Source organism: Anopheles coustani, assembly GCF_943734705.1.
Source record: "Anopheles coustani chromosome X unlocalized genomic scaffold, idAnoCousDA_361_x.2 X_unloc_1, whole genome shotgun sequence".
Lineage (NCBI taxonomy): Eukaryota > Metazoa > Arthropoda > Insecta > Diptera > Culicidae > Anopheles > Anopheles coustani.
In genome coordinates, this window is record NW_026525048.1 from 497,517 (window position 1) to 569,605 (window position 72,089).

A 72,089-nucleotide genomic window follows, 5' to 3' on the forward strand; every position below is an offset into this window, starting at 1 on the left:
AATGGCTATCGTTGCTTCCCGGAGCCGGAGGTATTGTCCCCTTTCCTGGATCCCAGCAGCGTAGACTCGAAAGCGCTGCTGGATCGCAATTGCTGCTTGTCGAACGGTTACAAACCGATCGCGTTCTTCGATCATAACACGGTGGCCACGGAACCAGCGCTGAATGACGACAGCAGCTATTTTCTTCTGCTTGTACTCCCCCCTATGCAGCTCCATCAACCGTTTTGCTCGAAACCGTCTCTGGATTGAGATGGTAACCTCACGCAACCGCACGCTCGTCGCCCAATCAGACATTGGCTCGTCCTTCATCTGAGGGACGCTGGATGTAAGATGGAAAGTGTACGCTTCTGTGCCGTTCTGTTGTGAAGTGTTTTCTGGTTTCGAGGAGTGTGTCGTTGCAGCTATTTGCGAAGAAAGTATCGTGTGCGTAGAAAGTGCCGAGTGTCCTGTGGTTGAAGTGTAGTTCGTTGGTGCCGTAGATCCGAAAGGTGCTGTGTGTGCCGTTCCTGGTGCGTGTCCTTTTTCCGTGGCGTGGTTTTCCGGTGATCGATTTGAATACGCCATCGCTGGCGTAGTTGAGGTGTCCGCCATCGCGGTGTGCCTCTTGTTATGATCAATGGCGTAACGCCATTGTTCGAACGCGGCCATTTCGTCGCGGCCGTGCTCGTTGCCTGAATAATGCACAGGTGGTTCGCGGGGTCGCAGCTCTTCCCCGTGAGAGCCTGCCGTACAGTAGCGGGATGTTTGCATCCTCGCCTTTATCTCCATCGCTTCCAGCTCCAATAGCTCCATCTCCATTTCAATGGCCTTCCTCCTTAAGAGGATCTCCTTCTGCCGCGCCGTGCGATACATTCCGCTGCGGCTCCGCGTGTCTCCTTCGTGTCCTTCAGCGAAACGGATGTCCTGGGCCGCCAGTCCAGCTTTTTGCACCAGTGTAGTGCCTTGTGGAGGGACGGCCATCCTGTCGCTACGCACCCATTCCGGGACCCAACTCGTGGTGGTATACGCCGATAGGGTAGTGCTGTGCGACGAACTTGGCGTGGGAAATTGACCGCTTTGACCCCGGCGCGGTGTTACGCCACCGATTGTGGCTGCCGCTGCGTGGGTATTTGGCCACTCTTGCCCGCCAGTCCCGTGGGGGTACAGCCCCCAAACGGGCATCTCCTTCATCCGAAGTGACGCTGCTTCCATCACTCACTCGCGAACACGAAAACGCGGATTACTTACGACCCGAAATGATGGATTTTTCGAAATCCTTTACCGTAACTGAGTTTTATTCATAAAACTCGAAAGACTATAATTTTTTGGAATGTTGGAAACGGTTCCAACGTTGTGCAAAAGCAAATAAAGAAAAGAATTCCTTAGGGACCGCTGTGGTGCGGAACCAAAAAATTAGTCTTTTTATTAAACGCTTATGTTTGCACAATTCGCTCATCGCGCCCAAACGTGCCCTATTTATAGCCTCCTGCCGGCGAAGCTGACGCCAAGGGTCATCGCTCCTCTCGATCAGCCGATCCGTCAGCTGATCGATGAAGTTCCCTTTTGGCTTATCACTATCATCAGGCTGTCTGTTCTAAGCCGAATTGACAGCTGGCGTTAGAAGCAAAAGTGTTTCTAACAGATGTTTTTCAAGAATAGTTAGGTTGTTGACCTCGATCGCGCAAAGGTTTTTGCGCGCATCGTTCCCTGTCTGTTTCATAACATCCGGCCCGCTGTGGGTCATGCTTACTTGGCTCGAATGCCCTGACGCCGGCTTGCCATGGGTCATATTACTAGGGTGCAATGCTCGCGCACAATGAGTCGCAACTTGTTTATGAGTTGCGCTGTTTCGATGCGTTGATCGGAATTTGCTTATGCTGCATCTTTATAATTTCGGTTGAATCAAGTATGAATAGATTGGCATCGATCAATAAAAGTGTGTCTGGTTAAGATTGTGGATAGCGTATGCTACAAGCCGGCTATAACCCGCCCAACTCGAGTTTATAGCATTCAAATGGCGGGTTGGGATCCTTCTCTCTGGGATCGCACCGATCCCAACTACAAAAATACTGCCCGAAGAAATGATGACTGGGATAACATTTCAAACGAATTCGGTGTCGAAGTTTATAAGCTGAAAGATAAATGGACGTCTTTACAATCGACGTACAGAAAAACTCGGTCATCATACAAGCAAAGTTGGTGACTGGTTCCGGTATGTATATCTGCATATAAGTGAAAAACAATTAATGTTATCGTACGCAACTACTTTTAGGATCTGACGAAGTTACCCAGCTCAACATGGTGTGCGTACCATGCCATGGAATTTTTAAACGCAGCCTCGGAATGTGGCAAAACGATTGACACAGTAAGTACATAACTTTTATCAATAAACGATACTAACAAATATGAATAAAAAAACTAATGTAAGGATTTTCTTTCTTGAGTATCTGAAGTATCTAGACATCCGAAGCGGCATTTACATTCAGTAGTATATTTGTTTTAATTGTTTAACAAATAATTTGCTACATGCATTCTTATTCCTATGGCCTCTTGACTGGCGCGTGCACTGCTTGCCGCAAAATTTGACAAATTTGTATTGGTTTGTGACGAGAACAAGATGCGGGAATCGCTACTTGTTATGCGTTCCTCTCTCCTTATAAAATTGTGCAAGTAAATCGTAGCCATAACAATTTTTTTTGCATTATCCTCCTTCACCTCTATCGGCTTTCTAAGTACGCGGAACCTTCCACTAAGTATTCCAAATGCCATTTCTACAGTGCGCCTTGCATTAGAGTGCCGCTGATTAAAAAAGCGCTCGATCGATCTTCTTTCAGTAGACCCTCCAAATGGCCTTAGGCAATAGCTGGTTAATGGGGAAGCCTTATCTCCCAAAAACATGTAAGGAACTGACATGTTGGATGATACGTCCAACGGGGCTGGGTTTGAAATGTTACAAGTATGTTGTTCAATTTTTTGAAAAGTTCAGAATCACGAAAAACTCCTTCGTCAGATATTCTTCCTTTACTTCCCACATCGGCATATAAAAAATTACTTTTGGAATCTACTACTCCTAACAATACTACGCTGAAAAATTTTTGTAATTAAAATAGTAAGTTCCACTATGAGGAGGTGCTTTAATAGCAACATGTTTTCCGTCTATGGCCCCGAGCACATGTGGAAAATTAAACTTCTCTTGAAAGCCTTGAGCCACTTTCAACCATTCATCTGGACAATTGAGGAGCTACAAATAGAAAGAAGAATAGTATTGTTTAATTTATTTTTCTGTAAATATAAATATATTAATAATTCTCTATATCCTATATTTATTCATATCAGATTCAACATCATGAAAATGTGGAATGCATCGAAATCGAGGTATTGGAGGAAAGTTCGATGCCACATACGGGTTGTCCAACACCGCCTCCAGGACCATCACGTTCCTCGACTCCACTATCTCAAGGACCATCACGTACGTCGACTCCACCACCTCCAGGATCATCTCGTACGTCTACTCCACCACCTCCCAGAACTCCACCGAACCAGACCATCGCAAAAAGAAAAAGACGATGGCAAGAGGCTACCATAAGCTATAATGAAGAAGTAATGGACACTTTACGAACAGTAGGATCTGCCACAATTGAGCTAATCAACCATCTTACACTGTTTTCAGGGCCAATTCGTCCGTATCAAGCTGCTCTTTGCCGGTAGTAGGCAGTCAATTATACGCGCATGGCGTCGTTAGGAAGCACTTTGGGCTTGTTAAGTTTAACTTTGCCGTTACCGGTAGCAACATTGGCGCGCCGAAAAAAGGTCGCGTTCTCTGTTGTCTAAAGTTCCGGGATTGTTTTAAAAATAAATGATGACGAGTCCCACGAAAGTATCTTGCGATATAATGAAACTATCTTGAATATAAATCATCAAACGAGAGGGGGCATTGGGGCATTACTCTCCAGAACAATCGCATCCATCTCTGCTCCATTCATACAACGGTCGCCATCAATTGCACAAATAGGTACATCTTAAATTTTCCCAACTAGCAAACGGGGACCACTTTCCGGAGTGGGGCAGGTATTTTCGCACAGTTTTGGTTAACACTGCCAGCTATCAATGGTTGATAGTGTGGTGAAACCCACCAGTACTACTTAAGGGACCTGATCTTGTTCCTTGCATACAACGGTCCCGAGCAATCACCTCGAAAGGTAAATCGCCGAGTCCCCCAAGGTTAACGAGGCACCACCTTCCGGAGTGTAAAAGGGTATTTCTGCTCTGTTTGTAGTTCACACCGCCAATTACCATCGGTTGATAATGTGGTGCCACTATCAAGAACAGAAAGGGACCCAGCTACAGCGAGATGTGTAGATACTACTAGTTCTTTTCGTACAGCCATGTCCACCAATTGTCCTCATTAACGCGCGCGTCTGAAAACTATGTAGACTCATTCATTCTATATAGTCAAAGACCATGTTGACAAATGCAATACTACGGGGCTCAAAAACTACAACATTTACTAAATACATTACAAGCACAGCGTCAGACCACCTGCTTCACATATACGGCGCATAGCCGTTTGAACTCCCTTAGATTTCGCGCTTGTTTAATCTCTCTCGGCATCCTGTTGTACCATTGTACTCCTTTAAAAAACAACGAATTTCGGGCGTTTCCAGACAGATACCTGGGAAGTCTCGGCTCACCGGCACTACGAGTGTTATACCGATGCACGTCAGACCCAACCACTATCCTTTCCCCCAAATACGTTGGTACCAGGCCTTTCAAAATTTTGTACACAAAGACTACAGTTTGGAACACTATCCGCTGTTTGACCGACATCCACTGTAAGACGTCGAGCATAACAACCGAAGGAGTATACCAGCCGCAACACAAAATCATTCGCATGACTCTGTTTTGCAACCTCTGCAGTCTCTGTAACTGTGTTTGATTGCCGAGAAATAAAATTGATGCACAGAAACCAAAGTGCGGTGCTATTAACGATTTGTAGAGCTGAACTTTTCCGAAAAAATTCAGATTGTTGCCCAATCTACTAATCACACCACACTTTTTTGCCACTTTTGAGGTGACATTGTCAATATGAGGCCCAAAAGACAGTTTTTCGTCTAATATAACTCCCAGATATTTTATCTGGGAAACTCTGTCGATTGGTTCCTGATTGATGACAATAGCTGATTGGTCAGTAATTTGTCTCGAAGACAATACCATGAATTTGGTCTTCTTGATGTTTAAGGCCAATTTCTTGTATTTTAACCAACCATCTAAGGCATCTAAATCGACATTCAAAAGCTCCTTGGTCTGTTTTAAATCTTGCCACGAGACAAACAAGACTGTATCGTCCGCAAAAAGATTGATTTCACATGACTGTAAAACCTTTTTCATGTCGTTTATATACATAATAAACAACACTGGACCAAGAACACTTCCTTGTGGAACCCCAAGGGTGTTTTCGATAGGGTTTGAACAACAGTTCATGAAAATTGTTCGTTGCGTTCTTCCACTGAGATAAGATGCGAACCATTCGAACTCAACTCCATCGATACCGAACCTTTTGATTGTTTCCAATAACAAAGGTCGCGATATCGTTTCAAACGCCCGTTTCAAATCCAAGAACACTGCAACATTCGGTTGTTTTCGCTCCATTAACTAACTTAGCTAATAAAAGGTTCAGCGCAGATTCACAAGAATGTCCTTCTCTATAGCCCGACTGTTCCTCTGGTGGAGGAGAAGTTATTCCTGTCAAGATACTGGACAAGTTGTTGTTTGACAACAAGTTCCAACACCTTTTCAAGTATATGAAGCATGTTAATCAGACGAAACTCCTCCGCATTGGTGGCTCCTGACACTTAAGGAATTGGCACTACTAAGCTAAAACAAATCGATTTGAGCTTTTCAATCGATATTGGTTCGAACCTGAATTGTTGTTTTGGGTTACTATTTGGTCTCAATGCCAAAGGTTCAGCCACGGAAGGAATACTTTGATGAATAGAGTTGACACTATTAACAAAAAAAGTGTTAAATCTTTCAGCAATGGTGCTTTCCTCAAAAATGGCGCATCCTTCAAATGTTACACTTAAACCAGGCTTATCCTCTGGCTTTAGCATAGACTTGAGGATTTTCCACAGTTCCCTGCTATTACCTTGGTGGTCCCTAATCTGGTTGCTAAAAAACTGTTGCCTTGTTTCTTTCAGACGTTGTGTATATTCATTCCTCAAAGCGGTGTATTCCTACCACTGCTGAGAAATGTTTGTCCTTAAGCACTTTGCACAGGCACAGTCCCGCCTGCTTTTAAGTCTGGCTATATCTGTGTTATACCACTTGTTTGAATCCCTACAGGCAATAGTTCGGTTCACTGTAAAGGTTTTCATGGCGTTCTCCAGAGTATCCCACAATACTTTAGCCGTTTCGTTAACACCAGAAATTGTACTCTGCAAACCCTCTCTAACGAAGTTACAAAGAGATGGTTTGGAGTATCCGGTCAAACAAGAAATACGTTTTTGGACAATGTTGGAATGCTCATTACGAAGGCTCAACCCTAGAGTCTCGTGGTCAGTTATCTTGAGAGCCTACACCGTAGCAACTGACAAAGACTCAAAATTGCAATATACATGATCAATCAGGGTTCTACTCAGCCTCGTGATGCGAGTCGGCTGGTTAACCAGTTGTTTCAAGTTGACTGCTTCCATTGCTCTTTTTAAGGGAACCGACTTTTCAGTGTTCAACCAATCGATATTAAAGTCACCAACCACAATATTACGTTTATTGAAATCGATGAATCTGTCCAGCCACCCCTCCAAAACACCCACGAACCCAGAGTCACTAGAACTAGGTGAATGATAAACAACTCCATAGTTCGCCGCTGTCACACCGCGAGCAACCGCAATACCCAAAAACCAGTTGCCCTCTTTCATTTCATTTAATAAAACTTTGAAAACAACCGAATCTCTGGCATATATTGCAACTCCTCCAGTATGTCGCGAGTTAGACAAACAAGATTCGACACGGTATCCTGGTATGTGAAACTGATCACTTCAACTTCCGTGACATGCGTTTCGGCAACTAGAACCATCAATGGTTTAACTTTTTCCTCTGTCGTACGCAACATTGCATAGTTGGTTGGCAGCCCAGCAATATTAATATACAATATTTCATACTGCCGAACAATATCCCAACCGTCTTGCTATTGCGTAGACTTCTTTTTCTTGTTCAACTCCTTCTGGAACATTGGACACACACTACTATTTGCAGCATGGTTCGTGTCGAAGTTGTTGGTGCTCAAATTATTAGCCCGTTCGCAGTTGACACACTTAAAAACAACAGACTTACAAGTTGCTGTTTTATGTTTGTCACCGCATTTTGAACAGGCCAACTCATTTTTACAGTCATTGGTTATATGTCCAAACTTTGCACACTTGAAGCAACGCAAAATCCTGACCGCTCGATGTATACGGCACGAATCGAATCCAACCTTAACCAGGTTCCGTCCCTCAAGACACCGAGCTGAGTCCTCATCAATGTCCATAATAGCATTGAACTTTTCAAATTTAAGCATATTATTTTCGTATTTCTTTAATACCTTGACATGAGACCACGGAATTCCCTCATTTTGAGTTTTGAGGTAGTCAACCAATTCCGTTTCCAATACCAACTAATTTCATCCTTGCCAGAGGCAGTGAAATCGTGTATGCCTCACCAAGAGCTAAGCCTAATCTAGCTTTCACGGCATTCAAGTTCTCACCAAGAGGAACTTTAACCGAAATTTGGCCCTCTCCACCGTTGCGGAAGTCCGAAAGCTGATGGCGCCTCGGATCAATCTTAGTCCGTATGTCGGTCCTAGTCACAGCGCAAGACTGACTAGCTTTCGGAATGATCACCAATCTTCTCTGCTGCTTTTGGTCCGACTGACTACTAACGGGTGCTGGTGCTGGTAGTGCTTTAGCAAAATTACCTGCGTCAAAATGTTTTACTGTGGTGGAAACAGAACTGTTACCACCATTCGTCAATGTTTTTTTGACCAAATTAGACCAAGTCCCAGAATTACTGGTTTCATTTGCTAAAGGTTTTTCGGGTTGCAAAGTCGAGACTGGGACCTTATTATTTACAAGCTTTGGTTGCACGACCCCGCCCGGCTTGTCAACAGATGCCACCTGCAAATCCGGCTCACTGGGCCGACGCTTGTCAACACCATTACCGAGCGATGATGCGTGCGACCTGTTGTCTCGCTCTAACTCCTCTCTAAAGCATTGCAAATCCTTTTCCAATCTCTGACTAATTTTTTGCTCGACTGTTTTAAACATTTCGTTCAAACGCTCGATGGTACAAATACCAACACCCGAGGGCTCGTACGCATTCTTTCCCGGCAATTTTTTTGCAACGCAAGCGTCACAACGAAAACACAAATTTAAGGGGACGGTAAACGAAGCGTAATCGCTAGTATAATCGTGAATTACGCTGGCCTCTCGTGTATCATCAAATTTCGGGCCAAGCGTAATCTGATTGTCATGTTCAAGGTTGTTATATACTCTTGTGGCTATAATTGTGTATTAACCTTGGTCATGTTTACATCATCTGTCTATTTTAAAAATAAACAACTGCGGTTTGTTTACGTTATATGTAAACGTTTTCGTGAGAAAAGTTTTAAAAAGGTGATTATTCAAAAATGTCGCAAGAAGTATCAACAGACTACGAGAGCGATGATTCTTCTCGCTCTCCTCCTCGGAGGAGGCGTCGTTTTTGGATGCAGAATTTGTTCCTCAACCGGAACGAAACGGCGAATCATCTGCTCACCGACATAACATCCCAGGGACTTCAGGAAACGATCGAAAAGTTTTTGCGAATGCAAAAAGATGATTTTGAGCTTCTCCTTTCGATTGTTGGTCCAGCAATTACCAAAATGGACACAAATATGCGCAAAGCTATCACTCCTCCTCCTCCAATATTTATTCCGGGTAAGTGATTTGTACTTGGATGTTGGACAATTATTTATTATTTGTTTTTAGGTTTCGCGGCACTCGATAGGTAACATTGTAAAGGAGGTGTGCACTTGCATAAATAAGGAGCTTCGCGATTATGTAAAGGTAAGAAAGAATGAACACAAAATCGTATATTAAGTTAAAAGTTAACAAAACCAACTGTGTCGGTAGCGTTGGCAATATGGCATGCCGTTATAAAGTTATTCGCAAAGTGATAGGTGTGTCAGTTTTCAGTCATGTGATATAGAAAAGTGAAATAAAATAATCAATGTATTTATTTTTTTTTATTTATTCATGATTTTATTCATCATGTGTCTTCGCTACTTCCAAAATGGCCCGTTGGATATCCATGATGCGACGGCGTTTTCGTTCCGGAAATGTGCGAAGCACATTTGCGACGTATTTCGCAAATTCCTCCGGATCTGCACTGTCCGGTGTCGCGCTTTCTGGCGATTCACCGGGCATTTGCAGCCGATGGGGGAGGGCTTCACTCTCACCGTTTCCCTCGCGAACAGGGACAGGAGTTGAAGTTATGGGAAGGATCATGTTCCTGATAGGAGAAGAAGGTGTGGAGGAAACGGAAGTGTTGGGTGGGGGAATGAAGGAAGTTTCCACGAGGGAACGGGGAGTGAAGCCCTCATCGTCGTCGCCAAGCTGAAAATAGATAAAAATCGTATATGTATTTATATTATGCTTCTCCTCCTTCTCGACCATTATAATTATACATACTACATATCTTCTTCTTCTTGGTGTAACGACCACTTGGTCATGCCTGCCCCGTTAAGGGCTTACGAGACTTTTACCCTATGTGTACGTGGATAGTCAGTCCTCTCGTACAGGGGAGGGTCCGGTCTCGGTTGGGATTCGAACCCACGCCGTCGAGGTGGTGAGCCCCGGTGCTGATGGGCCGATTTTCTAACCGGCGCTACCGCTCGGCTGTCGCGGACCCCCCATACATACTTCATATAATTAAAGCTAATTTTACATTCTCTTTTATTCTTTTAGTTACCCTCCACCCAAGAAGAATGGCTGGCAATTTCAAAAAAATTTGAAGAACGTTGGAATTTTCCCCATGCAATAGGTGCTATTGACGGAAAACATGTCCATATTGTTGCTCCCCGAGATAGCGGTTCAGAGTACTTTAACTACAAGCGGTTTTTCAGCATCGTACTCCTGGTAGTAGTGGATGCTGACTATAATTTTATATACGCAGACGCTGGGGGCAAGGGAGGGATATCCGACGGAGGAATATTTAAAAACACACGGCTGTACCAGAGGTTGGAAAACAAACAGCTAAACATTCCACCTCCAGAACCGTTGCGGGTACCCTACCGAACCGCAGTTCCGTATTTTCTCCTCGGTGACAAGGCATTTGCCTTTACCGATTACTGCATACGTCCGTATGGTGGCGTCCATAGTCCAGACTCCATTGAACGAACGTTCAATAAACGACACTCGAGAGCTCGTATGCCAGTGGAGAACTCCCTTGGCATATTAGCTAGCCGCTTCCGGGTGTTAAAAGGACCCATACATCTAGAGCCCGATGTAGCGAAAAATGTTGTTTTAACAACAATTTTTTTACATAATTTTTTGCGCAAGCGGGCCTCAAGGAATACATATACACCCTCATCTGCTTTCGATAGAGTCGTAGATGGACGACTAGTGGAAGCCGAATGGAGGAGTGAAGAGCCTATGGACGGTCTCCAGCCTGTTTCGGTGAGAACTGCAAATGCCCTGTTGGCCATACGTACGCACATGGCTCACGACTTGAAATTTAATAATGTAATTTGAGCTTATGTTAGAAACGAATTATTATTCAAAACTAATAAAAAGAAGAACTTAAGTAAAACTTCAAATGAATGATACTTTCTTCATATTTACACCTGTGAGTAAAACTATACTATCCGTGCAAAACAAATGGTAAACAAATAGGTTCCAGCCACTCATCGATCCTAGCTAGTTAATGAGCAATAATCGATAATCCTAAATATTAACATACTCTCCAATCCAAATACATAAAATACATACACTTAAATTAGCATTATTAGTTCAAACAAATAATAAAACTCAAACTCACCGTGTCAACATGCTCGGCGTCTTGCGTAGCTTCACCGACGAATGCCATCGCATGGTACCCAAACCATTTGGGGTTGTAAACTTCGTCATGGGCTGAAAAATAAATGGTTTCAACATTAATTCGAAATAAAGTAAAAATTAAGCCCTTTTAAAAACATACCTGCACCACTTTGGAGGCTATTTCGAACTTTTGCCTTGGTGCTTCGATAGCAGCCAAGGAGTTTCTTCCACATACACTTAGCCTCCGCCAACGAAATGTTTTCATTGGCTGCAATCTCAGCCCACGCGTAATTTTTGTGTTCAAATTTTTGTACCCCTTGTGCTTTTTTTGCCACAAAACGGGCCGCTTCTGCACTTCGTCTATTAAACGAAGGCTTTTTTCAACGTCCTGCAATAAAACAATCCATTTCAACACCATGCAGAACTCCCGCACTCGATTTGGTTATGATTTAATCACACGCGTGGCAAACGTTCGGATCTAGCTGTACTTACCAACTTTTCGTAACTTCGTCGATTTTCTTGGCTCATTGTTTAAATCTGTTCAAATATCCAGAAAACAGTTACAACGCAACGCAACAAAATAGTTTGTAATCTACTACATATTTTAGCTTTTTTTTATGTATGGAGTTCTGTGTACACTAAAAACTCGACCAATACTGAACCGTCGCTTCTGAAACTTTTCACACATTAAGTTTAAGTACTGCAGATGTTGTTGAAGGTTTGCTTGATCACTATTTTTTGATAAAATTATCTAAATTTTACAATTTAAACTCAGTTTTACTAACACTAACAAAACAAGCATGTAAACAAATGTCAAGGTGTATCCAACATAGTTACCCTAAGGTTTATACATTACGGGGAAATTCATGAAATTTCATACATTTAAATTTGCCGTTATTGTAACTAATAAATTAATTCAAACTTTCAAGTAAAGAGTAAAACCATAATTCTTTTCTCAATCCCTTCGTCACCGAGCAACGCCGGGGCGTCAAGCTAGTTGTACAATACAATCGAAACAACTGCTTTGTTTGTTTACGTTTTGATCATATATTTACAACCTGTCATACAGATTACGCATGGACGAGCCAAGATTATAGGGTCAGAGAGCCAAAATTCTTTCTGACAGATTGAGCAGCTGAATTACGCAATAACATTAGCGATTACGCTTCGTTTACCGTCCGCTTTAGATTGTCTTTCAACAATCTAACTACACTTTTTTTTAAGGAGGTGCAGCGACGATGAAACACACCATCACACACTCCCTTGCAAAAAACAGGGTCCTCATTATCATCTACGGTCTTGGAACATTTCGCACAGTTTTGCTGTTCCATGACCGTCACTAAATTTCCGGGGGAAAGCCTCAAAGCCAAGGGACGCCCGCGCACATACACATAAAACAGTCACCGACACCGTACTTACCTGTGTTACACAAAAGACAGGTGACGCCGTTGACTGCCCGCCAAAACACGGTTCTAAGAAAACCCGTTATCTGGCGTGGCCGTCGACATTCACACAAACATTTCATGTTTTCGATCTGTCAATCGGTCATATCGGTCGCGTTCCTTAATCGCTCCGCTAAAATTGTAAAATTTGTGCGTTAAATCAGTGTTGTTAACTATCGGATCTGCTCTTCGTTAGATAGTGATACATGTAAGTCAGAAGTTGAAATACGCCGTGCCGCTGTATCTGTACTGCTGTACGAATAGAGGTGCGCGTAAGAGGAGTAATGAACTGGATTATTAGCGATCGGAACTAGCCGAACCCTAAGAGGATTTGCGTTTATAAGGAGTGGATTGAGAAATAAACAGCAGTTCTGAGTTCGGGCTGCGACTAGAAAGCAAGCGGAAGTTTTTGTGTCTACTCTTTCCACACTTTTATACTTTACATACATACTGTTCATAAATATCACTCACGCTTATTAGCAACCTCTTCACATTATCACGTTAGTTCGTTATCCTTGGCGTCTGTGTTTTGTTCGCGCCAGGCCTGAGCTAGAATGGTGTCCGTTTGTTTAGCCTGTGCTAATGAATTTGCCCCAGACGCGGCTACGATGCGATGCTGCTATTGTGAAGAACTTTTTCATGATTCCTGCACCACTTTGCCTGACGATATGGTGACCAATATCAAGCTACGGCATGATGTTCATTGAAGCTGTCCTGGCTGCACCAAAGCTCTTGCCAATCCAAGGAGCAAAGTTATGAAGGAGGTCGGCCTACAGGCGGGGCACGCCTCCGCGATTAGCTCAATCGTTTCATCACTGAAGGACGCTATCCTCGAGCCGTTGTCCACCGAAATGCGTGCTATGGTGGCCCCATGGACCCGGGCCCTTCCCACTCTTTCGGAACCGGCTGATGGTCTGACAAATGGATCTCCACGGCGTCGTGGGCCTTCTTCAGATGCTGTGCGTAATTCGGCCTTTTCAACCATCCGGCGGGCTCAACCTCCGGAATTGTTCGAGACTGTCGCTGAGAGGCCCCTTGATTATGCTCGCGCAGTGATCACCGGTTCCAGCATTTCTTCGCCGAGCCTAGTTGCCTCCCAGAACGCCAGGCCCCTGCGCTTCTGGTTGCATCTTATGGGCGTTGCACCGGGTGTCACCGTCGATCAAGTTGTCGCTTCGGTGCAACGCAGGCTTGGCACCGACGATGTGATAGCATTCTCTCTTCTGGCGAGAAATGTGAATCCGGCAACTCGCAGTGCTCTCTCCTTCAAGGTGCGGATCCCCATGTCCTGCAGTGAGAAAGCTCTCTCTTCCGAAACTTGGCCTACTGGTATCCGTGTCCGGGAGTTTGTGGTCCATACACGCCCAGAGTATCGCTTTCGTCAACCATCTCCATCTCCACCAGATTCGCCACTCTCACCACTATCGTCCCGCCGTGATACTGGGCGTCATCAACACACTGCTACCCAACACGTAAACAGAACACTTATACACTCGGGCACACCTTCCACTTCAACACCTGGCACCAACTCATTCACCGCTCCTGGTCATCCTTCACACACCACGTTACCCGCCGCTGACCCGCCACGCAAAAGGAAACGAGGGCCGGCTCCTGATATCAGCCCGAACCAGCCCAAACTGGATACCTTCTTTCGGACAAAGTAATCGGGTTGGCATTTCTTTCACTTATCAGAATCCTGCCATAACTACACTCCCGGTTAACCCACAATCATCGCCTCATACACTCACCATCACGAAAACATCTGCCAAGCATCGTCCTGTCACCCGTCATCAAAATCACAACAGATCAGGACTTTCTATCTACTACCAGAACGTGCGCGGTCTGCGTACGAAAATCACTGACCTGCGGCTGGCTCTTCATGAATCGGACTATGATATTATTATTTTCACCGAAACTTGGCTCATCAACACCATACCCACATCTTTCTTCGCCGATGGACGCTACCGCATTTATCGTTGTGATCGCGCTCCCGATAACAGTATTTTTTTCTCGCGGTGGCGGTGTCCTTATTGCCTGCAAAGCTGCCTTGGTTTCATCAGAGCTCACACCGTTTACTGACAATCTTGAGCAAGTCTGGATAAAAGTGCAATTGTCCAATACCTCTGTTACTGTTGGTGCTGTTTACATTCCTCCAACCCATACCACTAATCTAGTCACTATCGATCTCTTACATGATAGTATTCGCGATATGTCGAACCGGACTAGTGATCGTGATCCGCTGTATGTTTTTGGCGACTTTAATAGATCCGATATTGTATGGAAGTGCTCCAACACATCGTCACATGGTGATAGTTTTCAACTTTCCTCGTTCACACACTATGTGCCCGAGTCGCAAACTATGGCCAACACTGGATTCACTGATGGCATGACATTCAACGGTCTATTTCAAATTAACGCTGTTCGGAACTCCTTTGGCCGTCTGCTCGACTTGATCTTCGCTAATCTCACTGCAGCTTCAAGTGTCGCCGATCCAGTTATAAAGTGCCTTAAACCACTACTTAATGAGGATTCATACCATCCTGCCCTGATTTTAGATGTACAGCTACCACATTCACGTCAAACCAGAACTGCGACTCCTGGAGGTTCTCGGTTGAATTTTTATAAAGCTGACGTCTCCCGACTGACCGATCTTATTGCATCATTTAACCAAAGCTTCGATTGCAATGCTTTCAACTCGATAGACGATGCTGCAAATCATTTCGTTGCTTACATGCAATCTGCAATTAAAGCATGTGTGCCAGTTTTCAAAGCCAAGTCGGGGCCTCCGTGGTCTAATGCTACCCTGCGACGCTTGAAACGCATTAAAGTGTATGCATACAAACTATATCATAGAACGCAGTGTGAAACACACAGTAGGCATTATGCTTTTGCTCTTGACAATTATCGTGCCATGAATCGTAAACTTCACCGTTTGTATATCAACCGATCACAATCAACACTGAGCTCTAACCCAAAGCAATTTTGGAAGTTTTTCAATCGTCGTCGCAAATCCGACTCTATTCCATCTATGATGAGCTACAATGGTGAATCCAAAACTGAAGTCCACGACATATGCAACATGTTAGCAGACCGCTTCGCCGATACTTTTCGCCCCACAACTGCGAATTCTACAACACCGACGAATCCTACAATAAATATTCAACCTGACGTCATTGAATTTCATCCACCGACGATTGACGAAGTTCTAGTGTTATCAAAACTTGACAAACTGAAACCAACGGTCACTTCGGGTCCTGATAACATCCCGGCCTATATTCTTAAACACTGCAGAGTTGCTCTTGCCCCGGTGTTATCTAAATTATTCAACGCATCACTTCTGACAGGCACATACCCTACAGTCTGGAAACACGCGCGTATGGTACCAATCCATAAAAAAGGCAGTCGTAGTGATGCCCTTAACTATCGAGGAATCGTCTCACTATGCGCTTGTGCTAAAGTCTTCGAACAAATTATGTACACGCCTCTGCTCAATGCTGTCAGCAACTACATTAGCCCTTGCCAGCATGGATTTATGCCTAAACGCACCTCAGCCACCAACCTAATCGAGTTCGTGAGATTCTGCCTGCAAAACATGGACCGTGGCTCACAAGTCGACGCCGTCTACATCGATTTCAAAGCTGCCTTCGATAGCATCTCGCACAAGGTGTTACTCTCCAAATTGTGTAAACTGGGCTTTCCCGCTTCTTTTATCGGCTGGCTTCGTTCGTACCTTCATGGTCGAACCTTTCAAGTTGGTATTGGACCAAATCTATCGTATACCTTTGCCAGCTCATCGGGTGTTCCACAAGGCAGTAATCTGGGCCCAGTTTTGTTCCTGATCTACATTAACGATCTGGCGTCCATTCTACCAGCCGGCTCATTCTTGATGTATGCAGATGATATCAAGATATTCTCGGCTGTAAAAAATACGGATGACTGTCTGCGGCTTCAAAACCTGCTCGGGAAACTAGGAAATTGGTGCACTGATAACAATCTGCAGTTATCTCTTGAGAAGTGCTCATCTATTTCATTTAGTAAATCTCGACACCCGCTTCATTACAATTACGTACTTAATGACAATATCCTGTCCAGAACGTCCTGCATTCGCGACCTTGGTGTCCTGCTTGACTCGGAGCTTTCGTTCCGTGAGCACTACGAGTACGTCATCTCTAAGGCCAATCAACTGCTGGGTCTCGTTTTAAGAGTTTGTCGTGACTTTCGCGACCCGATGTGTATCAAAGCTGTATACTGTGCAATTGTACGCTCCGTTCTTGACTATTGTTGTGTGGTTTGGTCTCCACAATCTGCGCACTTCATCACCCGCATCGAGAGTATCCAGCGCAAACTGACCCGGTATGCAGTTCGTCTTCTTCCATGGCGTAATAACCAGGTGCTGCCTTCTTACAAACAACGGTGCCTTTTGCTGGGCCTGGATCCTCTTGACAAGCGTCGTCAGGACATGCTGTGTTCGTTTCTATTTAAACTGCTGAAAGGCGAAATCGACTCCCCTGCCCTTCTGGGTGGGGTCAACTTTTATGCACCCAGCAGATCACTTCGTACTAGGTTTCATTTCCGTGCTGAACGTACCAGAACAAACTTTGCGCAATGCGACCCGCTACAAGTTATGTGCAACAATTTGAACTCAGTGTTAGACTTATGTGACATTAATCTTTCTACGTCAGTGTTTCGTGAGCGCCTACGTCTTCGTCTCGTCTAACGATTCTGTCATCACGCGTTTTAACCCGTTTTTGTAATATATCCCAGGTGGCAGCGGGAACTCAAAATTCCATGTCACGTCTACGTCTCTCCCGTCTCTACCCGTTTCCACCCCTCATTGGCCCACACTTTTTAAACGATGTGCAACACCGTTGATACACGCAGCAGGCCATCCTACTCCCACCTTCGACCCCGGATTTTCGTACTCGCTCTTTTGGGACTAAGTCAATTTTTCAAACAGTTTTCAGTTTTGCAAAACATAAAGAAATAACGTCGATTTGATCAATGACCTTGTTGGTCATTCAAACTTAGTTGTTTCAATTTCAAACTTATTACAAAACTTATCAGATTAAACGTACTTAAAAAGCATGTCCATAATGCACTTGAAATGATTTCAGCACATTTTACAACGGAAATAAACATAGAAAAGAGATTATGCGTTCGATTCCATCATTTTCAATATGATTTACGTCCATGTATTTGAAAATAACAATGAAAATCAAATTCACACTTCGCTTTCAATTTCAATCGCTCCGTGCCAAGTCAAACCGCCTACATTATTATGGGATTTGGTTGTCCTGTGGACAAAGTTCATTGCGGGTGGATAAATTATTTTTTTGACCGATTTTTCATGCAATTGTTGAATGGCAAAACCTCAACCACGTACAAAAAAACATTATCAAATTTAAAAAAATATTGAACAGATAAACTTTCGTCACACGCAATTTTTGTTCAACGATCACACTTAGTTTTGGCCACCATAGTCTCAAACCCTCGCTCACAGTCAAGCTGTCAGGGGAGCGTTCAGTGATGGCAGCCGCCGGGACCGGCTTGGAGTGCGTCGAGCGCAGTGAAAGTAAAGTGCGTAAATTAGTGGTGTTTTCGGTGTTATTTAGTGATTATTATCGATAAGAGTGAAGAAATTGTGCGTGGGCTTGCTTTGCGGTTCATATTCGGCCCGAAATTGGAAGTTGTAGTGTTGTTTACATCGCTACTCTTCCGCATGGTGAGGTACTGCTGCTGCTGGCGTCCGATCCGATCTCGAGGAATTCATCGGTGGAAAACGGAAAAAGATGAGTATTTTATCATATGTTATATTATTTATCCATGTTAACTGTTTTATATCTCTTTTTATTTGCAGGAGCTGTTTTGTATGGAGTTGGTTTTGGCTACCACTTGACCTATGTGGGTCCGACGGCGTACCTCGGAATCGCGTTAAACTTGGCCGGATCACATTTCCAGTGTTATTTTGTGTGTTTAGTGATATGAAGTGAATTTTAATATTAAGAATAGTGTAAATTAGCGCCGATAATCAATTAAACAGAAAATAAATGTATGTTGTCAACAATGTATGGAACTGGCGGACTTATGTTTGCATGATGACCATCACTACACAGGGTACTCGGGGGCCGCCATTACTGGCCCATGCGCATGCGCAAAATCGCCCACGAGGGTATCTCAGACCCGCGCATTTCACTGTCACAATGCGCGGCAAATGCGCGCCAAATGCGCGGGGTATACAACATTTTTATGTCACGCGTGACATTTTCTGCCTCTGGGGACACTTAAGTTGTGTCGTGAAGACCTATGAGATCCGACGACTTTACAAATAAATAAATAAATAAAAATAAACACTTTCACAGCCACTGAATAACTATAGACACAATTATCGATGATCAGATCGGACAATATCCTTTCTTTTCATGCGATAATTACACAATTTTGTGGAGCCCACACAAAACTAAACTGCACTTGTCAACACGACTCTGACATAATTCGTACTTACTTATATTAACTTAAAGATTTTTTTTTTTCGTTTGATATAAAACAAATTAAATTTACTACAAACTATCATTCAAAATAGTCTTATCTGGAAAATAATTGATATTTAAAGCATCTATCGCCGACATAACATCTCCTAACGAAAAGATACTATCTGAATTTTCTGAATTTGTACCATCATCTTCTTGGTTTTAAATTGGCAAGGGACTATTACTATTTGAGGAGCTGTAATCTACGAAAAAGCGTTTTACTGCGTCTGGGTATGGGATTTTTATTTTTTTTATTTCTATTTTCACGGTACGGGCCGTATTGTACATAATTAAACTATAGACTATATACTAGAGAACTGATATCTCCTTATCCAATGTGGGTCACGTCGAGGCTATCAGGGCTCTCGTTGTGGGAAATCACGCTGTCCGGAACCGTCCTTGACAGGGATCTTCTGCTTCCAACTCTTGCTCGTTGGTGGGGAGAACCTTCAAAAGTTGACTTGCAGAAGGCGTTCTATCAAGTACCGATTCATCTTGACGACATCCCGAAAACGGCCATCACGACACCTTTTGGTCTCTTTGAATTTTCTTTCATGACTTTTGGGCTAAGAAATGCAGCTCAAACCTTTCAACGCCTAATACACGAAGTTGTTCGTGGCGTTTGATTTTATTTTTCCCTACATCGATGATCTGTTATCGCGTCGTCATCACTAGAAGAACAACGGGAACATTTGCGCTTGCTGTTTGAGAGGCTCAAGCAGCACAACTTAACGATAAACGTTGCTAAAAGCAAACGTGGACGAGAAAACCTAAACTTCCTGGGACATTCCGTTTTCACCGAAGGAATTAATTTCAAGCAAGCAAAAATTTCAAGCTTCCGTCTTCAGTTAAGTAACTAAACAAATGTTTAGCGTTGATTAACTTTTATCGACGATTCATACCGAACGCGATCCAAACGCAAATACCGTTATTAGCAATGACACCCGGAAATAAGCGCAACGATCGTACACCGTTGACGTGGACCGACGAAACAAAAGCTGCATTTGAAAAATGCAAAATTAAACTCGCCGAGACAACCCTACTGGCTCACCCCGTTAAAACAGGTTAATTGTCGCTCTGGGTTTACGCTTCTGATATCTCCGCAGGCGCGGCCTTTCACCAAATTGTCAACGATGAGGTTCAGGCGCTTGGATTTTTTTCGAAGAAATTTTACCCCGCTCAACTACGCTACAGTACATACGATCGTGAACTCACTGCGATATTCCTCGCAGTGCGACACTTCAAGTTCATGTTAGAAGGACGGAGTTGCCACATATATACAGACCATAAACCGACCATCTACGCTTTCCAGCAGAAGCTTGATAAAGCATCCAACAGACAAGTTCGCCAATTGAACTTCATCGGGCAGTTAACGACAGACATCAGGCACATAGTGGGCAAGGACAACATCGAAGCAGATCTACTCTCTCGTATCGAAAGCATCCAAACTGTGCCAGTGCTTGATTTCGACGCGCTAGCTGAAGACCAAAAGACCGACGGCGAACTACAGGATATTCAGCAGAGTAAAATCAAATCTTCATTGATTTTAAAATATTTTTTGGTTCCAGGCGAAAAGCATCAACTGCTTGTGATTGTTCGAGTGACCGCATTCGTCCTTTCGTTACAAAGCGGTTTCGCAACGCAGCACTTCAGGCAACGCATCATCATTCGTGCAACAGCCTGCTTGGTCGAGTATTCGAAAGGACAGCATTGCCTTCGCCAGAAACTGCATCCAATGTCAACGCTCGATAGTGACCTGACATACGTAGTCACTAATAGCGCGGTACCCAGCAACGGACAACCGATTTTCGCACATAAATATCGATATCGTGGGACCCTTCCCTCCGAGTAAAGGAAACCGGTACTGTCTTATAGTCATCGATAGGTTCACTTGGTGGCCGGAAGCATTCCCCATACCGGACATGACCGCGTCTACAATCGCCGAAGCTCTAGTCTCCGGATGGATATCCCGATTCGGTGTTCCCGCCTTCATATCGTCTGACCACGGCACGATGGAGCGAAGCCGGGATAAAAATCTAAAATTCATTTTTGGATTTCAAAAAAATGAGATATGTTTTCTAAAACTACAAGATGAAACTAAGAAATGACCCAAAAACTAGAGCCTCTGTTCTTCCAGGTTCCGAGAAACGGCCCGTCAAAGTCAAGATTTGTGAAAAAAATTGCGTGAAAAATTGAAAAAAATCCATCAACTTTGAAGGTCTGTAACTCCTATAATAATGGTCGGAATCGAATTTCAAGCACGGTTTTGGAAAGGTATATTATCATGCTTTAAAATTGTTGACAGTTTAAGTAAATTGAAATTGAATGTCACAAAATATTAAGCATTGTTTCGCAAAACTCCTGGAAAATTTTCCAATTTTCTGTTTTTAACCTTACGCCATCGCTAAGGATTGTAAAAGATTGTAATGTGATGCATACCCACTTATAGTCTAGAATGTTTTGTAACAATAAATGATGGTTTTTTATGCATATACGCGCGAACTTTACCTGTTTTTTTGAACTTCGTATGTGAAGCTTATAGTTTATCACCTACTAGGCGTCTCCATCATGCCAAGCCAAGTCAATGGCAAAGAATGAAATTTGGTTTGATTTGCTTTGAATGTATCAGGTCACTTTTACTTGGTCTACAGCTCACAAACCCATCTTTTTATACCCAAAATTCCTCGGAATAATGTACCCTACACTAATTCTTCATTCTGTTTGTACTCTTACACATCAAATACGTTTTGATATCATAAACATTTTGAAAAACAGTGTTTCTTGCAAGGAAAACATTAGGTATGCGTTAGAGTTCATTGAAAGTAGAGTAAGCATCAATCACACTGCGTGTAGAATAATTGAAATGCAAAAAGCAGACATTTTGCGACACATTCCATCTTCTTTGTGTGATTCACTAAGCATCGTATTGTTGTGCTCGTGGGGCATTGACGGATCTAGTGCACACATCATTTACAATCAACCGTTTCATGGTTCCGGAGAAAATACTGCATCAGACAGTGATTTAATAGTATCGGCATTAACGCCTATCCGTCTTTCGTTCATCAGTGACGATTCAGATATCATCTGGATGAACTTGATGCCCCAAAGTGTTAGGTTTTGCAGGCCAATTGTGATCGAGTTTGCGAGAGAGTCAAAAGAAAAAGTTATATAAACAATAGACCAAATCAATTATACAATTCAGCTAAATGAAACAAGTAATATGGCGGTAAACTATTCATTTTATATAAGTTTAATTGATAGAAAAAATTGGCATTGTCGCTCAGGCACACAAGCGATGCGCAAAAAAGGTAGGCGGGGCTCGGCCATCGATAAGAGATAAGCGAAACAGAACCAGTACGACACGCAACGCACTTAGATTCGTAGTAGCCGTTAGCTTAGCAATAAAAAATATGACGGCCGGCGCTGGATCAATTCCAGTCGCGGCGCGTCATATTTTTTACACATAAAAAGATAAGCAAGAAGTATCCGCGCAAGGATTATTTTAGTAGACAAGGATATAAGACATCGCTAGCGGAGCATGTCCTGTGTTGTGAACTACCCAAAATGAAATAAAGGATCATTAGTAGCTAAGTAGAAGAAATTGCGTCGGTTTTATTACTATTACTAGCTGATTAACCCGATTTCATCCGGGTAGAAATAAATTCCAAACTGAAGAGTGTTGGCATTCAGTATCAGTTTTCAGTTTTACTATCTTAAATTTTGCTATGTGCTGAAAATTTTAGTATTACCTTTTTTTAGTCGACCAAGCCATGTAAATATACATTTTGCATTCATTACTTGAATGTGCTTCCAGCTTAGTGCAAGCATTTGAAATTAATCCATTAAAGCAAGTATGAGACAAACTGTGCCTAAACCACAGTTGGACCAAAACAACAGATAATCGACGATTATTTAAGAGCACTTCTATCATCACCCCGCGATATTTACGGTGTTAGATAGCGTCTTTTTTTTTAATCCGTCGTATCTGTCGTAAGGTGGCATCATAGTTTTTTAGATATTTTCTATCGTTTAGGTCAGGGGTCTCCAAACTACGACCCTCACCTCCTTAGGTAAATGTGGCCTAACGCTACGGTTATTCCACCCAATGCGGCCCGCGTTAAAAAAAGTTTGGAGAACCCTGGTTTGGGTGATTGAAAATTATAGGCAGGAAGGAAGCATTAGAATGTTGGACATTTCGCACTTGAAAAATTGGCTTTCTTATAATTATGTTTGGTTGATTTGATTTGACCGATTTTGTATGATTGAGAAAGTTTATTACGTAGGAGAGATGAGATTGAGCACTCAAACTGTGACCATTCGATTTAGTGACCCCAAATTGTACAAAAATGATACCCATATTGCATTGTAACCATTGTTGAGCTAGAAGGCAGGATGGTAGCCCCCCTTACCCCTTCCGCCAAATGGATGAAATATTATCACATGATGGCTACATGTTTAAATAGTATGTGGTCCAATTTTTGTAAGAACCCATTCCATAAATGACGAATTATTATTATTTTTCATCATTTTAAGCGATAGGTGTTCGAAAGGGGGGCAGGGAAGGAGGGCATTCGAAAGAATAAAAAATTAGCTACATTCCAGTAAAGTTTGGTACAGATAGACTTAGTAGATTTTGCGTAACATGATATGATAAGAATGCACTTTTTTTTCGTTAGAGCATTGCAATTTTTTTACTGAAGAGGAGAAGCGTAAAGGGAGTCTGATGTAAGATTGAACATTAAGAGTGAAGCTATTCGATTTAAAGACCATAAATAACTCGAAATTGATACCCATATTGCATTTTTACTACTTTTGTGGTAGGGGGTAATATGAGAGCCCCCCTTTCCCCTTCCCCTAGATGGATGATAGTTTAACCCATGATATGTCCATATGTCAGCAGTATTTGTACCAATTTTTGGCAAAATTCGTTCAATAATTGTGGAACTATAATTGTTTTTCATTAATTTTAGAGGGTAGGTGTGGGGGAGGGGTAGGGAGGTATGGGGATATCAACAAACGAAGTTCAGATCATTCAACCATGGAAAATTAGCTACCTTCCTGCCAAGTTTGGTGTAAATGGGCCCGGTAGATTTTGCGTGATGCGAGCACATACATATATATATATATACAGGCAACGGTGACTTTTATATATTAGATTCGCTACCTTCCTGCTCCACCAAAGAACCTCACCCGTGGTAACTCTTTCAGGACACTAGGTAGCAGCCAGGCGAGATGCTTTAACTTCCCACTTTGCCAACCATCGCGTCGGATTTTATTCGAAGTTCCCCGCGAACTGAGTTCCCCTTCCTGTTGCATAGGCCCCCGCAAGCCTGCAAGGTGCGAACTCGGTTCAATGCGTCCTCCGGAGAAGAGTCTAGGGGGATACTGGCTAAGTGGTTAGCTACTGTTGTCGTTCGTTCCCGGAGCACCTCAGGACCGGCATCCTTCGCGGGCGTTTCGGTGCGGCGACGAACCAGAACGACAAGTGGTGGCTCCAGAGAGGAACCTAGCAGCCGTTAGGTTCCACGACGCTAAGCGCGTGGATTCGTACCACGATAAGGAAGCGTACGGGACACTGGCAGAACAGAGGACTAGAGGACGACTTCAACGAAGGTGCTGAGCTAGATCGCATCCGTCAACGGACGACCCATCACCCTCGTGACCGCCTCGCTTCAGCTGGCAGTGAAGACCCGACGACCTACAGGCAGTAGGAAGACGATACGACATCGTTTCCACTGATAGAGGACCCTTTGAACCACAACCAAGATGTCGCAGAAGGAGAAGCTGTTCGTGGACAACAAGAATGGTGCTTGTAGGCTGTGCACACGACCCGACGGAGCCGAAGCAAACATGGTCCAGTGTGACGACTGTGACCGTTGGTTCCACCTCTGGTGCGCCAACCTCACCGCATTACCAACGGAGAGCGAGCCTTTTTTGTGCATTAAGTGCAAAATTAGGCAACCTAAACCATCGACATCAAAGGCATCGACCGACAATGAGCGGTCGTTGATATCGGAGCTAGTGGATGCTCTAAAATCCATGAAGGGCGTCACAAACTCAAGCCTAATGGAAACGCTTCTCAGGCGGGAGACGATGATGTCTTTACCCGTATTTGATGGGAAGCCCAGGGATTGGCCGCTCTTCAAGAAAACCCTGGAGGAGACAACTAAGCAGGGCAATTTCTCAAACCTTGAGAACTTATCTCGGTTGCAACGCTGTTTACGAGGGGAAGCCGAGAAATGCGTGAAGGCGCTAATGCTTGACCCTGAAAACGTGAATGCCATCAAACTCGGGCTGGAGGAAACCTTTGGCAGACCGGAGCTCGTTTACCGGAAACTGGTGAGAGATGTGAGCAAGATACGAGTTGATCATCCATCTAAGATTCCAGAACTTGCCGATGCCATCGACAACTTGGTTACAAACGTTACAGTGCTAGGCTGCACCTCATATCTAAACGACCCCCGGTGATAGATGACCTCGTAAACAAGTTGCCGTTATCATACGAGCTAAAATGGATCAAGCACGTTACCGGACCTGTGACATTGTGCGACTTCAACAAATGGCTGGAACTGCATGCTCGAAACATCCGGCGTCTGTCAAAACCAAAGAATAAAGAACACGTCATGGTACACGACGACGAATACCGCGATACACAGCCGCAAGTTCCGCGATACACAGTCCCGAAGATCAAGAGGAAACTAGAATGCCCAGAATGCAAGGAAACCCACTGGCTCGAAAACTGTCCGACGTTTGGACGAAAAGGCTGTACGGAAAAATGGGCGATCGTTAAGAGAATTGGTCTGTGTCACGGTTGTCTTCGGTACACGAACCACAGACTAAACGATTGCAAACTGTGGAGAGAGTGCAATATCAACGGCTGTACAGCGAGACACCATCCTGCAATGCATGATACTTCAAAAGGTATCCCGGTGGCGGTATCTGGAACAGTGAACCACCACAGATTCAAGCAAATGAGAGAAAAGGTGTATTACCAGGTACTCCCGGTGACATTGAGGAATGGGCCAGTAGCGGTGGAAACGTTTGCCCTTTTGGATGGAGCATCATCCTTAACATTGCTAGAGAACACGGTGGCGGATCAGCTGCAGTTAGAAGGAGTGAAAGATCCTCTAACGATGAAGTGGTTGGGAGACATTGCGACTTTGGTGGTCACAATTTTCAGAGTCCGTCTCACTGCTCAAGGACGCACGCAACACGAACATATTTTAGAGGACGCACCATTGAAAATCTCAATCTTCCGGTGCAGTCGTTAGACACGAAAAGATTGCAGTCGAAATACAAGCACCTGCTGAATGTTCCAGTAAAAAGCTTTAAAAATGCCCGCCCGACATTGCTTATTGGCCTAAATAACAGCCATCTAATCGTGCCCATCAATAGGAAGGCTGGGCCACCGAACCAACCAATCGCGATAGAGACAAAGCTCGGGTGGATCGTGTTCGGGAAAGAAGGAGAGGAGATGTCAAGTTCACGCGCGGCTCCTGAACAACTGATGATAATTAAGGAGGTAGAGGACGCAATGATAAATAAGTACACCTCAACGGCGGACCTAGTTGTGAAGGAGGCAGTAGAAAAAATCACAGCCGAAGAGAAGGAGAATCCGGCAGCAACAAAGATTTCGGACAATGAAAGCTTGTCAATCGGTGGACCTTCTTTCCTGACAAGCGATGAAGCGGACTGGCCCAAGAAGAGAACGGATCTCATCACCGAGGAAGAGATCGTAAACTGCCATTCCGAACAGGATGTGCTTATAGACGTCGATCGTTATTCAGACTGGATGCGACTGGTACGTCACCTGATATTCTTGCGGAAGTTTACTGAATATCTTAAAAATAAGGCCGCATTCAAATCCACCGTCAAGATGTCGGACGTAGAAGCCGTGAAGAACTATCTCTTCAAAAGGGCTCAACGTGAGGGCTTCCCGGATGAAATGGAGCGATTAGAAGAGAATGAAGCAATAAAGCCGAAGAGCGCAATCAAAACGTTAACACCGTACCTGGACGAAAACGGTGTTATGCGTTGCAATAGCAGATTAAAAAATGTGGAGTGCTTGCCGTCATCTGCCAGGATGCTGATAATCCTGCCACAAAAGAACCGCATCACCAAGCTAATCGTCCGGGACTGCGATAAGAGAAGTGCTTGCATCAAGCCGACAACGTGGTTGTGAGTATGCTGAGACAGGAATATTGGATAATCAACATGCGAGCAGTCTTAAACAACGTAAAAAGATGCTGCCAATGGTGCATTCTGCATGCCTGCAAACCCGTCGCCCCCCTGATGGCCAATATCCCGGAATTTCGGGTTCAGCCGTACACTCCCCCGTTTCTTCACACCGGGGTTGATTATTTCGGCCCCTTCGAGGTAGCAATTCGTCGGTCCACGGAGAAAAGATGGGGAGTTATATTCGTCTGCAGGTCCACGAGAGCTGTACATCTAGAAGTGGCCTCAAAGTTAGATACGGACAGTTTTCTAGTGTGTCTAAAAAACTTCCATTACCGCAAGGGAAGAATATCCCACTTGTACAGCGATAACGGGACGAACTTCGTCGGAGCAGAAAGGGAGCTTCGTCAACTAGTGGAAGAAATTAACCAACGAATGGGGAAGGAAGCTGCATTAGAGTACCAAATGGAATGGCATTTTAATCCCCCGTCAGCGCCCCACTTTGGAGGAATTTGGGAGAGGCAGATCCAAACCATCATGAAGGGGCTGAGACAAATGATGGAGGACTGGAAACTGCGCAAACCATCAACGGAAAAGTTAACAGCGACACTGTTGCAGATCGAGTTCATATTGAACTCGCGACCACTAACGCACATTCCACTCTCGAGTGAGGAGGAAGAAGTTCTCACTCCTTTTCATTTCACTATAGGTCGCAATGCTGGCGCGGTATCAGCATGGGCCCTTACGACCTCAAGCATTGACAAGCAGCACTTCAAAGCGGTCCAGCACAACGCGAAACTGTTCTGGGACAAATGGAAAAAGGAGTAGCTACCCACGCTGCTAAAGAGGGACAAGTGGACGAACAAGGCAGTTCCGATCAAGGAAGGTGACGTGGTGGTGCTTGCCGACGACAACGCTCCTCCCGGATCATGGTTGAAGGGACGAGTAATAACGGTGCATCAGGCAAAAGACGGGCAAGTGCGGTCAGTAGAGGTAAAAACCGTGAAAGGTTTATCGATGTGAGGGATAAGGACCACTTGCTCACGATTAGAAAAAGAAAGAACATCATTAGCCAGGCTATAGTGAGTAAGAAAAAAACCAACGAACAATAATAGTAGTTAGGTAGCTTTTCGCTTACGAGTATCGGTAATCCAAGGGATTGGAATACGAAGGGAAGAATGTCGCTCAGGCACACAAGCGATGCGCAAAAAAGGTAGGCGGGGCTCGGCCATCGATAAGAGATAAGTGAAACAGAACCAGTACGACACGCAACGCATTTAGATTCGTAGTAGCCGTTAGCTTAGTAGTTAACGGCGGCATCCACTACACGGCCGGCGCTGGATCAATTCCAGTCGCGGCGCGTCATATTTTTTGCATATAAAAAGATAAGCAAGAAGTATCCGCGCAAGGATTATTTTAGTAGACCAGGATATAAGACATCGCTAGCGGAGCATGTCCTGTGTTGTGAACTACCCAAAATGAAATAAAGGATCATTAGTAGCTAAGTAGAAGAAATTGCGTCGGTTTTATTACTATTATTCGCTACCTTCCTGCTCCACCAAAGAACCTCACCCGTAACTCTTTCTGGACACTAGGTTGCATCCAGGCGAAGACGCTTTAACTTCCCACTTTGCCAACCATCGCGTCGGATTTTATTCGAAGTTCCCCGCGAACTGAGTTCCCCTTCCTGTTGCATAGGCTCCCGCAAGCCTGCAAGGTGCGAACTCGGTTCAAGGCGTCCTCCGGAGAAGAGTCCAGGAGGATACTGGCTAAGTGGTTAGCTACTGTTGTCTTTCGTTCCCGGAGCACCTCAGGACCGGCATCCTTCGCGGCCGTTTCGGTGCGGCGACGAACCAGAACGACAGCCATATTCAACCGACACTCGGTTTTGCACCATGATTGCATAGACAAACAGAAATGAACAGTGTAGAGCACTCATAAAATGGATTTATTCCAAATCCTGAGAATTTATCTCATGACTTATATACTACTACACTGCACTGTTCGATGAGATTTTTCGAATGCTTGCCTCATATTTCGTACAGAATTGAATTTAAAAAACGGAAGGCTACTTCTTCTTCTTGGCGTAAACGACCTCTTGGTCATGCCTGCCCGTTAAGGGCTTACGAGACTTGTTTCCCTGTTGTACGTGGATAGTCAGTCCTCTCGTACAGGGGAGGGTCCGGTCTCGGTTGGGATTCGAACCCACGCCGTCGAGGTGGTGATCCCCGGCGCTCATGGGCCGATTTTCTAACCGGCGCTACCGCTCGGCTGTCGCGGACCCCAACGGAAGGCTACTAAACATTATAAAAACATGTGCAATGATCGATAAAAAAAATTGTACTGGAAAAGATGTACAAGGAATTTTGCAAATAGAAACAGAACTTATAGAAAGGTTTCGAAATGATGGTTAATAGCCTGTTCACAGCCTTTAAATCCAAAAACTATTAGTCTATATTGTAAAGACACATTCATGTTGTACATACATCATTACAATTGGTACAAAATGCCTTCTACTGTCCATAAAGTTCTTGCGCATGTAGATGAAATAATTGTAAATTCCCCAGGTCCATTGAGATCCTTTGGAGAGGAAGCAGCAGAAGGTAGAAATAAAATATACAGAAGGGATAGAAGAGAACATGCCCGTAAAATGTCACAAGAATTCAATATTAAAGACATTTTTATGAGAACATTACAATCCGATCCATACATTTCAACAATATCTGTCTAAACCGTTGAAAACTAAAAAGCAAATTCCATACCCAGACGCAGTAAAAATATTCTTCGTAGATTACAGCTCCTCAAATAGTAACATACCCTTGCCAATTCAAAACGAAGAATATGATGGTACAAGCTCAGAATAGTTCAGAAGTTTTGTCCACGTTCAATCAATTATTTTCCGGATAATAATATTTTGAATGAAAGTATGTTGTAAATTTAGTTTGTTTTATGTAAAACTAAAAAAAATCTTTAAGTTAATGCAAAAACAAGATTGAAAACATAATGCACCCATAGAAAAGTACAAAAATATGAGGTTTTTGCAGCGCCAACCGGCGGGATTGTCCAGAAACATAATAATTCCGTGTAATATAATAGTATTACACGATATTACAATGAAAAAATTGCAAAACATTTGATTCCGAATTTTATCCCGGCAATTTGCTCTTTTCGCTCCATAGTGCACTTACAGGTACAAGCATCAGTCTTAGACACTCTTCAAATCAAAGATCCAGTTGTTAAAAAAGATTTTAAGAATGCAGACTGGGTAAACTTTGAAAGATTAGTGGAGTATAATATTAATATTGGAACACGCTTGGAAACAAATAATGATATAGATCGATCCCTAGAGGAACTCACAGAAGCCATGGTATCTGCGGAAGCTACCACTATTCCAACGATTCAATTCAATAGTTCAAACATCGCTAGAGACCACACTACACTTGCTATAATAACTTTCAAGAACGCTACACGTAGACTACCCAAGCGCCACAAGCTTCGGGTTGAGGCTGGAAATCAATGGGCAAGAGCGAGATGGTGATATCCTTGTCTCTTTTACACCAACGCAGAAATTTCCCCGTCCCGCCACCGCCAGAAATCTCTCCTTACCGCGCCCATCTGTTGCCGCGGCAGCCGATCCGAACTGAAAAATCGATTTTTGTGATTGGCTAGCCGAATCCTCATGTGTGAAGTCATCAAAGTGCGCATGCGCAAGTTGCATGTACGAAGTTTAAATGCCCTGCGCGATCGGGTCTTCGAAGACCCAGCGCGAGCGATCGAAAACCCAGCGCGAGCAATCGAGGACCAGTCGAATACCCAGCGCGGTCGAATACGGACGTGTGGGTACCCGTACGGGTATACCCAGCGCGAGCGGTCATTCATGCATACGTACGCAGCGCAAGCGATCGCTAAATGAAGAGCAAAAACCGTAACGCGGTGGCCATATGAATTCGCTCCGCGAGAGGTTTAAATGGCTAGAGCGGGTTGAGCGTATACCGATGCATTCCCATACAGTCCATACAAACGGCTACGCAGTAGATATATATTGGGCCTTTAGCACACCGTTCTCAACAAAGAGCGACGGTCTTGCGGTAGGTGCGCAGAGACCGGAGTGGAAACAACGCGGTTCAATTCCGCGTACCAGCTCGAGACATGAGAATGTGTAGAAGGAAGAGAAGAGAAAAAGAGGGAGGGCCCCGAAAGGGGCCTCCATTTTTCGTTTTTGCCGCGGCAACTTCGGTTTTTATCTTCGTGGATCGCTGCATATTCTTCGGCTTTCGCTGCATAATCCCGGCATATGCATACGAGTATGCGGGTTAACATGCAGCGGCAGCCCCGAAGAGCTGCGTTCCAGGGGTATTCTATAGAAAGCGAACAACCACTCTCAGCACTTGTCTTAAAAAATTTAATAAAGTAATCCAATCTCGTTGCGAAGAACAAAACAAATTTACTTCAGTCACATGGTTGAAAACTTCAAGTCATCTAGCAAACCGTTCTGGAAAGTCACAAAAATTCTTAGGGAAAAACCCAAACCAATACCCTCTCTCACCTATCACGATAAATCAATATTAATTATTCCTCTTGAAAAAGGCAACCCAATCGGCCAACACATATATAGCTCTCACACCCTAACAGCCATAAACCCTAGCCCCTATGAAAGGCAAGTTCGCTCTTCAATACAAAAAATTTAAAGATCGATACCGACAAATATCCTGGTCTTATCGTACATTCAAGTCTCAAACACTATTAAAACCCTAAAAAATTTAAGGCTCCTGGGAAAGATGGAAGAAGATTGATGAAAACATATTCTGCCAAGGCTTTAGATAAAAATTAACAATGGTTAAGTAATATCAAAGTATATCTTTAAAACCTTTGATCAAGCTATGTGTTACGGGCGTTTAAGATTTTAATAAGCGTGTCTGGCAACGCTGGACTCGATGCTGTCAGTTGTGTGACAGCATACGAGGACAGAGACGGCACGACCGTTGCGGCCTGGAGGGCATCGGCCTTTGCGAGGCAGACACAGCTTCGGGGCTTCTATCTCCGGTGCTCGTTACGGCAAGACGTATTTTCATAATTCAATAAAGTCCCGTTACAACCCAATAAAGTCACAACCTACAGAACATAACAGTGGCGACGAGATGTGTTTTAAAGTTTGACTTCTATTTTAAAGTTTTATGTCTGTTTTAAAGTTGTGTTTTTTTTTTGTTTTGAATGTAACAGAAACAATGTATGAAACCTTAAAACACCAAAAGTCAGGCGCTTGCAATGCAGTTCGAAGCCAAAATTCAGGAAATTGCAACGTTTGTTGAACAGATCGGAATGAAACGTTTAAAAAAAAAGAACGACATAATAACTGATCAAATTAAATACTTGGGACACATTATAGATAACCATGGATTACTGCAGCCGATAAACTCTTGAAAAAAGTACTCCAGTATGTACAGTATGGATGGCCAACTAATTCAACTTACGAAGGAGAACTGTCACGCTTTCATAGCCGAAAAGATTCATTAACAACAATCGACGGATGTCTTATTTTTAGCGAGAGGGTGGTAATCCCTAAAGTACTTCAGAAAAAATGTTTAAAGCAAGTGCATCTCGGGCATCCAGGAATCAACAAAATGGTCCCTGGCACCGCATTCATGTCGACTACGCGGGACCACTCAACGGGGAATGGTAGCTGGTGATTATCGACTCGTTCTCCAAATGGCCAGAAGATATCCCAACTAGCAGCACAACAGCCCCGGCGACGATAAGTATTCTTCGAAACGTATTTGCCCGTTTTGGCAACCCGGAAACACTTGTGTCAGATAACGGCGCACAGTTTACTAGTTCGGAATTTGAATCTTTTTGTAGGCAAACTGGGGTTGAGCGCACCTTTAAGCGCGCTGTAAGCAAGATTTCCGCTGATAGTCTCACAATGCGAGAAGCCCTGGACACCTTCTTGCAGAACTATAGGTCCACCCCAAATGCGCAATTGGTCGGAGGGAAGTCTCCAACCGAGATTATGCTGGGCAGGCGTCCCAAGACTCTGCCAGAGCTGTTATTACCGCCTCCCCAAATTGCTCAATCGAATCCCGGCGTACGAGCTCGAGAGCTGAATCCGGGAGATTTGATCTCCGCTAAGGAATACCGGCTGAACGATTGGAAGTGGATAGCTGCTACCGTGGTTGAACGACAAGGACGATTCATGTACCTGGTTAGGACCGCCAACGGAAAGTCCATCCGTCGACATATTAACCAACTACGTCGACGCACAAGCAACGATACGCCTAGGAACACTACACAGGCCCATCCACCGTTACCCTTGGATATACTGCTCGATACTTGGCAATTGGATCCGTCATCAATATCTGCGTCATCGGATTCCACCATCTTCCGAAATATCGCCCTCACCGCAGGAACCTGTACCAACCCATATTTTAACATCTGAGACTATTGCGTGCAGCCATCCTATACTAAGAAGCCAACGCAGGAGAGCTACATATCGTATACCGGATCAACCAATCTGTTCTCTCCGGTGCCGGCAAGACGTATTTTTATAATTCAACAAAGTCCCGTTATTCCCAACCTACAGAACATAACACTATATATACCTCTGCGAGAATAAATAAAATCGGTAGTTACCCCTTAAGCTCGGGGCCCCCCGCGGCCGCTCAGTCCGCTTATAGGTAGATCCGCCTCTGCTGGTGATATGACATTCGCATAACAATTACTGTCTTCTCACGATTATGCTCGTGCACATTTTTTGTAGGAAAACTTTACGCTATCCCTTGCCAAAATATCCATGTTTATCCATGTAATAGCTAGTCTAGAACATTTGAGTGAACCGCGAACGCCAAACAAATTCCGCTTTTGTTGCGCAGCCGTCTGAGTAAGCAGATTGCAAATTGAACATGATTGAAAAAATAGTAGCGGGCAAATATAAGGTAATATATACCTATTCCGAACGAAGTCGTCAAAGGTAAACGATCGTTAAGCCAAACATAAACGATCGTTTTGAGTGAAACCCTATTACATCCGTTCAAACAGACGATATTCGAAATAATCGTCAATAAAATCGTTTGAGCTCTGCCTCTGCTCTACGAACAAATTGAAACAAAGTACAAAGATTAACACCAAAGACGCACACAAGTTTAGAAAAGCAGATTTATTCACCGTTGGTGCTCCGGGTTGGTTCCATTTAGTTCGTGTGAACCTGGTTAGGGTAACGCTCGGCAGTCTGTGGAATATTTCTCATCGAAGTGGTATCCCGGTATTATCGGTTTTTATTTGTGAAGTATTTGTAGATTGAACTAAAGTTATGGATAAAAAAAAGTGAGTACAAGTGTGACTGCATAAAAAAAAAAAATTAAAGTGTTTTCTTTCAAGTGCGAACATTAATTAATTAATAATATATTTTTAAGCTGCACTCGTGCGACAAAACAAGAGCAACAGATGCTGGTTGAATTGATGGAGAAAAATCCTGACGTTGCATGCGGTCGTAAAAGAAAAAGAAGCAACTACATGGAGCAGAGTAATTCTGCATTTGAAAGATTTCGTAAATGAGTTACCTTGAATATATTTTTATGATTTACTTATTTTTAGGTGTGGATAGAGAAGAAGTACAACGCAAAAAGAAAATTGAGCTACAATAAAAAAGAAATTAATAAGACATGTGGTGGAGTAGCAAAAAAGGCTTTATTGGATGACATAGATGAGCGCGTTTTATCAGTTACGCATTTGAATAAAAACGCAATGGGAGTACCTGAGAGCATTTGTATAGGTGTTCCAGAGGGCAATTTAAACGATCAGCAAAGATTTTAACGTTGAGGAGGAAGAAGGGCCATTTAACAAAGGTTCAAATTATGAAGAGCGAGCAGAACCATCGACTCCACCAACTATAACGAGAAAGAGAAAGTAGCGTCGTCGGACAATAATAGAGGCTGGACGGTCACCGAACGCCGTAGAAAAAAAGAATAGTAAAAAAATATTTAAAAAAAGAACAACTAGCCAGTCTCAGGACGGAAAAAGCATTGACATTTTGATTCGTCAAAATGATCAAATGACCAAAATCTTGGGTGAGCTGGCCGACAGTGCCAACAAACATGTCGAAGAAAATTAAAGTTTTCATTTTAGTATCTTAGAATATTTAAAAAAAAATAATCGCGATATACCATTTATGATTAAGTTGTGCATTCGATTATTTGTTGAATTATATTATGCATTGTCATATAAAAAAATTGAAATAATAAATTTATTTATATAATACTTGAATCAATAAAAAATGAGAATAAATTTTTTTTTTATTTGTTGTACTTCTTGCACTTCACCTAATCTTCAATTTCGGGTAATCCTGCACGAATGCATAAATTGTGCAGCGCACAGCATAAATTCACTATTTTGACACACTTTGGTGGAGCATAATGAAGCTGTCTCGCGCCCAGTATGCACCTAAATCTATTTTTCAGTGATCCAAAAGTTTGTTCAATTATTGAACGCCCTCTAGAGTGCTTCAAATTGAACGATGATTCGGGCGTGTCGCGATCCGGATTTCTAAACGGCTGTATAAGCCATAGCTTTGAAGCATATGCAGAGTCACCTATGAGATATGAAATGAAAATAAATATTTAACATCGGAACACATATGTATGTATAACAAGTGATACACTTACGTAATAGCTTTAACATTCACTCGCCATTTCTCAACTTGTCTTCAAAGAAACCCATGCACGTGCTATTATTAAATATAAACGAATCGTGAATCGATCCACTGAACCTAGCATTTATATACCGATTTTTTTTTTGTTTTGTGGTCGCAAATCCTTAAAGATAGGTAGAATTAGGTTTGATAATCATAAGAAGCTTACCCTTAACGCATTAAGGCTGTAAAATCCTTTGCGATTATAATACAAAACGGGATCTTCATGCGTAGGTATTATTTTTATTTGCGACCCGTCGACACACATAATTACACCTGGTATACCAATTTTTTCAAAAAAATATCACCGTGCCTCTGATTTCTCATCTTCCGTCATTTCTAGCGATATGAGGTGTGCCAGCTTGGATTCCAACACATTCAAAGTTTGTTCCAATACTTTCGAAAATGTAGATTGCCCAATTGGAACAGCAAAATCATTGGCCACACTTTGCCGGTATGAACCTTGAGCTAAGAATATCAAAGTTGCGTCCAATTTTACTCGGGGAGAAAGCCCCCGATTGTGCTTCGGGTTAATCGAATCGGCTACCAAACCATCTAATTCAAGGAAGAGCGCCTTTGAAACCCTGAAATTTAGAATAAATCTGAAAGAAAGATTACACTTTAACGTTTTAACACGTCCTTGCAATTTTTAATCAGGCATTACATACGTTTTTTCCGGTAATTCAAGAGGATCTACTTCCTTGCGTAGTCTTCTTCGATGTGCCACCAAATCCATAACGTTTTCTTCGTCACTGTCGTCATCGCAGCCATGATTAACGACGAATACCACTCCCGAAAACATATTTTGCATTTATGGTCTGCACAATTCAATTAAATTCACTTTTAAGCAACGACTGGTTTGTACTCAAATCACATGAATGATTACTAATCGGACACTACAGTAAAATTTGACTGCTTTCAAGCTAGTTTACTTGACGATCGTTATCTCATTTGACGATTGTTGATGAAAACCGTTCGTGATACATATTTCGAGTGGTTTAAATGACGATCGTTTATTTGCCATACGATCTATTAGCTTTGACGATTTCGTTCGGAATAGGCCCTATAAAATAGTGAAGGCGATCGGATCGGGCTCGCATGCTCGATGAAGTGTATGCATAAGTTTGAGGATCCTTAAGCGTTTTTGTGGGCTTCTCAATCTTTTGCATGGGTGAGCGGTGGGCCATTATCATCTCCATCATCATAAAAAATTATATATTAAATAATCGTAAAAGTAAGGTTTTCACCGTAATTACTCCACTACTTGGATAAAGTAAGGCACTTGTAATATATTAATAAGTAATAAATCGTAGTAGAATTTATTTTAGAATTATAGAAAATATTAAACGGTCAAAACTATTCGAAATTATTTTTAGCTAGATATTAATTATAGCAAAGGATCAGATCTACAAGGAAGTGTTCTTGGTCCAGTGTTGTTTATTATCTTATTATAAAAAATCCTTAACGTCACGCTCTAAAGGTGACGCTCCAAGGGTGACGCTCCTACTTGGATAAAGTGACGCACTAAAATCGATGCTGTTGTACCCACTATGGTTAATTAAATTCACTTGATTGGTTTCTTTATTTATCTTTACTTCTTTACTACTCGTCTGCTCGTTCCGCACGTGGTTCAGTCCGTACCGGTACTGCATCTGTCGCTCTTCGATCTGTCAAGCCCTATTGTCTGTGGAGCCTTTGTTTGATCCAGCATCCGTTATCGTTATCGTAGGATTATCGCACCTTCATTTGCACCGGGTGCCACATCTCCCTTTTTCTCGAGACGTGCTGTCTCTCCTTCTGCCCCGCTGTTAGACGTAATCGTCTAGTTTGGAAGGACGGCGAGTTGATCGTTTCGGTCTAGCCGAATCGGTACTGCCATTCATCCCGGGCCTCTCGGTAGATGAATCCTCTGATGTGTGTCTCTGTGTGGGTAATGAGACTTGGGGTTCGATAACTGGTTCATTAACCGGCGGGTGATCACCCGGGTGGTCGATACGCTTAAGATGCGCTGAATTTCGCTGAAAAACACTTCCAGTTTCGTCGTTCTGGACTGTCACTCGTGTCCCCTCCTTGCTTAAGACTGTGAATTGCTTGGGGATGTATGTTGTGCATAATTTGTTTTCAGGTTGTAGGTTTTGCATCAGAACTTTATCTCCGGTTTCAATCAGCGATTCCTTGGCGTGTCGCCTGGAGTTCTCCCGATCGATGGATTGATATTTTTGAACCCAATCACGTTCACGAAACTCTTCGTTCGGTGGGGCCGATTGGATGTCTTTCAGTGAGAGTATCTTGGTTCGTATGGTGCGACCTAATAGGAGTTCCATTGGAGTCTTACCGGTGGCTGAATGTGGTGTAGAATAGTACATTGTAAGATAGTCGTCCAGGTCCTGCCGCCAATTCCGTTTCAACGCACAGCTGATTTGAAGGCGCTTCAATAACGAACGGTTTTGTCGCTCGACTTCTCCATTCTGTTGAGGCCAGTATGGGGTGCTGTGGTTCAAGAAGATCCCTTTTTGTTTACAGTAGTCTCCAAACTCCCGACTAACAAATTGTTTCCCGTTGTCGAGGGTAATCGTTCTTGGAAATCCTAACCGCCTAAAAATTTTATGTAGACGGTCGACTGTCTCACTTGCTGTAATTCTTGTCATGATTTCGATCTCCTTATACTTGCTGAAGTAGTCAATGATGACAAGGATATATTCTCCGGAGGGTAACGGAGCAAGAAAATCAATCGCCACATCTGTCCATGCTTCTTCCGGTAAAGGTCGTCTGCGCAGAGGTTCGGGTTTTTGGGGTAGACCTACTAATCGGCATCCTTCGCACCCTGCTACCCACTTGATAGTCTCTTTGTCCATTCCTGGCCACCATACTCTTTCGCGAAGTCTCCGTTTCATCGCCGATTCCCCTGGGTGTCCTTCATGTGCCAGCTGAAGGAAGCGCTTCCGCAGGCTTTTTGGAATTACCATTTTATTCCCTCGTACTACTAAGTCTTCGACGACACCGAGTTCTCCCTGAAATGGTTCATACAGTTTAGTTTCGATGTTCGTCCACGTTCCGCTGCGTAAACTATCTCTGACTAATGTGAGCTCGATGTCCTTCCTTGACTCTTCTTCGATTTCGCTGATGTCGATAGCAGCTGATTCCAAAATTGCCAATACCAAAAACTTCTCGTGGTGATTTTTTTATCGGGTTCGGCTGGTAGATGATCAGTTAACCGAGACAGCGGGTCGGCAATGTTGCTTGAACCCTTCCGATATTTTACCTCATAGTTGAAGGATTGTAAGCGCAGAACCCAGCGTTCTATCCTCGGACATGGTCTTGATGTCGAGGAGAAAATCTTCTCTAATGGTTTGTGGTCTGTTTCCAATTCAAACTTGCGACCGATCAAATATGTAGCAAATCTTTCTACGGCCCACACGAGAGCCAAAGCTTCCTTTTCTGTTTGGCAGTAGCGCTGTTCCGTGGCAGAAAGACTCTTGCTAGCATATGAAATTACCCGTGGATCTTCGTCACTGTTTTGATTCTTGAATTGGATCAGCACTGCTCCCATCGCAACCGGAGAAGCATCGGCGATGACTCTTGTTCGTAATGTGTTATCAAAAAATTTCAGATGCTTCGCGGCGGTGATCATGCTTTTAAGTCTCTCGAAGCATTCATTGTGTACCTTATTCCATTGAAATGGTGTTCCCTGTCGGGTTAGTTCACGGAGTGGTGCCGATACTGTTCCCAAATTTGGCAGAAATCTTCCTACGTACGTAACCATGCCCAGAAAACTCCTTAGCTCTTCGGCATCTTTGGGTGGTCTAAAAGCTTTCAGGGCCGAGATCTTATCGTCCGCTGGACAAATTCCTTGATCCGAAATTTGGTGTCCTAAAAACTTCACCTCAGTGACTCTAAAAAAGACATTTATCCGTATTAAGAAGAACGTTCCGGTTTTTCAAAACGGCTAGCACTTTCTGCAGGCAACGGTTGTGCTCTTCTTCGTTCTCCCCAAAAATGAAAATGTCGTCGATAAAATTTATCACGTTCTCACAAGTCGCCAATAACTGCTCCATGATCTTCTGAAACATTTCCGGCGCACAGCTAATTCCGAACATTAGCCTTTTATAGCGATACATTCCTCGGTGCGTAATAAAGGTGGTAATATGTCGGCTCGACTCGTCCAATTCTATCTGATGAAACGCATCCTTGATATCTAGTCTCGAAAAAATTTTGGCAGACTTGAGCCTTGGTAAGAAATCGTCAATCGTTGGCATTAAGTGGTGTTCCCGTTTGACGGCCTTGTTCGCCATCCGCATATCCACACATAGTCTCAGGTCTCCGTTGTCTTTAATTATAACCACTAGTGGGGATACCCAGTCACTATAACTCTCGACCTTCTCTATGATTCCTGTTTTCTCCAGGTGGTCGAGTTTCTCGGCTATGCGGTTCAGCAATGCTAGAGGAGGCCTCCTAGCGTGTTGGGCGATTGGGGTTATCGACTTGTCGATGGGGATACACAGTTTGATTCCTTTAATTTTGGGAAATGTTCTTCTAGCCACAATTTGGAGCGTTCGTTCCTCAGCTTCCTTCGGAGGTCCCAATCGGAGCACGTTTAGTAGCCTAGCGGTTTCCTTCCCAAGGAGTGCCTGGCTACCATTTTTAACCACGTAGAATCGTGCACCCTCACTAGTACGGTGGTTGTCGTTCTCGATTTCGATTGTTGAGTCGAACATACCGAGGACTTCCAATGGTAGGGCTTGGTTCCCATATGCACGGAACTGGTGATCTACTTCCGTTGTGGGATTCCTAATGCTGGCTCCTTGGGCTTTCAAGCGCTCCCACGTCTTGTCGTCTATGATGTTTTTGTTACAACCCGAGTCTATTAATACTTGGGTCATTACTCATCCGATTTTCACCCAAATAAACTCATCTCCATCTCCGATTGCAAATATAAAACTTTGCTGAGGTTCTTGTTCTTGTTTGCCTCCTGTCTCTTCTTCTTCGATCCTCCGGACTTTGTATGGACGTTGAGGAGGTTTCTTTGTTCTATCGGAAAGCAAACTCCGAGTGAAAGGAGACCCCTTTGCACCAGCCGTTTTGCATTTCGTTGCGAAATGACCTTTCCGCTTACATAATTTACATTCTTTGTCTCTGGCCGGGCATTTTGGATCGTATGAAACATGGCCATGGTATCCACAACGGCTGCATTCGACTCGCGGTCGAGACGATTTTTGAAGCTGGTTTACTTCGGTCCTCTGTCTATTTAGCCCACTTGGTCCTGGGGCTGCTGCGTATTCCGTTGCCGTCATGTGGCGGGCCTGAAATTTAACAGCCTGATGAGCCGCAACCATCTTAAATACCTCGTCCAGTTCTAAGGATCCCTTTTGGAGCAGTCTCTCTTTCAGATCTGTCGGGGCCAACAATATGATCTTGTCGATTACGCTGATGTCCCGACTCTCCTGTGATGACCTTCCGAAGTTGCATTTATATGCTTGTTCTCGCGCCCTAAGCATGAACTTTTCCAAATTCTCGTTTGATTCCGGTCTCAAGGTCCAAAAAATATGTCGCTCCATTGACTCATGATGCTTCGGTGCAAAATATTGGTCCAATTTATCCAACGCCACCTGGAATGGGTCTACTGTGCCATCCTCATTCTCTTGCACGTCCGCCTCTGGAATCGACTGGAAAACATCCTGCACATCTGGTCCAGCCCTCACCAATAACACGTACTTCAGCCGTGTTTTATTGGTCTCTCCGCTCGCAGCAACCACGTACTCGAGATTCCTCTTCCATTTCGTCCATTGTCCGCGGACCTCGTTCTGCGGCAACGATTTGAACGCGAATGGTGGGATCTCGAACTTCTCCATCTTCCTGAAATGATTTATCATATTTTTCATCCCCCATACATCTATACTCGGCTTCCCTACGCCTTTTTCCCGGCTTGCATACACCTTTGGCTCTGCATACGCCTTTTTTCCGGCTTGCATACACCTTTGGTTTTGCATACGCCTTTCTTCGGCTTGCAAACGCCTTTGGCTTTGCATACGCCTTTCTTCGGCTTGCATACGCCTTTGGCTTTGCATACGCCTTTCTTCGGCTTGCATACGCCTTTGGCTTTGCATACGCCTTTCTTCGGCTTGCAAACGCCTTTGGCTTTGCATACGCCTTTCCTCGGCTTGCATACCTTTCGGCTTTGCATACGCCTTTCTTTACTTACTTCCTTACTCGGTTTCTTAACTAAACTTAGCTTTTCTGTGTCTGATTTTGGGTTTTTCACGTCGCCCTTCTCGTCGCCACTGTTGTACCCACTATGGTTAATTAAATTCACTTGATTGGTTTCTTTATTTATCTTTACTTCTTTACTACTCGTCTGCTCGTTCCGCACGTGGTTCAGTCCGTACCGGTACTGCATCTGTCGCTCTTCGATCTGTCAAGCCCTATTGTCTGTGGAGCCTTTGTTTGATCCAGCATCCGTTATCGTTATCGTAGGATTATCGCACCTTCATTTGCACCGGGTGCCACAGATGCAAAACCACATTTTTGTATGGGCATTTTCGAAACGCTCATCCGATTGCATTGCATTGATCGCTATAGCAATCAGCATCCTTGGGGAAAATGGAAGGATCGCTATAGCAACCACAGTTAACCTGGGGAAACTAACAACTAACAATCCTGGGGGATTGAAGAAAAGTAAAACGGGTTTTTCAAAATGGTTCTAAGTTTTTTTAAAAGAAAATGATAACAAAAGAACGGCGCCGGTCCCGGGGACTAAGAGTTCGATTGATTAGACACATCAAGGAAACACTGGATTGATAATGCATCGTTCAACATGGTTCCAAAAATGCACCAAATCCGTGTTCGATATGCACGGGTAGCTTGGTGGCTTAGCTCGCTCGGATCAGTTTTGCTGTGTATTTTCTAATACTGGAAATGCACGAACAATTCTTCGAAAGGGCTTCAATACAAAAAAGTAAAACCAACTTAAAAACAACCACATATGACACAAAACACTATCACCGAAACAATCACAACACAATCACAAAAAAACTTCTCACTGAACGTCAGATCCTCAAGTAAAAATTACTGAGACGGGTCAGACATAAAAAGCACACACACGCGCTTCTAAGAAATACAATTATAAAATATCCTCAACAATCCACAGCCAATTTTACGGAACCTGAAGCGTTAACTTAAAGAGTTTTCGTCTGTCTGCCTACAGAGCCTATCGTCTACGTTTCTCTGTACTTTGATCGCCATGGCAATCAGCTCGCTTGAGTAAAACGAAAGGGTGCTTGGATAGTAAAATTTATAAATCGAATATTCGGAAAAGCAGTGTTTGAAAAGATACATAAGTGAAATATTTTTAAGGTCTTTACTTAAACAAAGTGATGCACTTAAAATGAAACCTCAATTTTATAAGGAAACTCACCGAACAGTTATCCTATTACATTGTACTTTAAAATTTAACGCTTTTTAAATTTAAATGGTGGAAAGAGCACAATTGCGCAGCTCCAGTCACGGGTATTTCACATCGCGTTCAATTGAAATAGAGAAGGTATTTGATAGGCACTTAGAAGCAAATATAATTTTTTAAATTAAGTTGGTTTGTTATGGGACATTGGGACAACCATTCAGTCCCAATCCACGATGGAGCGAAGCCGGGATAAAAATCAAAAATTCATTTTTGGATTTCAGAAAAATGAAATATGTTTTCTTAAACTACAAGATGAAACTAAGAAATGACGCAAAAACTAGAGCCTTTGTTTTTCCAGATTCTGAGAAACAGCCCGTCAAAGTCAAGATTTGTGAAAATATTGCGTGAAAAATTGAAAAAAATCCATCAACTTTGAAGGTCTATAACTCCTATAATAATGGCCGGAATCGAATTTCAAGCACAGTTTTGGAAAGGTATATTATCCTGCTTTAAAATTGATGACAGTTTAAGTAAATTGGAATTGAATGTCACAAAATATTAAGAATTGTTTCGTAAAACTCCTAGAAAATTTTTCAATTTTCTGTTTTTAACCTTACGCCATCGCTAAGGATTGTAAAAGATTGTAATATGTTTCATATCCACTTATAGTCTAGAATGTTTTGTAACAATAAATGATGGTTTTTTTTGCATATACGCGCGAACTTTACCTGTTTTTTTGAACTTCGTATGTGAAGCTTATAGTTTATCACCTACTAGGCGTCTCCATCATGCCATATGCTGCATCATGTGTGGTAAGAAATATTTGAATTTCTCATTCAATGAAAAATGTGAAGCAGGGTAGTGGTTGAACATCACGTAAAAGAGGAAAGACAAGCCAATTCACTGGCAAAGAATGAAATTTGGTTTGGTTTGCTTTGAAAGCATTAGGTCGCTTTTTCTTCTTCTACAGCTCACAAACCCATCTTTTTATACCCAAAATTCCTCGGAATAATGTACCCTACACTAACTCTTCATTCTGTTTGTACTCTAACACATCATATACGGTTTGATATCATAAACATTTTGAAAAACAGTGTTTCTTGCAAGGAAAACATTAGGTATGCGTTAGAGTTCATTGAAAGTAAAGTAAGTATCAATCACACTGCGTGTAGAATAATTGAAATGCAAAAGGCAGAAATCTTGCGGCACCTTTCATCTTCTTTGTGTGATTCACTAAGCGTCGTATTATTGTGCTCGTGGGGCATTGACAGATCTAGTGGACACAGCATTTACAATCAACCGCTTCATGGTTCCGGAGAAAATACCGCATCAGAAAGTGATTTACTAGTATCGGCGTTAACGCCTATCCGTCTCTCGTTCATTAGTGACGATTCAGGTATCATCTGGATTAACTTGATGCCCCAAAGTGTTGTGGTCGAATTTACGAAGGAGTTGAAAGAAAACGTATAAAAAAAGTAGACGAAATCAAAAGCCAAATAACCAGGTTAGTTCCTTATACAATTCAGCTAAATGAAACAAGTTATGTGGCAGTAAACTATTCATATTACATGAGTTTAATTGATGGAAAAAATTTCGCATATAATCCCATACCCAGACACAGTAACAGCATTCTTCGTAGATTACAGCTCCTCGAATAGTAACATACCTTTGCCAATTCAAAACCAAGAGGATTATGTTACAAGTTCAGAATATTCAAATATTATCTCTTAGTTAGGATACGTTATGTCCGCGTTAGATGCTTTAAATATAAATTATTTTCCAGATAACAATATTTTGAATGAAAGTTTACTGTAAATTTAGTTTTTTTGTAATCAAACTAACAAAAATCTTTAAGTTAATACAAAAAAAAGATTGAAAAAATAATGCACCCATAGAAAATTCCAAAAATATGTGGTTTTTGCAGCGCCACCTGGCGGGATTGTCCCGAAACATCATTATTGCGTGTAATATAACAGTATTACACGATATTATAATGGAAAAATTGGAAAACATTTGATTCCGAATTTTATCCCGGCAATTTGCTCTTTTCGTTCCATAGTGCGTTGGTGGGAAAATGTTTAATCAAAACCGTAAAATTCGGAAGAGGATCAGTCAAGTTATGGTGGTGCATGTCGGCCAAAGGAGTAGGGAAACTTCATTTTATTCGTGGCACTATGGACAGATTTTACTACATTGACATGCTCAAACAAAATGTGAAGGAAAGTGTCGATAAAATGGGTATCACACAAGACTATGCAATTTATCAGGACAATGATCCCAAGCATAAGACTTGGATAGCACGAATGTGGCTTCTTTATCACTGCCCAAAAGTTCTGGAGACCCCTTCTCAATGCTTGGCCCACTTGAAAAAAAAACTAAGAACATACAGAACAACCAATAAAACCCAACTAGAACAGGCAATTCATAAAGAGTGGGATGAAATTGGGCCTGAAGTTTGTAAAAAATTAGTGGAAAGTATGCCTAGACGTTTGAAGGCAGTCGTAGACGCTAATGGGAACAGTACAAAGTATTAAAAACCAACAATAATAATGAAAAAAACAATGAATTCTACCAGAACCCAACTGTCCAACTTAACGATTGACCAGCAAAATCGTGACTTTTTTCACTCTTTCGATCATTGCGCCGTTTGTTGACGGATTTTTGGACCGTTTCTTGTGTACATGCTTTGCCAGAAGGTGTGTGAAGATAAAATGACAAAAAAACCATTGTTATCAATAGTAACTACTCTAAAAATGAACTTGAAGTTAGACAATTGCTCTTTTTTTATGTGTCCCACTTACCGATTTGCACACTGTATACAAAAACGAAAAAAAACAGTGTGACAATTTTTTGAGCCATTCTCTCAACTTGGCTGGACTGTGAAGGGGTTAAAAAAGTTCTAAAGTTCTAAGTAAAAAAGAAGACGGGGAGTTCCTTCGAAAGGAACGTCACAAATTGTTGTTGCTGAATTGCAAATATGGTCATTAATATTAGCAAACTACGAATACACTATCGAGCATAGAGCTGGTAGTCGAATGGCTAACGTAGACGCATTGTCACGGTTACCGCTATTGGAAGATAACAAATTAGAACATGGGGGTCCGCGACAGCCGAGCGGTAGCGCCGGTTAGAAAATCGGCCCATGAGCGCCGGGGCTCACCACCTCGACGGCGTGGGTTCGAATCCCAACCGAGACCGGACCCTCCCCTGTACGAGAGGAGTGACTATCCACGTACAACAGGGAAACTACAAGTCTCGTAAGCCCTTAACGGGCAGGCATGACCAAGAGGTCGTTACGCCAAGAAGAAGAAGAAGAAATTAGAACATATAAGATTAGGTCTGAAACTAATAGAAGAAGATGTCATAGGCAATTGGGTAAAAAATGGATGACAAAAGCAGGTGATAGCAAAGATAAGCCCATATTTTGCGATAATGTATCATTTTGGAATCGAAGATGACGTTGTGTACTTCGACCAACGAGTAGTAGTGCCAGAAAAGTTAAAAAAGAGTATACTAGAGAAGTTTCACGAATATCATGACGGCATAGTCAAAATGAAAATGAAAATGAATATAAGGCAATATTTGTGGTGGGGCAAGATGGACAAAGAAATTGTGGAATTTTTGCAGGCATGTAAAATTTGTCAATCGCGACAACCGGTCAGAAAAGAAGTCTACCACTAGAACTACCAAATGAATGAAAACCAAAGATCCATTTGAAAGAATCCATGTAGATCTGTTCTATTTTGATTCGCGTACATCTCTTCTCTTCTCTTCTCTTCTTCTCTTCTTCTCTATATCTATAAAAATGGATGTTGGTATGTTCGTGATGCTAAAACTCAAAATCGGCTGGACCAATCTTGATGACGTCTTCGTATGATTTGTTCCTTATTACTCAAGGAAGGTTTAGGAAAAAAGAGAATTTGAAAATTCCGAAGGAAAAGCCGGAAAATGGGAAAATTCGGTAAAAATGTCTTTTTCCATATAAAAAAATTAAATTTACCTTTTCTAACGACAAGGTTTGACTTATCCCAACAAAGTCTTTAGATGTTTTGTTTCTTTTGGCCCAATAAAAACAATTCAAGTTGGAAAACTCTTTAGGAAAACCCAGGAACCCAGAAAACTCGAAAAATGCTTTTTTCCATAAAAAAAATTGAAACCTATAAAAATGAGTGTTTGTTTTTAACGCTAAAACTCAAAACCGGCTGAGACAATTATGACGATGTAATCAAATTATTTGTTCGTTTTTATTCATGGAAGGTTTAAAGAAATGACAACTTTAATATTCCCTAAGGAAATTCGGAAAATGGAAAGATTTGTGAAAATTGCATTTTCCATACAATCAAATCAAATATACGATGTATAAATTAAACTAAGAAACCGCTTGGCCAATCAAACGATAAGTATCAAACGAGCCGATACGTTGTTGTGCATTCCACAGGTTTTGTTTTTTATGTCAATGTTCAGTTTATTTGAAGAATGGTTTAAAAAATCACCAAGAACTGTTGAGTTAGGAGTACAGAAAGCAAAAAAAACACAAGAAACAAGATTCCAATTTGCAGCAGCGATTCTATTCCGAGATTATTGCTTGATTCGCAGTTACTTTGGATATAAATAAATAGTATCGGAGAAATGATTATGCAAAAACAAGGGTGCCTGGTACAAATACATAGAGGTGTGATTTCATTTCGCTTTAGAACAAATTTAGACAATCCATCGAAAACAAATACCTTCGATTTGTTTGAGACATTGTGGACAGCGATGAGTATGGTGTGCAACTTTGTGAGAACACAGTTACACTTGCTGTTACACATAATAATCACTGGAATCTATGAATGAACTGCAATAACTAAAGTGTCTATTATACTTAATATAAAGATTATTTAGATGAAGCCATAAAAAGTCCCGTTGATTGTCATATAAAAATGACATCGCCGAAGATATTTCACATCGCTTTTGAAAGGGAAATTTTGAATAAAAAAATGAATGATCTAATGAAGCATTGGTGTTGATTGAAAATGTAAGTTTGTTTAGGAGTAGTTTTCGCTTTTTTTTTTTGCCAATTCGCTTCAACTAAAAATGATAGCTGAAATGATGATGCCCCATAGTATCGAAACTACGATTGGTTGAATGCACGTACAATTTTAGCTTAAAAAACCTATGCTAATGACTCCAGCTGGACCATTGCGCTCATATAAATTGATTAATCGTATTGAAAATGAAAACGAAGCCGTGAATCGTTCACTGGAATTTTAAAACATTCTTTCGATTTATCTGATATGCCGCGACTTAAAGATGGATCTGTTATTGTTATGTGTCGACATCTTCGTGAACCGAATCTATGGGGCTTCCCTTGAGTTTCAATATTTTATTATTCTAATATTAGCGTATCGTTAATATGGGACGAGGCGAAGTTCGTCGGGTCAGCTTGTTTGTGATAAAAGTAGATTCCTATACAAAGTATATGGTTGTTGAAAATATCAAAGACATCAGATGTGGTAGAATAATTAGAATCCTTCTTTGCTTTGGTACTCCGAGAGAGTTAGTGCCAAATAATGGTACCCCGTTTAATTCTGAAGGATTTCGAACGTTTCTAGAAAAACAAGGAGCTAAGGTAACAAAGTCGCCCCCGTACCACCCTCAATCAAATGGGTTAGCAGAAAGAGGGGTGAGAACGGTCAAAGAAGTATTATATAAATTTCTATTAGATGAAAAATGTAAGCCTTTATTAATAACTAGGAAACTAAACAAATTTCTTATGAATTATAAAAAATCACCACACAGTGCCACAAGATGTCCTAGACTTCTCATTTGCGAACGTAAGTGTTACACCTGAATCAGTGCTGGCTTCCATAAATAAACTAAAGCCCTCTAATAACCCTGGACCGGACGGAATCCCATCGTCTGCACTTATAAAGTGTGCAAAAGCCATTTGTGTTCCTCTCTGTAACTTGCTTCAAACCTCAATACGCTTGCGCAAATTCCCTGACGCATGGAAATACTCATACATGACGCCAAAACACAAAAAAGGTTCAAAAAGCGACATAAATAACTATAGAGGAATAACATCTTTATGCTCGAGTGCCAAAATATTTGAGATCATTCTCCACGACGCACTATTATTCTCATGCAAAAACTACATATCTGTTAACCAACACGGGTTCGTACCAAAGCGGTCAGTGTCCACGAACCTAGTACAATTTGTTTCGAACTCTATAGAATGTATGGAATCAGGAGGTCAGATAGACGCAGTCTACACAGACTTCAAAGCAGCCTTTGACACAATCAATCATGACTTGCTGTTAGCTAAGCTTACTCGCTTAGGGGTAGCACAGGAGGTCGTAGTCTGGCTATCCTCATATCTAAGCCAACGAAAATACCGCGTCAAAATTGACAACACCATCTCAAAGGAGTTTAGTAGTAAGTCCGGTGTCCCACAGGGCAGCAACTTGGGTCCACTACTATTTATTCTCTTCATAAACGATCTCCACTTAGCCATTCCGGACCAACCCCTATTGATGTATGCAGACGACATCAAACTATACAGTACGATAAATAGTGTTCATGACTGCCAAAGAATGCAAGCATCGTTAAATGTGTTTTCCAATTGGTGTGCGTCCAACCTTCTTACCTTATGCGTCAATAAGTGCAACATTATTAGCTTCTATCGGAAAAAGCATCCAACAACCTACAACTATACCCTAAATAATCATCAACTGGCCCGTAAAAGCGTAATACGAGACCTTGGCACCATTCTTGACCACAAACTTACATTTAATGACCACTACAAAACTGTGATAGACAAAGGAAATCGTATACTTGGCTTCATTATGAGAAATGCTAATGACTTGAAGGACCCTATGTGCCTAAAAGCTTTATACACCTCGCTAGTTCGCTCAATATTAGAATTTAACTCTATCACTTGGACGCCATATTCCGCAGTTTGGATAAACAGACTAGAGTCAATTCAGCGCAGGTTCACCAAAATACTACTACGCACTACTAGGATTGCAACCCCTGTCCCACAGGCGAAATGTAGCCCAAGCTATCTTTATAGCCAAACTACTAAACAATGAAATTGACGCACCATCGCTACTAGACAAAATAAATATTTCTGCGCCGGAAAGGGCTCTGAGATCCAGAGACGCCATCAGAATCCCACACACAACTACGACATATGCCAGCAACGCCCCGATCATCGCTATGTCCAAAATGTTCAACATATTCAGTGCCCACCACGATTTCAATGTTAGCACGACTAGTTTTAAAACCAACATACTATTAAGATGGATGTCCACCACTAGCTAAAAATGTTCATGTTGTGATTCTGTTTTCATAGAAGATTGTAAACTCAAATGTAATAGTAACTGAAAGTTCAAACAGACTAAATTGTCCATTGAACAAACTAAACTAAATAAATAAATAAATAAATAAGAGAAACACCGTCAAGTCGAGCTCTGGCGTTTACGCCAAATACGCAATTAGAGCGTTTAAACCCAATACAGCCTTTTACGATGAATAGCGTAAGTTGAAACGCGTTGAACGCCTTTCCCATCCAACACAAAATGAACATGTCTCCATACAAAATGGGTCCCGGTTTTGTCAACGGTTCTCTCAACGATCGTCCAGTTAAACCGGGATAATTCATTCGGAGCAAAGCCGGCAAAAACGAAAAAGAGGAGAGCCCCTACTACCAATTTTGAATGAACTCAGGCCTATCCCCGTGGATCGGAGCGAGACGCAGCGACTGACTTATGCTCCGTCGCATTCGCGCTGCAGGGCCGACAATTTTCGACCCGCCCGCGAGCGTAACTTATATGAAGAGTGAGCAAAACTTGTATGAAGCCTGAGCACGCGTGGATACAAACAAGTGCGAAGGCCTCAAAGAGCGCAATTCGCTCCATACAATTACACGCTCTCCACCGTACGGCAGTGCAGAGAGTGTACGCGAAGACCCCGCGAGAGCCTTAAATGGCCTGCTCTTGGTTGAGGCCTACGCTAGCGATCGCTAACGATGCATGCAAACGCATGTAGCTAGATATATATTGTACATTTAGCGCGCCATTCTCAAGCAAGAGCGCCGGTCTAGTGGTTAGCGTACACAGACCGGAGTTGGAGAGGTTGGGTTCGAATCCCGCTGTGTGCTCGAGGCATGAGAGTGTTGTAGAAGGCAGAAGAGAGAAGGGGGCCCATCAGGGCTCTCCTCTTTTTCGTTTTTGCCGGCTTTGCTCCGAATGAATTATCCCGGTTTAACTGGACGATCGTTGAGAGAACCGTTGACAAAACCGGGACCCATTTTGTATGGAGAAATGTTCATTTTGTGTTGGATGGGGCCCTGATGGGCCCCCTTCTCTCTTCTGCCTTCTACAACACTCTCATGCCTCGAGCACACAGCGGGATTCGAACCCAACCTCTCCAACTCCGGTCTGTGTACGCTAACCACTAGACCGGCGCTCTTGCTTGAGAATGGCGCGCTAAATGTACAATATATATCTAGCTACATGCGTTTGCATGCATCGTTAGCGATCGCTAGCGTAGGCCTCAACCAAGAGCAGGCCATTTAAGGCTCTCGCGGGGTCTTCGCGTACACTCTCTGCACTGCCGTACGGTGGAGAGCGTGTAATTGTATGGAGCGAATTGCGCTCTTTGAGGCCTTCGCACTTGTTTGTATCCACGCGTGCTCAGGCTTCATACAAGTTTTGCTCACTCTTCATATAAGTTACGCTCGCGGGCGGGTCGAAAATTGTCGGCCCTGCAGCGCGAATGCGACGGAGCATAAGTCAGTCGCTGCGTCTCGCTCCGATCCACGGGGATAGGCCTGAGTTCATTCAAAATTGGTAGTAGGGTTGTAAACTCCGTGTTGAGTGACTAGCATAAGAAAATTATCAAGCACAAAGAATACGTCACTCACGGTTACCTTAGAAAGAGAAGGATAGTTTAAAGAAATAATTTAGGGTAAAAAATTTACGAACTCGCCTAACTCCGTACAAAAAGAGCGTTTCACGGAGAAGAGGCACACAACGTAGGAAACCTTCGACCAGTGAACATCGCGATCCAGAGAAAGAAGAAAAATAAACACCAGTTCTTTTCAGAACTTCCAACACGGAATTATTTTGTCTTCTTTGCCATTCAGCGCCGTAGCTCTGCGCATCCGCTTCACTGCGATTGACGATCACCCAACATTTCGGTGCCAAGCAACCAGGATTACGGGTCTAGTTCCAACCAAGCGAACTGTCTACGTGTCTCCCAAAATGTTACAAGCGAAGCAGGCTAAGCTTCAGTCGTCGATTGTAGGAATGCAACGAGTGCAGCTATTCGTCGATTCGTACACTGCGGACCAAAGCAACCAAGCCGAGCATCGCCTTCAAAGGTTTGAAGCATTCTTTGAGTCATACACTCAATGCTTCGATGACATCCTCGAGCTAGGGGTTTCACCCGAAAACATCGCATCGCTCGAGAACAACAGGACGCGAGTAGAGGAGCTCTACTGCGTCACCAAAGGAAGGCTCATGGACATACTGAGCGAATCTACGAAGGTAACGGTGAAACAGGAGGCAGCTACCACATCATCGCTTGCCGCGGTAAAGCTGGCAACCATTTCTCTGCCGAGCTTCAACGGAGATTATGACACCTGGCTCACGTTCCACGACACGTTCGAGTCCCTGGTGCATAGGTCGAAGGAACTATCGGCTCTAGCTCTACTGCGTCTCCAAAGGAAGGCTCATGGACATACTGAGCGAATCTACGAATGTAACGGTGAAACAGGAGGCAGCTACCACATCATCGCTTGCCGCGGTAAAGCTGCCAACCATTTCTCTGCCGAGCTTCAACGGAGATTATGACACCTGGCTCACGTTCCACGACACGTTCGAGTCCCTGGTGCATAAGTCCAGAAGATCCACTACCTTCGCGCCCCGCTGGAAGGAGAAGCCGCTAGCCAAATCCAGGTGCTAAGCATCACGTCGGAGAACTACGACATCGCCTGGACGACACTGGTTGAGGACTCCAACAAAGTTCTTCTAAGGAAAAAACAAGTGCGCTCCGTTTTGGGCTTACCAAAAATTACAAAAGGAAGCGTTCAAGCCCTACGCAACATCGTCGACAAGTTTGTGCTACACCTGCAAGTGTTACAACAGCTCGGTGAACCGATTGACCCGAACAGCACAATCATCGTAGGCCTGCTAGCAGACAAACTCGACGATGCTACAGTAACTGCTTGGGAAGAATCGCTCGAGCCCAAACAGCAGCCTACTTACGCTCAGATGGTTTAATTTCTTCGGAGGAAAATACAAACCATGGAGAGCATCGAGGTAAACCGTTCGACATCTTCGGCAAACGTCGAACGAAGGAAGCAGACATCACGCTCTCACATGAACGTCGCAGCTTCAGCCGCAGTGCAGCAGCAGCAGCACCAGAACGAAGCAGTGTGTAGTATGTGTCGACAAAACCATTCCGTAAATCAGTGCACAGACTTTACAACCGCTAACCTTCAGCAGCGAATTCAAATAGTGCGTGATAAAAAACTGTGTGCAAACTGTTTACGTGAAAACCATACGGCGGCTCAATGCACCAGCAAGTTTGTGTGTCGCCAGTGCTCCGGACGTCATCACACGTCAATACATCCGGGATTGTTTCAACCACAGCAGCAGCCATCGAAGAGCTCAGCTCCGTCGTCCAGCATGTTGGCAGCATCAACAACACATCCATCTGTGGAAGGTACGAATTTCGATCGTGCGATTCTCACAACTGTGCTATTGGTAGTTGTAGATGCCAACGGCGGTGAGCACCTAGCGCGTGCTCTTTTGGACCTGGATCGCAACCCATCGCAATGAGTGAAAAGCTGTGCCAGCATATTCGTTTGCGCCGGAAAGTGGTTGATTTAGAGATAACTGGAGTAGATAACACAACCACCTCCGCAAAGCACATGGTGTCAGCAGAAATCCGATCCAGGATCGGAGAGTTCAACAAAACTGTGGATTTCATCGTTCTCCGGAAGGTGACCCACGACATTCCCGCTACACCATTCGGGACTACAGACTGGAACATACCAGCAGAGCAGACCTCGCTGATCCGCACTTCGACACCGTGGGACGGATCGACATGATCATCGGGGTGGCAAACTTCTACACCTTCCTGAAGGAAGGACGGATTCGTCTGCACGAGAAAGGACCATTGTTCGTAGAAACCGTCTTCGGTTGGGTAGTTACCGGAAGCCCACTGCCACCGGAGCAAAAGATGGCAATGAGATGGCATTTTAACATCATCACTCCAAGCCTCGAAGACCAGATCGAACGATTCTGGAAAGCTGAAGAAATCGATACAACGCAGACAGCAGATGAAAGGTACTGCGAAGAATTCTTCAAGAGTACGGTTTCGCGAGACGCAACGGGCCGATACATCGTGAAGCTACCGAAGCATCAACAACACGACAAGCTAATCGGTGCTTCAAAGGCAACCGCCCTACGACGATTCGGAGCCCTCGAGCGGAAATTGGGCAAAAACGACGAGCTTCGCCATCAATATCACGACTTCATGGCAGAGTACATTGCGTTGCATCACATGACACCTGTGGAAGACGACGCAGCAGATGGTCCCGCAGCGTGTTATCTACCGCATCATCCCGTCTTCAAGGACACCAGCACCACCAAAGTAAGAGTCGTGTTTGACGGTTCCGCAGCAACATCAACAGGACGCTCTCTGAACGACGCCTTGATGGTGGGACCAGTCGTACAAGATGACGCGTAACCGTGCAGTCTTCATCAATCTATCTTTTGATTTCGGTTGTCATTGCTTCTGTTAATTTACATTCTTTGAATCCGCCACGCTTAGCAGCTTCCACCACACCCGTCTTCCAGTATTTTGCAATCACATCATGCACCGTTGTAATTTTCATTCCCATCATCTCGAAGATCGATTAAATTGTGCACTTGCTTTCATAAGCCTGTACGATTCTTTCACGGTCCTCGTTTTTCAAAGTGCGCCGTGTCAGCTTTGCGACTGCTGGAACGGCGACACTGTCCGTTGAAGTAGAATCTTCACTGGACCTTTCTGAACTAAGAAGAGATTATATTAATATTAGAACAACGATATTCGAATGTTGCATCTCACCACTATGGACTGCTTTAAGATGCTGAGATCGAAACAAGTGTATTCGTCCAAACGTGAAGCCTAGAATGAAAGAACTGAATGTTACCATTTTCCCGTTTCTATTTCGTGGCGAGGCTTTCAGTTTATAAATTCTGCAAACAAATGTTCTTCACATCCGGAGTTATCATCAATGTATACTTACTATCGAAAGCAGAAACTGAAGAATATTAACAACTGAGCAAATAAAACAAATATCCATTGACAAAATACGAGGGCTGACAATAAAGTTAGGTCTCCAACGCTGCAACTTCGCCGGATCACGCGCTAGGCGAAATCTGGCAACACCGCCGTGTTCCTTGGTTCCCCCACTACCACTTTGCTGCTGGGTGAGGCTTCCCCGACCGCTCAGTCTTGGCTGAGCAGCCGTCAACGATGGAGGTACCCCTTGCGTCAGCGTCCAAGTGCGAATTGCGTTCTGTAATACGTTTTTTGAGTGCGAAAAAGGTGACACCTATTGAAATCCATCGTCAACTAGTTGAAGTTTACGGGGAAAAGTGTATGGACATAACAAACGTGCGTAAGTGGAGCCGCGAGTTCAATTCCGGGCGCACTAATGTTCACGACGAGGAGAGAAGTGGCCGACCGTTGGTCTCGGATGCGATTGTTCAAGCAGTGGAGGCAGAAATGCTCAAAAACCGCCGTGCGACAATTAGGGACTTGGAAGAGAAGCTTGGAGGAGTGTGTAGCAGCGAAACCTTGTGAACATATCCTATGTGTGTCATATCCTTGTGAACAACTTGCAGTATCACAAAGTTTCTGCCCGATGGGTGCCGGAACAGAAATTAGGTTCAGAAAGAGGTCAACACCTGGCTGCGCGAGGCGGACGGAGAGTGGTATTCTGCCGGCATAGACAAGTTCATCGTGCGGATGCGCAAGGTGTTGGAAAAAATGGCGATTATGTAGAAAAGTAGCCAAGACCTTGGCCTTTCCAACGGTGTATCGCTTTTTGTAAATAAATGTCATTTTCTATGAAAAAAAAAAAATTGGAGACCTTACTTTATTGTCAGCACTCGTATACAGATCACGAAGTCACTTCGTATATGGTAGCATCTAGAATCCTCTTGACTAAAATTAAGGAATTGGTCAAGTTACACATGTCAAAACCGCAACACGTACATTTCTGTATACTACACTGCGTCCCAAAATGATAGCCTCACCCAGTTTTTTCGCTCATATGCTATTTTAAATTATCGCAACGTAAAATAAACGACAGAAACATATTTCTTAATCTAAAAGAAATGTGTTTCACTTCTAATTTATCAGAAAAAAAATTAATTATAACGTTTTGGTCAAAAATTTTAAAAATGAAGTGTCCCATAATGATAGCCTTACTTAAAAAATCATTTAAATTAACAAAGCAATCCAGTTCCTAGCTACGTTATCAGTTGCTAAAAGTAATTTTTAAGTTCTCTTACTTTAATTTGTAATTTAATTTGAACATTGGAAGCAGAAAACAACTCTACGAACGAGAAAAAAGTTAATTTGATGCTTATCGCTGTAATGGCAAGTCAAATCATGAGATTGGTGCGCTAATAAATAGATCCACAAACGTCATTAACGATTATGTAAAAGATTCCAGTTAATATGGGCTTCAGAAGTCTCCTGGTCGTCTTCAAAATCTTTCCTCGCGTGATAATCGGAGGATTTTTTAAGTTGCTTTCAATGCAACCAAAGGTTGCCGTAGGACAAAAAACGATTTCTGGTTGAATGTGCACAAAAATGCTGTGTTGCGAGCTTTGAGTTCATGTTCTGATATTGTAAGAGAGTCCATGAAGAAAGTTTCTGCCCTCAAACTTCACCAAAAAGTCGCTAGATTGGAGTTTGCTACAGAACATATGACATGGAAGAATGTGTGGAGAAACGTAAACTGTCCGTTTGCAGTCTTGTTCAGATTTTAAATTATTAATTTATGTTAGGTGGATTATATTGATGAAAAAAAGTTCACTATTAATGGACCGGATGGTTACATCCATTACTGGCAAGATTTGAGACGTTAGCACGATTTTTCTACCGTCGCAATTTTGAAGGTGAATCAGTCATGATTTGGGCTGCGTTCAGCGGTCTTAGTAGAAGTGAATTGGCCATTATACCAACACGTATGAACAGCGATATGTTTATCGACATCCTGGTCAATCATTTAAAGCCTTATCTGGAAAATCACAACACATTTTTGAGCAAGAAAATGCTGCCGTGCACGCAAGTAAGACAACAAGAACTCACCATGCACGATCTAGTATCGAAACAATGTCTTAGCCAGCCGTTTCCCCAGACCTTAATCCATTAGAGAATGTTTGTGGAAGGCTAGTTCAAGAGATTTATGAAGATGGGAGACATTACGAGACCCTAAAGGACCTTAAACTTGCTATCCGAAATGCTTGGCGTTCCTTATCAGTAAATACGTTAGAAAAATTATCGGAGAGCATGCCATCACGAATTTTCCAAGCAATAAATCGTAATGGGGGGCCCACTGATTATTAAATCATGATTTTTGAATCCATTTATGCTATTTTTGTTGATAATTTAATCAAAATCCTAAGTGAGGCTATCATTTTGGGACACCACTGATTTTAGTTTCTTGGTACTAAAGCGATTGTTCTCTCGTTTTCTTCAACAATATTTATGCAAATTAGTCGTTTTATACTTACAAATATTTGTGAATTTTTTGGAAAAATTTATATGCTCGGTATTCGCCCTGCACAGAAAAAACTAGGTGAGGCTATCATTTTGGGACGCAGTGTAGTACGGTGCATTATTAATTTGACAAAGTTACACAAGAAGCACAAGAAAATGACTACGTTTGATTTCAAAATGATCAACGCGTACAACCGTTGTTCGATGGAAAGCCAGAAAATATACACCCCGCTGACAGAGTCTCTGACGCTCTCTCGATTTCGTCACGTCATCCCTTTCCAACATTCGAAAAAAAAAATTTCTTTCTGCCTTTTCTGGGTGTTAGTTTTTGGACGATCGAAATTTCAAAGCCGTCGCAAAAAATTTCTCTCCTTTCCACAAGGTATACTCTCACCTCGTATGGACTTAGCGCGTGTCGGTGACAGCTGCCAAAAAACACATTGTTTGATTCCGATTTGGTTAGTAAACAGCACTTAGAATTTAGTCCAACATTTTATATTAATTATATGTGTATAATTGCTTAAAATGGGTTGAAATGTGTATTTTTGTGTTGCTGAAAGTGCTTTTGTGAAGTGAAGTGAGAAAAATGTTACAAATTGTGTTATTTGTGTTGTATTTTTTAGAAGCTTACAGCGAAAATATAAAAGACAGTTTAGTTGAAAATGGCATCAAAGAAGTTGCGGCGCGACGAAAACTTTTGCCGGCAGAGACAGCGAATTATGGAGGAGCTGGACCGACAAGCAGATATGGCGTTGGAGCAGCTTGGAGACTTGGCTGAACCATCCGGGGTGGCGTGGCCAAATCTTGACCACGGTAATGCTGATAGATAAGTATAAGTGGTGGTTTGATAAAGATGGTTTTATTTTGTCGTACCTTTTTCCAAATATATGAGCAACATGTTTTAAATCCTCTTTTTTTATTTAAGACTATTCAACGGAGGTGGATGTAAATAATGTAAAAAGTGGTGATGGGTCTACTAACGCGGACGTAGAATTTGATTTTTAAATTTTTTTTTTGAGAACTTGAATGATGAAGTTGATGATGATGACGATTATGATGAAAACATCACAGCAAGTCATGTAACTACTTTCTATAGTTACATGGATAAGCTGAGTTTGAAGGACTGTGTCAGATACATTGCAGTATTGGGAAAACTGTCTCGGCCCATTGTGAACATGATTTTGGTAGCCTTGATAAGTAAATTCAACTTAGATTTACCTCGAGACAAGCGGACTTTAGTCAAAACACCCACATAGTTCAAGAAGTTTTATTTGCATTGTGCAACAACATAGTGTACAGTTCTCATAGCTCATAAATACAATAATATAATTCAACCTAATATTTCAAACTTAATAATAACTATTTTGCAAACTAAATTATTATTTCAAACCTTACCAAACCAAACCTTTCAAATACTAACTAAACCTAAATTATGAGCTAAACCTAAACTAAACCTAAACTAATTCTATTAATTATGAAATTAATAACTAAACAAATACAAACTTAACTAAACAAATTAACTAGAGTTAACCCTAGTATGCTTTTTACGGCATACACTTTTGATGACTCCTTTTGCATTCAGGTGGCTTGAGGCATTTTTCAATTTTTGTTTGAAAAACTCTTCTACCTCACTCATTTCGATTCTTTCATTTTCAGTTGCCACAACTCTAAATAGTCGATGCACATTTCTGTAGTCCTTAAACCTAATCTTCTCCTTGTTCTTTCCTATCCCTGTCCAACTGCATTCCACTAAGAAATATTCACTAAATAATATATACAAAGCTTCATGCATCCTCTGACGCGCTCCTTTCCCACCTATCTCACTAGAAAGCCATCCGTCTAATTCCTTGAATTTTTCATCCTCTCCTAATGCGGCATCAAGTGCAGCTAATTCTGCCTTCATCAAAATTTTTGTTGCAGCGAACGTAGTCCGTACCGCATACGAAGGACGACATGCAGGTGTGCTGGTGGACGGCAGAATCTTGTCGGTTATTATATCAAGCTGGGCCTTTACCGAAACAACCGCTTGGGTCAACTTGTTGATAAAGTTGGCGGTGCCCAAATTCTGACATCCGCCGGCACACCCGAATGTCTTCGCTCGTAGATGGTTGGCCATGTTGGCTTCCTGCTATGTTGGATCCTTCGTGCTCCATCTATAAAAGGGAAGTTGAATTTAGATTTTAATTGAGTTGCTCGAACATAACGTCTTTTTTTTCGTTTACTTCTCACAGGTTTCGCTTTGCATACTTTTCTGGATCAGTGGATTCTACAACTATCACTACCGCGGGTGTTTATGGGTCGTGCTTTTATTATATTGAAAATTGTCAATATTATTGTTTGTGTACATATTGATAATTGACAGCTAGTTTAATAAATTGTCATCCACGCGATGTTGTGGTAAACATATTTCATTGCACGTGTTTTTATTGGAAGGAAAAGAAATGAGGGTGGGAGGGAGAAAAAATTTAAACACATACATGCATAAGCATGCTCACGGATGAGCGAGCGAGGCGCGAGAGAGGAAGCGTGTGACGTCACAGCGTGCATTCTCTTCTGGCTTACAAATTGACTGTGTGGAAGCTAGGTACAAGCCGACTTAAAGCCGTTTTTTTTTTATATGGACTTCTGTCAGCGGGGCAAGGATCTAGCCAAGGATAATGAGCCAATGTTGGTCAAGGTGCTAGAAACAAAGCTGACAGGAAAGGCAGCTCAAGCAATGCCAGAGGACATCATGAAGATTGACGATTTCATTGCCGAAATCAAGAAGCGATTTGAAGAGAAGACCGACCCGTTGAAGGTGATTGCAGCTATCAAAGCAATCAGAAAACCCGACAACAAAGCGATAGGCGTGAAAATTGAACTCCTCACAAACAAACTGATGGGTTTGTATAGGGAAAACAAAGTCCCTGAAGACTTTGCCAATAAGATGGTAGTAGGACTAGGAGTCAACACACTCGTGGAGAAGATTAGCGGCGAGAGAACCAAAACGCTGCTAATGGCATCCAAATTTGAGACTGTATCAGAAGCAGTGCAAAAAATGCAAGAGCTCGATGCAGCAAACACGGAAACCACCAGAGTGTTAACGGTTCAAAGGGAATCAGATAAGGGACAACCGTATAGGAGACAGGTCAGGCAGTTCCAGCCATCCTACCAAAACAGGAACGAAGGTAGATACCGCCAGGGAGGAAGGTATCAGTCGAACTACAGAAACGGAAGAGGTGGAAGAGGAAGATAAGGAGGTTGTCGAAAAATCCGAAATCCGCAACGCGCATTTTGATCGCGCAGGAAGGTGAACAAATGAAGCCACCTTCGGGCAACGATGCGTATATGGGAACAAAGATGCGTCAAGCACCCAACGGCAACACCGACCATGTTTTAGGTCAACAGCCGCAATCTCAGCAAGATTGCCAGTTTATGCAATAAACTTATCAGCTAGCAATTACATCAAAGTAAAACTGGATATGTCAAAAGATGAATACAGCATACTTATTATAGATACAGGTGCAAACATATCTCTATTCAAAATGAACAAAGTCAATCAAAATCAACTAATAAATACCAATAGGAAGATCAATCTGAAAGATCTTAGCAGCACAGTAACTACAACAATAGCAGCAACATCGTCAAAAATGGAAATTGGAAATAACTGGGTTGAACATGAGTTTCATCTTATACCATCAGCCATTGACATTAATGCAGATGGAATTCTTGGAAAAGATTTTCTGACAAAATTCATGTGCAACATTAACTACGAACATTGGTTACTTCAATTTCATCATAAAGGTGAATTTATATCGCACCCGATTGAAGAAGAGGCCAGCAATCGAGTAGTTTTGCCATTTAGAAGTGAAGTCATTCGAAAAATTAAATTAGCTTATGTGCAAGAAGATTCAATAGTACAAGCAGAAGAAATTAAACTAGGCATATTTTGGGGAAACACAATCATCACACAAAACGAACAGTACGTTAAATTCATTAATACAACCGAAGAAAATGTAACTTTATGTTTGAATTCATTTAAACCAAAAACAGAACCACTGAGAAATTACAACATTCTCAAGTTCATGAACAACAATAGTAGCAACTTAAACCGAGTACAAACAATTCTTGATCAAATTGAACTTAGCAAAGCACCATTAGAAGCACAGAAAGATCTTGAAAAATTGATCATTGATTACTCAGACATCTTTTGTGTTAACGATGATCCAATCACAACTAACAACTTTTATACGCAACAAATTAAATTCAAATTCAATGTAACATACCTAGTTACATTCCGAATTACAAACAAATTCATTCACAAGCAGATGAAATCAAAAAGCAAGTCGATAAAATGCTGAAAGACAACATTGTAGAACATTCTGTCTCAGCATACAACTCACCAAATCTTCTGGTACCGAAAAATTCAGAAGTGGGAAACAAAAAATGGAGACTAGTTGTAGATTTTCGACAATTAAACAAGAAAATCGTGACTGACAAATTTCCATTACCAAGGATTGACACAATTTTAGATCAATTAGGGAGAGCCAAGTACTTCAGTACTTTAGACTTAATGTCAGGCTTCCACCAGATCTCTCTCGACAAAGACTCGCGAAGATATACAGCGTTCTCAACCCCTTCAGGCCATTACCAGTTCAAAAGAATGCCATTTGGACTAAACATTAGCCAAAACAGCTTTCAAAGACTGATGGCAATAGCCATGGCCGGGTTGACACCTGAACTCGCATTTGTATATATAGATGATATAATTGTTACTGGATGCAGTGCACAGCATCATATCAGTAACCTAGTTAAAGTATTTTGTAGATTAAGAAAATATAATCTTAAACTCACATGTTTAAGGATGTTCACATAATACCGCTGTAGTCAGACGTGCTTTCAGTCGCTCCTGCTTAATTTTCTTACGGTGCGTGATTTCGTGCGCCTTGGTTCTGACAAAGTCTCGTGTGACCCTCAAGTTCGCGCCTCGCCCGTACCTCCGTTTTGGCCGCAGTCGCTACCCCCGTTCGATCGCGATTATTACTTTTGGTGCGTTGGATTTCGGCCGATCACCTGTTTTAGCGCCATCACTCTGCAGTGTCTTTGACCCCGGGAACCTGCCCAGAGAGACAAGTTGTTTACGTTCGCTTTTGGACCCGACACGCAGAGCACACTCTCTCTCTTCATCATGGACACCAAATGCCATATTTGTGCTTTGGCTGTTCCGACGGATCCGGTGGTTTGCAGTGGAAATTGGCCTTTTTCCACCTGCCAAGCTATGTTTCATCCGGAATGTCTAAAGCTTGCCAGTGCGTGTGTCAAGGAGCTTTCACGCAATCGTGGCCTCAACTGGACATGCGAGAAATGTCGATTTCCCAAATAACCTTTTGCGTGCTTTAACCTCGCGATGAGTTGATATCCGTTCAAAAACCGAGGGTTATCCGTTCAACGGATAGTTGTGACAATAGCAGCGGCATCCGTGCAATTTTTGAGAGGTGAGCGCGCGAGAGCCCCAGACCCGAGAGTTACTTCCGAGAGATTTTTTCTTTCGCTTCTACGCGCGGCTGTGACATCACAGCTCTTGCGCGAATGAATACACTGGACGAAATGGTTTGTTGCGTTTTTATCTTTTTTTTCTGGATTTCTTGTGAATCCAATAACACCGAAAACTAAGTTAACATCGATAATCCATCAAGAACAGCATACACACTATACAATAAACTATTTCGTATGAAATATACATACTTCACTGCAGAGCTTACCTGCTAGTTGAGGAAGTTTTTTGCTCAGCTTCTTTCGGGCAGGTGCGTTGCTCCGGAACTTATCATTCTGCGTAAAAAGATGTCTCCAACTAGCAAGGATCGTAGGTTGAATAGTTGATAGTTCATTGAATACTATATATACTACCCTGCAATAGATGAAATGTAAAAATTATATGTAATTATCGCCGAAAAACTTTAGCGAACTTACCGTGTTGCTTGTTTACGTCGATCTGGCAAAATCGCTCTACGCATGTGATGTACACAGCGAAGGAGAAAAAAATATTCACGTCTCCATCGTTCTTCAAATAAATAAAAAATAATCGAATCGCGACGATTCGCTCCACCCCCTCATCAGCGAGGGACTCGTCTAGCCGCATGTACTGCGAACAGATGTCCTGGTTTGTGTACACCTCGAACCCGTTACCCTCTCGCAGCATATCACCGACGTGCGTTGCTGGTTTGGTGGACCCGATCCGTTTCAGTTTAGCCTTGATTATTTCGTCCGTGTCAAGTTGATCATGGCTGGCGATCGGTACCTGCCCACATGGTAGCATTTCAGCATCGTCATTTTCCACCCAGGACAGAGGACGAACCGGAGGAATTTCCTCGTTTGCAACGTTTGACCGATTTGATGTTAGATTTTCATTACAGCCACTGTCCCTCCCTCCGTCGCTCACCTCGCCACCGTCCATGTTCATTTTAAGCACATAAATCTTGCGACTACTTACAGCTGATTTTTGCAGTTTCGGAGGACTTGCCATAAGCCTTCTTTCAATGGCTGTTGCAGGAAAACAGTTTTGAAATAAAGTAAAAAGTATCTTAAATCCTACGTTATTGTCACTCGTATAAATCGTTCACCTACCTCCAACTGATTTGGAACGTTTTCGAAACGGTGTGATCGGTTGATCGGCTGCGGCGCGTGTCATATTTCCGCCCCATGAGGTACGCGGCTTCGAACGTTTGACTTTTTTCTCGATGCTGGCCAAATCGACCGCGTTCAGCAACGTGTTATCTAGCTCCAACAGTTTCGAACTTAAGTCATCTTTAGGTTTGCTGGTACAAGCTGTGACCGGTGCTCGGAAATCAACCGGGTTTGCTGCCGGCGCTGCTGGAGCTACGCCCCTGGCTGCTGAACGTTGATTCGGTGAAATCAAGCATTTCCTCGCCGTTGTGGGAAACTTCTGTCGACCGCGGGAACTTCGATTTCCCGACATGGCTGGCGAACTGTTTTTAATGTAAAGTAATGTGAAGCTTTAATCAAAACGAAGTTGCATTTATTTTTCACTGAATTTTAATGTCGTCATAACAATTTGCACCTGCTTAGGAAATTGACAAACTTACAACTCCCCAACGAGTGAAGAGGAAGAGGTGTGTTCTGTTTTTATTTGACAATCATGAATCGGATGTGTCGCATTGACAATGCGTGTGCTTTCTTTTTGGGGAAAATAATAAATTCGGATTGAACGGAAATTATTTGCGAACACAGTTATTTCGGGTTGTCGCGTTAATCATTTTGCGAACGAACATGAAAGCTGAAAGAAAACATTTCTACCGATACACTTCATTGAAGGTCTTCCCGGTCAAAGCCGCTTATATTGTCAAATAAACAAAACCGGGAATAAGTCGAGTTTTTCGCAACCGGTCCCGTATGATGATATATTTTTGGAAAGGTAAAATGGAGACGAAGAAGACTTATTTAATTTCGATTTGGTCAGATGCTGATTAAAAAAAAGTCTTTTAGCGCAGAAACAAATACAAAATTAATTACCGTATGAAGTTTACTCTTCGGCAATTGTCTTCTGTGTCAGCATGTTTACAAAATGCGGGTTCAGTTCTTCCAGAAGGTGGTCGTAGATCAATAAAAAAAATAATTTAATTTCATGTTTTAATGCTTGAAATAGTACTTAGTTTTTGAAAAATTAAAACATAATTATCTCAAGTCCGAGCACTGACGACAAGCAAATAGGATGAAGATGTATAATTAAAGAACACATTTCTACGGGTAAACTTTACCGAAGGTGATTCCGGTGAGCTGTATATTGTCAAATAAGCCAACCCGGGAATAAGTTGTGTTGTTTGCAACCGATCTCGCATTATTATATATTTTTGGAATGGTAAATTGCAGACCGAGAAAACTTATTTCATTTCGATATGGTCAGATGCAGATTAAAAAAAGTCTTTTGTAGCAGAAACGAACCATTATTTCAACAACGTATGAAGGTGGTTTCAATGAAACCATGTTTACAAAATGCGGGTTTAGTTCTTCAAGTAGGTGGTCGTAGATCAATAAAAAAAAAAATTTAATTTCATGTTTTAATGCTTGAAATAGTACTTTGTTTTTGAAAAATTAAAACATAATTATCTCAAGTCCGAGCAACTGACGACAAGCAAATAGGATGAAGATGTATAATTAAAGAACACATTTCTACGGGTAAACTTTACCGAAGGTGATTCCGGTGAGCTGTTTATTGTCAAATAAGCAAATCAGGGAATAAGTTGTGTTGTTTGCAACCGATCTCGCATTATTATATATTTTTGGAATGGTAAATTGCGGACCAAGAAAACTTATTTCATTTCGATATGGTCAGATGCAGATTAAAAAAAGTCTTTTGTAGCAGAAACGAACCATTCATTCAACAACGTATGAAGGTGGTTTCAATGAAACCATGTTTACAAAATACAGGTTCAGTTCTTCAAGTAGGTCTACGATGAGCAATGAATAAAATAATTTCAATTCTTGTTTTTTTTGCTAGAAACAGAACATTGTTTTTTATTAATTGAAATTTTTTTAATTCGTTATCATTAGACTTATTTCGAAGAAAGCAGGAGAAAGATGAATGTTGAAAGAACATATTTTTACGATTGCGGTTCATCGTAGGTGCACCATGGTACTGGTCATCACTGCTGATATCGGAAAAAACCACAAAACCGGAAATAAGTCTGGTTGGAAGAACCCGATCTCGAATTATTATATATTTTTGGAAAGGTAATTTGGAGACCAAAAGTTTCATTTTTATTATATATGCGCAGATGTAAATTAAAAAAAAATCTGTTACAGCAGAAACAAATAATTATTCCGTATGAAGTTGATTTTTTGACAATTGTCTTCAATTTCGTCGTGTTTACAAAGTGTGGATTCAGTTCTCCAACGAGAATAATGAAAACCAACGAACAAATTTTTAATTATTCTTGTTTGGAAATAAGTTGCTCACTCTGGTCGTTATATTTAATTTAATGATGATTCTTCCACATGATGATTTCCGAAGAGGGAGATCAACCACTGATCAGATCTTCACCATGCGGCAAGTCTTGGAGAAGATGGCAGAGTACCAACAAAACACTTTCCATCTCTTCATTGACTTTAAAGCCGCATATGATAGCATAGCCAGGGTAAAACTGTATCAAGCCATGAGCTCATTTGGAATCCCGGCTAAATTAATCAGACTTGTAAGAATGACCATGACCAACGTCACTTGTCAGGTGAAGGTGGATGGAAAACTCTCAAGTCCCTTTGCTACCACCAAGGGACTGCGCCAAGGGGATGGGCTTGCCTGCATACTCTTCAACCTAGCGCTAGAGAGGGCCATCCGAGACTCGGAGGTGGAAACTTCGGGGACCATCTTCTATAAGTCAATCCAGATCCTGGCATACGCTGATGATATTGATATTATTGGTAGAAGGCTCTCCTATGTAGCAGAAGCATACCAAAGGATCGAGCAAGCGGCGAATAACCTCGGACTGCAGATAAACGAGGGAAAAACCAAGATGATGGTGGCACCATCAGCGGCCCTGCCAACAATTGCCGAAAGCCTACGCGGGGGTGACGTACAAGTAGGTGAACGCACTTTCGAAGTCGTCCAAAATTTCACCTATCTTGGGTCAAAGGTCAGCACCGACAACAACATTGAAGATGAAATTCGCGCTAGGGTGCTGGCAGCCAACCGGTCATATTACAGTCTGAGAAATCTCTTCCACTCACGATACCTGTGAAGACAGTCGAAGCTGGGACTATACCGAACATACACATAGTACCAGTGCTCACATACGCCTCCGAGACATGGACTCTGTCCAAATCTGACGAAACCCTCTTAGCCGTGTTCGAGAGGAAGATGCTCAGGAGGATTTTTGGCCCCGTATGTGAGGAAGGACAATGGAGGAGCCGTTATAACGACGAGCTCTACGAGCTGTACGGTGACCTTACTGTCGTACAGCGAATTAGACTCGCCAGGCTCCGGTGGGCTGGTCATGTCATGAGAATGGCACCGGACGACCCAGCCCGTAAAGTCCTTTTAAGCTGTCCCCAAGGACAGAGGAGGCGTGGTAGGCCTAAATTGAGATGGAAGGATGGCGTAGACGAAGCCGCCAATAAAGCCGGGATACGGAATTGGACCAGCGTGGCGAGCGACCGTGAGCGGTTTCGGATGGAGCTTCGTCAGGCCAAGACCGCTCAGCGGTTGTAGCGCCACATAAGTAAGTAAGTAAGTATGATTCTTCCACATGACCGCAACAATATTGGAACATTTACGCTGAATGAAACAACGTTTTCTTGATTTTGTTTGTGAGCTATTGAAAAATAATAAATTCCTTTTCGTTCAACTGAAATTTCGGGAAGCAGGACAGAGAATCGATTCAATGTACCTGCCGAAAAAAGCGACGCCATTTTAAAGACGCCTTCCTACGGACGAAAGAAGCAGACGCAACCAATTTACATCAGAATAAATAAAAAGTTTCGTGCAGAAAATGGCCTCGAGTTGGATAAACGCTAGTGAGGATTTGTTCGGATCGGCGGAGACCGAACAATGTGCGAATTTCGGTAACGTTGCTGTCGAACAGTGGACGGTAGCCGAGTACGATGATTTGGTCCACCAGCTTCGAGCAATTTTGCCAGCGGAGGACGAGAAGAAAGCAGACGACCGGCTTCAGAAAATAAATTGGACTCGCGTCGCTGTCGGCAACCATACGGCCGACGAAGCAAAGAAGGCGACAAAAATGTTGTTGCAGAGAGTTGACGCGTATCGGACGCTGGACGAAATGCTCTGCATCGTACAAAAGAAAGGAGTCCGGGAGTGTTTGGGCAAGACGCCGAAAACTCGTTCGTTCGTTATATGGCGCTACAACCGCTGAGCGGTCTTGGCCTGACGAAGCTCCATCCGAAACCGCTCACGGTCGCTCGCCACGCTGGTCCAATTCCGTATCCCGGCTTTATTGGCGGCTTCGTCTACGCCATCCGTCCACCTCAATTTAGGCCTACCACGCCTCCTCTGTCCTTGGGGACAGCCTAAAAGGACTTTACGGGCTGGGTCGTCCGGTGCCATTCTCATGACATGACCAGCCCACCGGAGCCTGGCGAGTCTAATTCGCTGTACGACAGTAAGGTCGCCGTACAGCTCGTAGAGCTCGTCGTTATAACGGCTCCTCCATTGTCCTTCCTCACATACGGGGCCAAAAATCCTCCTGAGCATCTTCCTCTCGAACACGGCTAAGAGGGTTTCGTCAGATTTGGACAGAGTCCATGTCTCGGAGGCGTATGTGAGCACTGGTACTATGTGTATGTTCGGTATAGTCCCAGCTTCGACTGTCTTGACAGGTATCGTGAGTGGAAGAGATTTCTCAGACTGTAATATGACCGGTTGGCTGCCAGCACCCTAGCGCGAATTTCATCTTCAATGTTGTTGTCGGTGCTGACCTTTGACCCAAGATAGGTGAAATTTTGGACGACTTCAAAAGTGCGTTCACCTACTTGTACGTCACCCCCGCGTAGGCTTTCGGCAATTGTTGGCAGGGCCGCTGATGGTGCCACCATCATCTTGGTTTTTCCCTCGTTTATCTGCAGTCCGAGGTTATTCGCCGCTTGCTCGATCCTTTGGTATGCTTCTGCTACATAGGAGAGCCTTCTACCAATAATATCAATATCATCAGCGTATGCCAGGATCTGGATTGACTTATAGAAGATGGTCCCCGAAGTTTCCACCTCCGAGTCTCGGATGGCCCTCTCTAGCCCTAGGTTGAAGAGTATGCAGGTAAGCCCACGCCGAAACGCCGAAACCTACACAACAAGAAATGCAACAATATTCGTGTGGCGGTCGCGCTAAACGACCGCGTTGTGGAAACTCGACTTCAGCCGACCACACGCGCCACCTATCGGAAAACCAGGGAACCACCGGAAACCTATAAAAGCGCGTAGCGCATTGCGCTTCTCTCTCAGTCGGTTAGCAGTTAGTTATCGGTTATCACTCGCCCGATCGTTCTCCACTACCTGTGTTGAGACCCGCGTGCTTGGTTATTCCTTCAAGGCTCTTTCGTGTCCGACCTTCCACCGTCATCCGTGTTGGGACCGGCGTGCTAGGCTTTTCTTTCTATCACTCGTCCGATAGTTCTCCACCACTCGTGTTACGACGAACACCCGCTCTACGTGAACTTGGATAACAAATAAAAAACGGTAGATTCCCTCGAGAAATCGAAACCTCCGAGGGAACCTCCAAATTCGTAAGTCTTAAATAATCAACTAAAAGGTGCCTTGGTTTTCATTGATTGTATTATTTGTTTTGTTTTGTTTATTTCTAGCCACCACAAGCACCACCAGCAAACCAAAACAACATACAACAAGATAGCAAACCGCACCATAACACCTTACAATATTTTTTCAAAACAACACAGCACCTCAAATCTGACTTGCGCCGACCGGAAAAAGCTGTGGAAGCATGCTTATCCTGCCGCGAAACTGCCTTTTATCATCGAAGCATCGCGTTCGGAAAACCACCGGCTTACTAAGGAAGAAAAGCGGCTGTTTGACGAGGCAAACGGAAAGCCCAAATCCGTTCCGCTCACTACAATCGATTTCTTCGTCGCAAAGTACGGCCAACATAAACCACCATATACCGCAGCGAGGTGTCACCGGGCTGCAAGGAAGCGATTCCACCGACTGCCAACAGTCCGCAAAACAGCATTCGAGAAAGAACACCAGGACGCCCTGATTAGATACATCACCGAATATATGGCGTATATTGATACATGTTCATCTTTTCAGATGCAGGCGGAGTGGGAGGAGCTGGATCGGTACATGCTGGCTGTGCTACCGAAAACGGAAGCGGTGGACGAAGACCAGGCCAGATGCAGCACCGATGATTTCCACGACTTGCCGATTGCGGAGTCGACGGCGCTGGACGATGCAACCCTTTTTGGCCATTTGGATCAACGCAACAGCCGTGCTAAACGTAGAAAACCGGACAATTCATCGTCGTCGTCGAGCGTCCACTCGCTCACTCTATTATAATATGAATAATTAATTTAACTATTATTAATGCATGCCTTCGAATAATTTAATGCATGCAAAAAATGGAAAACCGCGTTCAGTTTAACGTTATGCATGCAATATAATAAATAAGTGCATGCAAATGTAGATATAGCTTATTCAATTATAATAAATGCATGCAAATAAAAAACTATTAAAACCATATCAGTCGTGTTCAATTTATTTGAGTTTTGGCTACGTTTTCCCTATTTTGGCTTTCCGCACTCTTTAATTTCAATTTCGCTGGCAGTCGATATTTATTTTGTAGTTTGAATCCACGTTTCAAAAAAAAAAAAAAAAAACACTTCGTGCATGATAAGCTGCATCTCATAAACCCAGCAAAGCATAGTTTGGAACACAAAAAAAAGCGTAGCTCAGGCTGCATCAAACCAATCCCGCAAAACGAAACTGTTTTGGAAACGTTATGCGGAGTCCAACAACATCCCGTCGAGAGCGAGAAGATCCGATGGTTTTTAGCAAAATCATGTGCTAGGGGAGACATCACTGATTTGGACCCCGTTGAGCCGGTTTTCGCTACCGTAAAAAACACAAAATCAAGCGTAGCTCAGGCTGTATCAAACCAATCTCGCAAAACAAATAAGTTTTGGAAACGTTATGCGGAGTCCAACATCATCCCGTCGAGAGCGAGAAGATCCGATGGTTTTTTAGCAAAATCATGTGCTAGGGGAGACATCACTGATTTGGACCCCGTTGAGCCGGTTTTCAGTACCGTAAAAAACACAAAACCAAGCTATGCTCAGGCAGCATCAAACCAATCTCGCAAAACAAAACTGTTTTGGAAACGTTATGCGGAGCCCAACAACATACCACCGAGAACGAGAAAATCCGATGCTTTTACAGCAAAATCATGTGTTAGGGGAGACATCACCGATATTGTCCCCGTTGAGCCGGTTTTCAGTACCGTAAAAAACACAAAATCAAGCGTAGCTCAGGCTGTATCAAACCAATTTCGCAAAACAAATATGTTTTGGAAACGTTATGCGGAGCCCAACAACATCCCGTCGAGAG

At 42.8% G+C, this 72,089-nt stretch overlaps 2 protein-coding genes and 1 pseudogene across 2 annotated transcripts; 2 read left to right on the forward strand and 1 right to left on the reverse strand.

Moving 5' to 3' along the window:
• The first annotated feature begins 1,993 nt into the window (after positions 1-1,993).
• Positions 1,994-27,184, forward strand: LOC131269827 (uncharacterized). The gene is given in 4 exon segments (XM_058272356.1): positions 1,994-2,191; positions 2,252-2,344; positions 3,316-3,641; positions 26,398-27,184. Coding segments are annotated over 4 exon segments (1,404 nt in total).
• Positions 27,185-35,942: 8,758 nt separating this feature from the next.
• LOC131269828 (putative nuclease HARBI1) lies at positions 35,943-36,659 on the reverse strand (annotated as a pseudogene).
• A 16,886-nt stretch (positions 36,660-53,545) lies between these two features.
• Positions 53,546-61,451, forward strand: LOC131269829 (uncharacterized). Its single transcript, XM_058272357.1, has 5 exons — positions 53,546-53,681; positions 53,894-53,966; positions 54,287-54,899; positions 60,661-60,825; positions 61,314-61,451. The coding sequence occupies exons 1-5, from the start codon at positions 53,546-53,548 to the stop codon at positions 61,449-61,451; spliced, it is 1,125 nt and encodes a 374-aa protein (XP_058128340.1).
• The last annotated feature ends 10,638 nt before the right edge of the window (positions 61,452-72,089 follow it).

Coding starts and splice junctions, on each gene's coding strand:
- LOC131269829 (XM_058272357.1), top strand. CDS start 53,546: ATGGAGAGCATCGAGGTAAACCGTTCGACATCTTCGGCAAACGTCGAA. Junction 53,682..53,893: donor CCAGAACGAAGCAGTGTGTA/GTATGTGTCGAC, acceptor TTTCAACCACAG/CAGCAGCCATCGAAGAGCTC. Junction 54,900..60,660: donor AGGACACCAGCACCACCAAA/GTAAGAGTCGTG, acceptor GACTTCTGTCAG/CGGGGCAAGGATCTAGCCAA.